Raw genomic sequence first — 72,089 nt, 5'->3', positions numbered from 1 at the left:
CTACTGTGTAGCTACTTTTCTCATTTCATTACATAAAAATACAGTCTCGCTTATCCATTGATTTGGTGAAACTCTCTTCTGTGCTATTTTGGGTTGTTTGTACTGTTTTGTGGTGATTGTTGCAGGGTGCTCATCAAATTGGTATAGAACTTGACATGTGATGGTAAATCGAAGATGGAAAACAGAGTAGAAGGATTGGAAAAGCAGATGGGGAACGTAGAGAAGAAATGGGGAATGTGAAGGAAGAGCTAGGGAGCACAAAGGTTACCTGCTTGAGCTTGCGCAATGATGAGGTTGAAGGAAGAAAGGGATGCGAGTCTGAGACGCCATAAGGGAAAAACATCACACTCTGAGCACTCCAACAGCGGCGACAGCGGGTGGTGATAGGACTAAGGAAATAGAGAATTCGAAGGATGAGAGGAAGGGTAAGAAGTTGGAGCTATCGACATTCAACGGGGAAGATCCTTATGGTTGGACATTCAGAGTTGACCGATATTTCTCGATGAACCATTATGAAGATAAAGAAAAGGTGGAAGCGGTCGTCGTGTGTATGGAGGGTCATGCCCTGAACTGGTATCAGTGGGTGGAGTCTAGGGCACCAATCAGTTCTTGGAAAGGTTTTAAGGTCGCCGTGGTTGAGAGATTCAGGCTGTTGTTCAAGGGATCAGCGTATGAAGCTCTGGTAGCGCTGAAGCAGACTGGTACAGTAACAGAATACAGGGAGAGCTTTGAAGCTCATGCGGCTCCCTTACGCGAGGTAGGAGAAGACCTCCTAATGGGGGTCTTTACGAATGGGCTAAGGGAGGAAATAAGAGCTGAATTATGTTTAACTCAGCCCATTTCTCTTTTTGCACTGATGGATCAAGCCCATCGCGTGGAGGAAAAAAACTGGGTTCTAGAAAAGAATAGATCTAGGTTTGCTAAGGCCCAAAATAATAGAGTGGACTCTTATACCCGAGTCACCCCAAGCCCAGAACCCGTGTGCCCAAACACATGGGTAAATCCACTGCAAAATCCAGAGTTAGGTCCGAATTTTTCCCCAAATTGATTTCACGACAGAAAAGATCGCTCAGTGGAATCCATGACGCCAAACTTTTGCGGGGAAAATTTTCGACGAATGACCGACGCCGAATTATAACACAAGCGAGACAGAGGCCTTTGTTTCCAATGCAATGAGAAATTTGGGCCAAACCATAGATGCAAGAGCAAGTCGCTCCAGATCTTGTTAGTGACCGACGACGACGAACTGGAAAAAGAAGAAGTCAGTCTTGAACCCATCTCGGAAGCTTCCGACAAAGGTAAACCTTTGGCTTTATCTATGAATTCAATTGTAGGGGTGACCACAGATAAAACTCTAAAACTCAAGGGGTTGATTGGAGTGGAGAGGTGATTGTTTTGGTTGATAGTGGGGCTTCCCATAATTTTATTTCGCATGATTTTGTGCGAAAATTGGGTCTGGCAGTTGAGAGAGGGAAATCGTTTGGGGTTATGGTAGGGAATGGCTTTATGGTCAGAGGATAAGGTATTTGCAGGGGCGTGAATCTGAGGATCCAAGGAATTGAATTGAGGCATGACTTTTTTCCATTTGATTTAGGAGGGGTAGATGTGGTGTTAGGAATTTCTTGGTTGAGTACACTAGGCGATGTGTGTGCCAATTGGAAAAATCTGACAATGGCATTTGTCAGTGAAAGGAAGAGGGTAATTTTGCTACAGGATCCTTCTTTAGTCAAGACGGTCGTGTCAGTTAAGGCAATGCTAAAATCTTTGCAGAGGGAGGAAGCTGGTTATGTGATTGAATTTTGTTCCATAAGAATTAAGGGAAAGGAAACAGAGGAACCCGTTGATCCTGTAGCTGCTGCAGTTGTAGATGGATTTAGACACCTGTTTGAACAGCCTACCAAGCTACCACCTAAGAGACCCACTGACCACGCAATAGTCTTACAGGATAATGCCAAACCCCCTAACATACGTCCATACAAATACTCCTATTCCCAAAAAAATGAAATAGAAAGGTTGGTGGGTGAGATGCTGGTGGCAGGAATTATACAACCCAGTATCAATCTGCTTGCTAGCCCTGTGTTGTTGGTTAAGAAGAAGATGGTAGTTGGCGTTTTTGTGTCGATTACAGGGTACTCAATAACCTCACTGTACCAGACAAGTTCCCTATTCCCTCAATTGATGAATTGTTGGATGAGCTGTTGGGGGCAGCAAGTTTTACTAAGCTGGATCTGAAATCTGGTTATCACTAGATTAGGATTAAGGAGGAGGATGTACCCAAAACAGCATTTAGGACTCATGAAAGGCATTATGAATTCTTGGTCATGCCCTTTCGATTAACCAATGCCCCTTCCACCTTTCAAGCCTTAATGAATACCATTTTTAAACTAGTTCTAAGGAAGTTCATGTTAGTAAACGGTCCCATATACGCAGCGGAAACAAAACAAATATAATATAGAGATCGTTTACATGAGCCAAGATCAAGGATATAATTTTACGATTCATATTAAAATAAAATCTGCAGAAAAATAAATCTGAGTTTAAAGAAAACAAACGCACGTTTGAGGCTCTTCCAAATTTGTCAACGAATGTTTTGCTACCGATCCAAGTGTAGGATTGAACCCACATAGTCCACTCGAAGACAATCTCAAAAGAACCAAATAGGGATTTGCTAGATCCTCTTTGGCTTCAAGATTAAGAAGAAAGCAAATCAATTGAATTGATTTTGAGCCTGAAGTGTTTCTGCCGTGGGAGTGTATTGAGAAGGGTTGTGTGTGTTTTTTTTTTTTCAAAGAAAAATTCTATATCTTTTAATTCACACACTTTTTCTTTTTATAGTTAATCAATTTGCCCTAATCTCATATGGAATAGGCTTGGGCTCCAACCCAAACGCCCCATGTTTCCAAACACTCCCAATTTGATATTTTTATTTTATTTTCCATCATTATCTCAATTAAAATCAATTAATATATATTTAAATATATATATATTAACATTTAACAATAATGATAATGATAATATATTTAAATATGTGCGAACACACATTTAAACGTAATTTCACTTATTTAATTTTTCTAACAATTTAAATAAAGGCTACAACCTCAGCAAATTTAATTGCATTGTGAAATTACCAAAATACCCTTTTGCCTTAAAAGACGAAAACGCCCTTCTTTCTTCTTGGATCTTAAATTGTCTTCTATATGTGTGACTCATAGGCTCCTCATCATATCGGTAGTGTATAGTATCGCGATTGACACCAATTAATCGTCTCATTAATACACAGACCAAGATTGGCCCTTAGCAAGGCATCATGGTCACCCGATAGATTCGGATTCAGCAAAGTAGCTATCTGTCAACGATATGGTTACCGTGCAATTCGATCCTTTCATCATACGTTATCTCGACGAGACGAAGGCATAGAAATAGTGTCAACCTTCGGTTACTCTCGATATTATGTATTCAGTTTCTAGACCAATGACTCATATTATATACTAGATAGAGCAACAACTCAATCTCATTGTAGCCATAGTTTTAACGTCATTGCCATATACTGAATTGCGTCGTGAGATAACTTCTTCCGTACCCGGGAGTGATAAATCCTCTGTCAATCCACCATAGTCTTGATACACTCCTCGATGCAGCCAATCACCACCGTATTAACAGCTCTGAAAAGAACTGCGTTAGGTTAGTGTCAAACTGCACCAATCGGTGCACAAGACGCTCTGGTGATCTCAAGTCTAAGTATCACATGCACCACCATTTGTTAGAGGATTTGTTCCATAGACACTGGGGTTACCATCCATATGGAATTCTCTGGGGGGTCAGTCTAGTGAACTTACTGCGGTGTATCCGCCTACAGCAAGCACCCATGTGTTGCACCAGGTTGTCACCAAACAACCTTGACAAGTGAGATCAGTCACTACCTTTCGATAGAGTCGTTCAACACTATGATAACCTTACTGTATTATCTGTGCCTTTACTTCAGAATAATACTGAAGCTACGGACGTTTCTAGAATGGCCACCATATGTGCTCATAGGGTTCTCACTATCAAGATTTGAAACACTTGATACCCTCGTCACGGTTCTACCATTCTAAGAACATATATCAATACATATTATAATAATAATGATTTACGCGATATAGTATAAAATTCCTTTTATTGATTAATGAACATTATTACAAAGAGTCAATTCTACAATAATTGATTGGCTCTAGGGCACCTACTCCAACAGTTCATACTCGTTTTTTTTTACGATATCCTCATTTATAGCCTTGATTTGGAGACTTACCTTCACCATATGAGACAAGCCTTTCAAATCCTCACCAAGCATGAATTAGTAGTAAATTACAAGAAGTGTCTGTTTGCCCGTCGGAAATTGGAGTATTTAGGTCACTTAATTTCATCTAATAGGGTGGAGGTTGACCCGCAGAAGATTGAATCAATGCTGTCTTGGCCAATTCCATGCACGATCAAAGGATTAAAGGGGTTCTTGGGCTAACTAGCTACTATCGACTCTTTGTGAAGAATTATGGTTTAATTGCGCAGCCTTGACGTAGCTACTTTGAAAGAATCCTTTTGCATGGAATGACCAAGCACAGGGAGCTTTTGAGGCCCTTAAAACAGCAATGACCTCGGTCCCTGTTCTGGCAGTCCCTGATTTTAACCTTCCATTTGAAGTTCACACGGATGCTTCGGGACAAGGTATAGGGGTTGTCTTGGTCCAGAATCAGTGCCCTATTGCATTCCTTAGCCAAGCCTTCTCTAGCCAGTCCCGACAAAAATCGGTGTGTGAAAGGGAACTAATGGCAATTGTGTTTGTTGTCCACAAATAGAGCCACTAACTTAGTGGGCGAAAATTCATCATTAAAACTGACCAATGAAGTCTGCAGTTTTTGACAGATCATCGAGTTAAGACACCTGAGCAGCAAAAGTGGATTTCCAAGCTCCTAGGGTTCTCTTTCGAAATCCATTACCAACCTAGAAGCTCCAACCAGGTGGTTGATGCCTTGTCTAGACGAGGAGAAGGGACTGAATTAGATGCCATTTCGGTGGTACAATTTTCAGAATTTGATGATTTGGCAACTGAAGACAGCAAGATCCCAAGCTCCAAACCATCATCCAAGAACTTCTTTTTGACCCCTCCAGTCGACCCCATTATAGCCTTCGCTGTGGCTGCCTCCTCTACAAAAACAAGTTAGTATTATCAAAAAATTCGAAGTTCATTCCTAAGTTGTTAGACGAATTTCACTGTAGCCCAGGAGGGGCCTATTCAGGTTTTTTCAGAACCTATAAAAGACTGATGAATATAGTGTTTTGGAACGGCATTAAAAAAGATGTGCAAGATTATGTCCAGCGGTGCTCCATTTGTCAATTAAATAAGCACTCTGCTCTAAAACCAGCAGCCTTCCTCCAACCCTTACCCATTCCTTCCCAGGTTTTTGAAGATATTGGTATGGATTTCTTTGGAGGGTTACCCAAAGCAAAAAGGCAGGATACCATTATGGTAGAGGTGGATAGACTCACCAAATATGGCAATTTCATTCACCTATGCCACCCTTACAGCGCTAAGGATGTCGCTGCTGTGTTTATCTCCGACATTGTGAAGCTCTATGGTTTTCCAAAGTCGATTGTCTTGGATAGAGATAGGGTCTTTGTTAATCACTTTTGGCGGGAACTATTCAAGGCAGCTGGCACCTCTTTGAAGTTCAGTTCGGCATACCACCCTCAAACCGATGGCCAGACGAAGGTGGTCAACCGGTGTTTGGAAGCTTACTTACGGTGTTTTTGCGGCTCGCAACCCAAACAATGGCCTCGGTGGCTGTCCTGGGCAGAATATTGGTATAACACCACCTATCACAGCTCAACCAAAATGACTCCCTTCAAGGCTCTATACGGCAGGGAGGATACCCACTCTACTCAGGTTTACAGATTACCCTTCATCGGTGGAAGAAGTAAACTAGCAAATGGCTGAGTGAAATTCCATCTTGATGATCTGAAGCATAACTTGTTTGTTGCTCAAGGGAAAATGAAGGAAACAGCTGACCTACGCTGTCGAGATGTCAGTTTTCAACCTGGGGACCAGGTGTATTTGAAGCTCCAACCATATCGTTTCAAGTCATTAGCCAAAAAGCTAAATGAAAAGCTGAGTCCTCGATTTTATGGCCCTTTTCCCATATTGGAGAAGATTGGGCAGGTAGCTTACAGACTGGAGCTGCCCTCTACGGCTAAAATTCATCCAGTCTTTCACGTCTCTCAGCTCAAACGCAGCCTGCACAACTCTGTCCCCATCCAGCCACTTCCACCCTTCCTCACCGAGGACATGGAACTTCTTGTTCAACCGGAATCTGTGTTGGCAGTCCGCACCTTATTGGATGGCTTTCGGGAAGTTCTTATAAAATGGAAGGACTTGGCTTCATTTGAGGCTTCTTGGGAGGCTTACGATGTCATCAAGCTGCGGTTTCCTCATTTCCACCTTGAGGACAAGGTGGCTCTTCATTGGGGGGATGTCTATCAATACAAAGGGCATAAGGGGCATTTGGGGCAGTAGGACGTTGGGAGTGTGAGGTGTATGTATGTTGTGAGAGTTGGTTATTACTGTTCATGTGTTTGTGGGGAATCAAGTTGTTTAGTGGAGGGAATATCTTAGTTAAGGAAGTAGTATATAAAGTGTGGTCAGTTTTAGGGNACCTTCACCATATGAGACAAGCCTTTCAAATCCTCACCAAGCATGAATTAGTAGTAAATTACAAGAAGTGTCTGTTTGCCCGTCGGAAATTGGAGTATTTAGGTCACTTAATTTCATCTAATGGGGTGGAGGCTGACCCGCAGAAGATTGAATCAATGTTGTCTTAGCCAATTCCACGCACGATCAAAGGATTAAGGGGGTTCTTGGGGCTAACTGGCTACTATCGACGCTTTGTAAAGAATTATGGTTTAATTGCGCAGCCTTGACGCAACTGCTTTGAAAGAATTCTTTTGCATGGAATGACCAAGCACAGCGAGCTTTTGAGGCCCTTAAAACAGCAATGACCTCGGTCCCTGTTCTGGCAGTCCCTGATTTTAACCTTCTATTTGAAGTTCACACGGATGCTTCGGGACAAGGTATAGGGGCTGTCCTGGTCTAGAATCAGTGCCCTATTGCATTCCTTAGCCAAGCCTTCTCCAGCCAGTCCCGACAAAAATCGGTGTATGAAAGGGAACTAATGGCAATTGTGTTTGTTGTCCACAAATAGAGCCACTACCTTAGTGGGCGAAAATTCATCATTAAAACTGACCAACGAAGTCTGCAGTTTTTGACAGATCATCGAGTTAAGACACCTGAGCAGCAAAAGTGGATTTCCAAGCTCCTAGGGTTCTTTTTCGAAATCCATTACCAACCTAGAAGCTCCAACCAGGTGGCTGATGCCTTGTCTAGACGAGAAGAGGGGACTGAATTAGATGCCATTTCGGTGGTACAATTTTCAGAATTTGATGATTTGGCAACTGAAGCACAGCAAGATCCCAAGCTCCAAACCATCATCCAAGAACTTCTTTTTGACCCCTCCAGTCGACCCCATTATAGCCTTCGCTGTAGCTGCCTCCTCTGCAAAAACAGGTTAGTATTACTGAAAAATTCGAAGTTCATTCCTAAGTTGTTAGACGAATTTCACTGCAGCCCAGGAGGGGGCTATTCAGGTTTTTTCAGAACCTATAAAAGACTGATGAATATAGTGTTTTGGAACAGCATTAAAAAGGATGTGCAAGATTATGCCCAGCGGTGCTCCATTTGTCAATTAAATAAGCACTCTGCTCTAAAACCAGCAACCCTTCTCCAACCCTTACCCATTCCTTCCCAGGTTTTTGAAGATATTGGTATGGATTTCTTTGGAGGGTTACCCAAAGCAAAAGGGCAAGATACCATTATGGTAGAGGTGGATAGACTCACCAAATATGGCCATTTCATTCACCTATGCCACCCTTACAGCGCTAAGGATGTCGCTGCTGTGTTTATCTCCGACATTGTGAAGCTCTATGGTTTTCTAAAGTCGATTGTCTCGGACAGAGATAGGGTCTTTGTCAATCACTTTTGACAGGAACTATTCACGGCAGCTGGCACCTCTTTGAAGTTCAGTTCGGCATACCACCCTCAAACTGATGGCCAGACGGAGGTGGTCAACCGGTGTTTGGAAGCTTACTTACGGTGTTTTTGCGGCTCGCAACCCAAACAGTGGCCTCGGTGGCTGTCCCGGGCAGAATATTGGTGTAATACCACCTATTGCAGCTCTACCAAAATGACTCCCTTCAAGGCTCTGTACGGCAGGGAGGATACCCACTCTACTCAGGTTTACAGATTACCCTTCATCGGTGGAAGAAGTAAACCAGCAAATGGCTGAGTGAAATTCCATCTTGGATGATCTGAAGCATAACTTGTTTGTTGCTCAAGAGAAAATGACGGAAACAACTAACCTACGCTGTCGAGATGTCAGTTTTCAACCTAGGGACCAGGTGTATTTGAAGCTCCAACCATATCGTTTCAAGTCATTGGCCAAAAAGCTAAATGAAAAGCTGAGTCCTCGATTTTATGGCCCTTTTCCCATATTGGAGAAGATTGGGTAGGTAGCTTACAGGCTGGAGCTGCCCTCTAGGGCTAAAATTCATCCAGTCTTTCATGTCTCTCAGCTCAAACGCAGCCTGCACAACTCTGTCCCCATCCAGCCACTTGCACCCTTCCTCACCAAGGACATGGAACTTCTTGTTCAACCGGAATCTGTGTTGGCAGTCCGCACCTTATTGGATGGCTTTCGGGAAGTTCTTATAAAATGGAAGGACTTGGCTTCATTTGAGGCTTCTTGGGAGGCTTACGATGTCATCAAGCTACAGTTTCCTCATTTCCACCTAAGGACAATGTAGCTCTTCATTGGGGGGGGGGGGGGGGTATTGATAGACGTCCCATTAAAAATGTCAATCGATACAAGGGCATAAGGGGCAGTAGGACGTTGGGTGTAGGTGCATGTATGTTTGAGAGGTTGGTTATTCTGTTCACGTGTTTGTGGGAAAGCAAGTTTGTTTAGTGGAGGGAATATCTTAGTTAAGGAAGTATATATATAAGTGAGGTCAATTTTAGGGAAGGTCGGATATTTTCTATGGGATCATTCAGGGAGGCCCCAGCTCCCGAACTACTGGGAACTATTTGTTTTGAGCTTATACTGTGTAGCTACTTTTCTCAATTTCATTCATAAAAAACAATCTCGTTTATTCATTGATTTGGTGAAACTCTCTTCTCTGCTATTTTGGGTTGTCTATACTGTTTTGTGGCGATTGTTGCAGGGTGTCTCATCACCCAAAACGAGGAAATGATATTTGTCAGGGCATAAGTCTCACTACGCCCCAGTTGCAGAACTTAGAGACAGTTATAAAATAAATTGACCAAAGCAAAGGTAGAGATGGAAAAATAAAATTAAAACGACAAAGGAATCAATGAATTGCACCAAAAAAAAAAAAAAAATGAAAGATGTCAGTCTAGAATCACAGGCATACCCACGCAAGTGCCGCCTCCAAGACTGTCCCAACACTCCAGAAAGCTGAAAAAATAACCATCCAAACGCCTCTGTTTGGAGCAGGAATAAACTCTAGAAACCAAGATGAGAGCACAGGACCGCCTCCCAAACCAGACCAACCAACAACGAAAGATATCAAGAAATAATAATTTGGGGCAAAAGCACTCAGAAAACCAGCTACAAAAGTTACTACTGCTGTAACGAGGAATCCTTCCTGAAGAAATAGAAATAAGGAAAAAAAAGAAGAAGAAAGAGGCAGGTGATCAGATTCAAATAAGGTACATATAGAACCGCACTATAGATAATGCTGCAAGAATAAGCCATATCAAATTTAAAATCACATAAAAATAGTAAAAGCATCCATAGTTACTAGAGTAAGGTGACATGATGTCCATTTCTTTCAATACTAAAACTTTCCAATTCAACTATGTATTAGAAAAAGGTGAAACTTGAAAGAAGTTCAAAGGCCATTTATTTAATTATTAGCATTGGCAGAAAACTTTTCACCAAGGGATGTTGCCTCAATCCACATCTCAAGATCTACATTACAAAACTAATTCATTGAGCGAACCAGTAAGAGGCAGGGATTAGTCCCATCTAAGGAACCCTTTAATTCTATTTCATAAACATTGTGTTGACTATTCCTAAAGGTGTAACTTTAAGTCTATTTTGTTTCCACTTTCCCTGTGGTAGGTTTTACATCTCAAAGGTCGTATTTTCCAGGCCAAGAAGGTAAGAAGCAGAAAACCATTTCTTATTCAGGAGCAAAAAGAAAGATGAAATAACTAGTCATTATATAACCCCTATAGATCATCTTCACGCATGGTAAAACAAAGCAGCTTGTCATTAGTTTCATTTCACCTAGACAAATAATATGTATTCCCTTGAAATGAGAGTGACAGAGATCAATATTGAAAAATTCCAACAACACACTGAGGGCGGTTTAGAAAAGCAGACACAAATGATGATTCAAAAAAGCAAAGACTGCAACAATTAATGAGAAAATGATGAAGGGCACACCTTCTTCCATATTGCTTACAAATGCCCCATGAGTAGGTCCCAACTAGCATTCCCACAAAAACAGCAGTTGTTATGAGACTCTCTTGCTTAGGGGAAAGACCCCATAAAGATTGAACTGCTGGTCCTACAAAAAGATAGGAGCATCATTTCCATCGCTTCCGAAATCCCACCATGCCAGCATAAGCAAGCACACAAGCTTGAAATTTCCCAATCCCTTTTCACAAGACCTCATCCACAGTATATGTGGAGTTTTCTTCTTGATTTTCAATTCCAATCTAAAAGTCAAAGAGACAGAATATTAAATTTTATAAATCCATATTGCTTTTACAAATTGTTTTGAAGTATTGCAGTAACATTGTGGATTATTTTGAAGGTTTCTACATGATTTCCCGAAGAACTTCTGATATACTTCACCACATATTATCAGTTGTTTTGCATCTGCATTTACAATGAGATACAAGACACCGGTCTAAGACTTGAGTCCCGATACATAGTTCAAACAATCTAAACTTCATTTAAGCAGAGTTGGCAATAACCTATCCTAATGATTTGATAAATCTCTTTTGAGCCTCAAAGAACTTTGCTTGAACAAAATGTTTATTTCAAGTAAAGAATGGTGAAACGTTCAATGTATTTATCCTGATGTTGTTAAATATGTAGAGAGTTCCATTCCTCGTGTGAAATATCTTCTTCACTAACATGAAATTCAAATGCTATTTGGATTGATTTACTTCTTCACTCGCACATGCTTTCTCATTACAAATCATGTAGCCAGATCACGAGGAATTAGGAGAAACTGAGTTCTCATTTTTTGCTGAGAGAGTCTGACAATAAATAAACAAAAGAAGGGCTTGTAGTGGACTCACAACCACCTGCTCCATGTTATCTGGATCTGCAGGTTGCACTTCTGCATCCATGATTAGTATGCTCAGTGAGTACAGTGTTTCAAACACAGGCAGCATAAATAATTGAACTAACAATAAATTTTGGGATAGTAAATCTTGAAGCAATGAATATGTGCACACAAATCCACACGTGCACACCTATGCACCCATAATAAATAGAAGGACATGTACATATTTTAGCGTAAGAGGTTGTGACTTATTGACTAACCGGCCTAGGTTTATTTACAACTTAGAATGCCAAGATGATGAGAATCCAAGCCCATCATGTTCTTTAAACATGCAAGAGAGTTCATTGAAGATTCAAGGACCCCAAGATAGACAACATTCGGCCCAAGCACTCAAGGAAGCTCACAAACTTGTCCAAGAAGTGTTAAGGGTCCAAGACGTGGCACAAGCCCTTTTTCGTAGCCCAAGCCGTAGAGATCAAGTGGGAAGAAGCTTCATTGGTCCAAGCCCAAGTTGTGGATGTTATTTGGTTCAATTGTTGAAGGAAAATCAAGAAAATTGTGATTAGGAACATAGATCCTTAATTTAGGGAAAGATTGTCCATAGCATTAAATGGGTATGGCTTACACTTTTGATATTGTATGGTGCGGAATTATCTCTTAATATTTTGTCGGGCCGAACGACTTACGCATACCCAAGGTTTGCCGAAACGACAAGTTGGTACCCAAAAGGTTTTGAAACGACAAATAGGTACCTTCCATCATGTTCTGTTAATGATTTTCGTTTGATAACAGTGAAAAGACTAAAATGCCCTTGAAAGTTTGATATTTTAGTTTTTTATAAATTTAAAAATTTCTAAAAAACCCCCTAAGTTTGCTAATTTGACTAAATACCCCAATATATAAAATTTTTATAAAATAACAAAAACACCCCCGCCACCCGCAATGCCAGATTCCGGCCACCACTGCCAAAATCTAGCCGAAAAATTGCGTTACGACACAAACCCGTCAGATCTGTGTCATAACTCTTCGATCTGGCCTTTTCCGGCCTTGACGGCCAGATCTGGTCGTCGATCTGGCCGAAAAATGCTAGATCGACGCGTTATGACATAGATCCGATGGGTCTGTGTCGTAACGCAATTTTTCGGCCAGATCAGCCACGGATCTTGCTGGAAAATGCCAGATCTACGCGTTACGACACAGATCCGACGGCTCTGTGTCGTAACGCAATTTTTCGGCCAGATTCCAGCGGTGGTGGCCGGAATCTGGCACTGCAGGTGGCGGGGGTGTTTTTGTTATTTTATAAAATTTTTATATATTGGGGTATTTAGTCAAATTAGCAAACCTAGGGGGTTTTTTAGAAATTTATAAATTTATAAAAAACTAAAATATCAAACTTTCAAGGGCATTTTAGTCTTTTTACTATTATCAAACGAAAATCACTAACAGAGCATGACGGAAGGTACCTATTTGTCGTTTCAAAACCTTTTGGGTACCAACTTATCGTTTCGTCAAACCTTGGGTATGTGTAAGTCGTTCTGCCTATTTTGTCGTAATATTCATGTAATATTTGTTAGGGTAATTCCCATTTTTTGTAAAGCCTATTTAAAGGCCACTCTATCGTAATATGAAATTGGACATTGAATATTGCATGAATAGTGTTTGCCTTGGAGAATTGTTTTCTCTTGAATTCCTTTACCCAAGTTCGGCTAAACTTTGTGGTAGATTGATCCTTCAAGCTGGTAGAGTTCCTTTAGGCTTGATTGATGTTTGGTCATCTATCTTGTAAGTTAATCTCACTTGGTTACCATTCATCTCACTTTTCGGATTGGTTTATTTTTGTTGTGTTCCAAGTTTGTGTTGGGCATTTCAAAGTAGAATGAGTTTGTGTTGATTGAGACTAGATAAAAGGTGTTGTTCTAAAGTATTATAATGGTTGTGTGTGCTTGTAGAGTGTTAGCCGAATTGTGTTAAGGTGTTCCAAGTAAAGTCAAGCTTAGGTTGAGTTAAAATTGGTTGAAATAAGGAGACATATGAATTAGGTTGCATGAATTCATATCACAAGATCAGAAAGATAAGGGACACGGCTAAGAAAACACAGACAACACACTCATCAGCAACCAAATTCTACGAGTAAACATAATATAAAAGGTTCATTGAGCTTCTAGTGGTTGTCTGAGATGCCAAAAGAAGCAGAAGCAAGATTTTCTATAATTTATTCAGCCAAAAAACAAAAAGAAAAAAAAAATCATAAATCCTCAACTACAAGTTTTCATTCTTTTCAAATTAAAATATGTTCTTCTCAACATTCAATGGTCCTTGGCGCAACAATTGACATTCATTTTACTAAATAATATCTGAATTAAATTTTTTTCATCATGCACATAACAGGTGCTGCCTGTTTTCCTTCTTCCACATCGACGACCTCATTTCAAGACAAGCTATTTCATCTAATGCACGCATACTATATCTTGTATTGACGAAATTCAAGAAACACATTCATAAACGAAACGATATTCGGGTTTTAATTTCCCGATGAAAAACCATTAAATTAAAACACACAAAAATCCAAAATTTGCAATATCCAGATCCCAGATCTCAACAGACGACCAAAGCCCCGCTGCCTCTTCACTAATTATGTCAACAAAACAACCTCATAGGAATTCAAAAACAAGAGATCTTATCATACCAGCAATACCCGATGTATATATCAAGTTTTTCACGAAAGTAAGAAAAGAACCCAATACACAACCAAAGACATTAACGGAATCAATTTTGATGACCCATTTGGTAAAAAAAGAAGAAACCCACCAACAAAAGAGAATAAAACTCAACAATTGAAGATGAAGATGGAAATACACATAAGCACATGTAAAGAGATGATGGGAAAGTACCAGTGGTACGATCCGAAGCTTGTGATTGGGTTGCCGCCATATGAATCTAATTAAAAAAAAAGACTCTCTTAAAATTCTGGCACCAGAATCTAAACTAAAGACACACACGGTATCTTTCCATATCTAATATACTATTTGTAATAATTTAATTCATGATGACTCCTATACTTTCCTCTTTCTTATTACTTGAATAGTAAAAATGGTAAATCCCAAAAACACCAGTGGTTGCATCTGACCACTGACCCTGACTTATACTTCATGTTGTTTTGGTAATAAATAGCATCATGAGTTGTAAACTTGGAGTTTACTGATATGGGATTTTTGTTACTTTTGTAGGTTTGTTGATTGGAAGCTACTGCTTCCACATGTTTAATGTTTTGTTTCCTAATGAGACAAAAAATTCGTCCCACATTGAAAGCAGAGGGTAGGTTCAATTCAACCACAATTGAACTAGTCATGTGTGTGTAATGTTCTCTTGCATTAATATCCACACTTGTGTTTTGTGGCCCTTTTATTGGAGTTTTTATCTATGTTTGGTTGGTTTCAACAAAATGTCCATCGAGGGCCAAAGGCCGAAAAGTTACTTCAAGTCCAACTCAACTACATAACAATTCAGCCTCATCAGCCCATCATAGTCACTCACAACACACAAGGAGATAACGAAAGAAATCAAACCCTATTTACCTCTCTTTTGAGAAGGTCTTATTAGCCCGGTCAACAATATCATTAATTTTCTCTTAAAAATATAAAACAGTTCATAATTACTCATTACAAACTGATCAATTACAAACTACCACGTCACGTTTATGAGAGAAAGTTAATGAGAAAGGTTTATGAGTATACTATTACTCTTTTTTGTAAAGCTCCTGTTTTAATATACTCAAAAAAGTCCGATCTAGTTGATTATTTTATTGAAAACATCTAATCAATTTGAGTGATGAAAAAAACACAAAAGCAAACAAAAAATTGATCCAATGTCAACATAATAAACAATATAAAGATATAATTTTTGGTTGTTTTAGTGGGAGTCAGCCCAGTCCTGGATTCCTCAGCACATTACTTCTGGATGCTTGTATTGTTGTCGTTATGCATCGGCTTATTTATCTGTTTAGCCTTTTAGTACAGTTCACTTAGTTGAGTAAAGAAATAATATATGTTGTCTAGTCTAGAGGCCATAATTGTCAGCAGTTAAATTGCTATTTGCAAGTATCCATCTGATCCAACAATCACCTTTGCTGTATGCCTGTATCTCCATTGATCGGATTATGTTTTCCATATTACTGCTCTTTCATTGAACATTCTTTAGCTATTTCTTTCTTCACTTCATTCTCAAATTCATTATCTATTTCTTGATTGTAGCCTTCTGGAAGAAATTACGTCTGTGCATAATATTAGCAGATGCCAACCCGTATTCCTTTTATGGAAAACAGTTGCCAGCCTTATTATTGTTGAAATTTAAGATGCAGGGAAGAAAGAAGAAACGGCAAACTACAAACAATCCATCTCACTGTAACTCAATGCTGTAGATATCTAAAGGAGTGTTTGGTACCAACTAGTTTAGCATGCTCTTGTCTATCCTTACTTTCTGAAAACTCCAGTGTTGTTGGTAACCGTCAACGTGGTTATTATATCAAATGAAATCCGTCATTCCACGAAATGAAGTTAGCGACATTCAAGGAAAAGACTAAAGTTGTCATTGTATTTCTGTTGAAGCATTGATAATTTGGTGGAAATTTAGTTAAAGTTAGTTTGGTTTTGAATGAGGTTTTGGCGCCAAGCAACTGCTGCATTCCTCTTTGTCTGCCGAAATTGAAGCTGCTGTAGTTGTTTTGAGTGACATGTTTAGCTGAATTCAGCTTAGATTAAGGTTGTATTAAGTTGCCAACTTTGTTTTAAATTTTAAAAGTCTGAATGGTTGTTGCAGTTGGTAAATCAGTAAGCATTTTGTTGTATATATATTGCAAGTGCAGTGTAATGAAACAATCCCAGTTCAACTTTCCATTCTCTCCTTATCTTTCTTAGAGTTCACCGGCTCTAAAAACCAACAAGTGGTATCAGAGCCTCACACCAAGAACAACCTGAAATCTCTCTTGTATTCAGTCATCAAACTCAACTCAAGAACAACTCCCATCTCAGCCCAAAAACAGCCTGCATCTGCCTCTTATTTTCCCTGCGTCAGACACAAAAATTGAAACAATGGCTGCTCAATCAGCCTTGATGTCACCTCCAATATTCAATGGGGAACACTACCACATTTGGGCTGTAAAGATGAAAGTCTTCCTCCGGGGTCAGGGGTTGTGGCAGTATGTGGAAGAAAACAGGCAGCCACCTCCATTGCGACAAATCCTACCCTAAATCAGATGAGACTGCATGAGGAAGAAACAGTCAAAGCACCGAGAGCCCTTTCCCACATTCATGCTGTTGTGACAGACCTTGTATTCACAAAGATCATGGCATATGAGACTGCAAAGGAGGCATGGGATAAGCTGAGAGAAGAGTACATGGGCAGCACCACAACAAGGAACATGTAGGTGCTAAATTTAAGAGGAGAGTTTGAGATGCAGAGGATGCAAGAATCAGAGAAGGTTAAGGACTATGTTGACAGATTGATGAGTGTTGTCAACAAAATAAGGTTGCTGGGAGTGGAGTTGACAGATAGGAGAGTGGTGGAGAAAGTCCTGGTCAGCCTACCCGAAAGATTTGAATCCAAAATCTCATCTCTAGAGGACTCAAGAGACATGGGGCGGGTTACACTCACAGAGCTGGTTCATGCACTCCAAGCACAAGAGCAAAGAAGGCTCTTGTGGCAAGAAGATGTAGGTGAGGGTGTAATGATGGCAACTCACAAAACCAAACCAGCTCCAGGGAACAATAGAAGGTATGCCAGTGAGAAGAAGGGGAAAGAAAGGAGCAATGGCCAATAGAGAAAACCAGGTGGGATGAAGGAATATTCACCTTGCTCCCACTATAAAAGGAAGGGGCATTCTGAAAAAAGGTGCTGGTTTAGGTTAGGAATACAGTGCAGGGCTTGTAAACAATTTGGTCATATAGAGAGGGTATGCAAGAACAAGGGAGAATAGCCCTAATAGCAAGCACAAGTGACAAATGACCAGCAACCTGAACAAAGGGAAGAACAGTTGTTTATGGCCTCCTGCAGTGCACCACCAACATGTTATGATGGCTGGCTGGTTGATAGTAGGTGTACAAATCATATGACACCACACCTGCAGGATTTTGTTAGATTGAACTCAACACATCGGTCCAAGATTAAAGTTGCAAATGGTGACTATGTTGAAGCAAAGGCGAAGGGAGATGTTGCAATTCAAACCTCCACAGGCACAAAACTCATCTCAAATGTACTTTATGCACCCGAAATCACTCAAAGCCTTTTAAGTGTAGGACAAATGTTAGAAAACCATTATGTCTTGCATTTTGAAAATTAAATCTGTCAAATTCTAGACGGTAAGGGGTGTGAGTTAATGAGAGTCAAAATGGTGGGAAAAAAGCTTTCCTATTAAGCTGAAAAAAACTGAACATAGAGCCTGCAGTGTAAGGGTAGATGAATTTGTGAAATGGCATAAGAGACTTGGCCATGTCATTACCAAGGTCTTAAGGAAATTCAGACCAAAAAACTGGTCCAGATGCTACCAGAATTAGAGGAGAGTAATACCATGTGTCAGACCTGTCAACTTGGCAAGTTGAGTAGGCAATCCTTCCCTTCAAACAAAGCCTGGAGAGCTGCTAAAAAATTGCAGCTCATCCATACGGATGCATGTGGTCCTATGGAAACTTTGTCACTGAATGGAAGTAGCTACTTTGTGTTATTTATTGATGACTACTCTAGGATGTGTTAGGTGTATTTTTTGAAGCAAAAAGGAGAAGTTGATGGTGTATTCAAACAGTTTAAGCTGCTGGTGGAAAATCAAGCTGAAAAAACCATAAAAATCTTGAGAAGTGATAATGGTACAGAATACACTTCTCAAGAGTTTGAACAAGTGTGCAGGGATGCTAGAATTAAGCATCAATACAGTAGCCCCTACACTCCACAACAAAATGGAGTTAGTGAGAGGAACAATAGATCAGTTGTAGAGATGGCTAGATGTATGGTAGTTGAGAAGAGGTTGCCAAAGAAATTTTGGGCAAAAGCTATCAATACAGTAGTGTTTCTGCTCAATAGGCTTCCCACAAAAGCCTGAGACAACAAAACACCCTATGAAGCATGGTATGGAGTTAAACCAGCAGTAGATAGGCTAAAAATATTCGGAAGTATATGCTACATTCAGGTTCCAACGGCAAAAAGGTCCAAGTTGGATGAAAAGGCCTTAATTGGCATTCTTATATGCTATAGTAGTCAATCTAAAGCCTATAGGGTGTATGTTTCAGAAACCGAAAAAAATCAGATTTCTAGGGATGTCAAAGTGGATGAGGATGGGGTATGGAATTTGGAAGAAAACAAACCTGATGTAGAGACAAAACCAGGCTGGACAAAAGCTGTAGATGATCAGTTTTTTGATGATGTTGAGAGTGATACAGAAGAAGAAATTTTGGTTAGAAGTATCAGATCTCTAGCTAAGGTTTATGAGAGGTGTAACATAGCCTCACTTGAGCCAACATGTTACACAGAGGTTTGGAGAGCTGCCATGAAGGAGGAGCTTGCCATGATTGAGAAGAATCAAACTTGGAACCTGGTGGACAGACTTAAGAACAGGAAAGTGATCCAAGTTAAATGGATTTTTAAGAAGAAACTCAATCCAGATGGTTCAGTCCTTAAGCACAAAGCAAGGTTGGTTGTCAAAGGCTTTGCTCAGCAGTATGGAGTTGATTTTCTGGACACCTTTTCACCAGTTGCAAGACATGACACAATCAGGTTATTACTTGTAGTGGCAGCCCAATTTGCATGGAAAATATTTCAATTGGACATCAAATTTGCATTCCTTAATGGATGGTTGAATGAGGAAATACATTTTGAGCAGCCGGAAGGGTACAAAGTCAGAGGAAAGGAAGACAAGGTTTATCTCCTAAGGAAGGCCTTGTATGGCCTGAAGCAGGCACCAAGGGCCTGGTACAGCAGAATAAATGATCATTTGCTAAGTTTGGATTTTGTAAAAAGTCCAAATGAGCACACATTGTATGTTAGGGAGATTGATGAGGATGTTATGATCATCTCCTTGTATGTTGATGATCTACTTGTGATAGGGAGCAAGCCAACTCAGCTGGAGGAATTCAAGAGATCCATGCTTGCTAAGTTTGAGATGACAGATTTAGGTGAAATGGCTTACTTTCTTGGGATGCAGGTTCATCAAAGCTCGGCTGGAATCTTTGTTAATCAAGAGAAGTATGCAATTGAAGTTTTGAGGAAATTCAATATGGAAAACTGCAAATCAATGGATGTGCCTCTGGTTCCAAATCTGAAGCTGTCAAAGGATGAAAATGCAGAGAGTGTTGATGAGGGACAGCACAGAAGTTTGGTTGGTTGTTTGTTGTACCTAACAGCAACCAGGCCGAATATCATGTTTGCAACAAGCCTACTGTCCAGGTTCATGAATCAGCCCAAGGAAATACATTTTAAAGCTGCAAAAAGAGTGCTCGGGTATGTGAAAGGGAGCACCAACTTTGGAGTATGGTTCAGGAGGTCAGAAAACTTTGGCCTAATAGGATTTTCTGATAGTGACTGGTGTGGTTCACTGGAAGAAATGAAAAGCACTTCAGGGTATGCTTTCTTCCTGAATCATGGTGCAATATGTTGGATGTCAAAGAAACAAGAAACGGTTGCACAATCCACAGCAGAAGCAGAATACATTTCAGCTGCAGCTGCTGTGAACCAAGCTGTCTGGTTGAGAAAAATCCTGGAAGATTTGAAGCTGAAGCAGAGGCATCTTACTGTGATAATGTGTGACAATTAGTCGGCTGTGGCCATGGCTAAGAATCCAATCAATCATGGAAGAACTAAACACATAAAGATCAAGTTCCATGCAGTGAGAGAAGCTAAGCAAGAAGGGGAAGTAAAACTGGTCCAATGCAATGGTGATGATCAAGTGGCTGACATCCTAACTAAGGGATTATCCAAAACCAAGTTTGAAGGCTTCAGGATCAGACATGGTGTTTCCAGCAAAATTATCAAGGAAGAGTGTTGAAGCATTGATAATTTGGTGGAAATTTAGTTAAAGTTAGTTTGGTTTTGAATGAGGTTTTGGCGCCAAGCAACTGCTGCATTCCTCTTTGTCTGCCGAAATTGAAGCTGCTGTAGTTGTTTTGAGTGACATGTTTAGCTGAATTCAGCTTAGATTAAGGTTGTATTAAGTTGCCAACTTTGTTTTAAATTTTAAAAGTCTGAATGGTTGTTGCAGTTGGTAAATCAGTAAGCATTTTGTTGTATATATATTGCAAGTGCAGTGTAATGAAACAATCCCAGTTCAACTTTCCATTCTCTCCTTATCTTTCTTAGAGTTCACCGGCTCTAAAAACCAACAATTTCTTGTAAGATTTTGCATGGATTCACTTCTATAATATAATGTCCTTTTGTTTCTTGTATTTGTGTTTTGGTTTGGCTCTTTGTAACATTCGGCAATCCCTCCAGTCCGTCCAACTGTGGACAACAATGGAAATTTTTGTTATCTGTATATGAGAACAAAACAATGATCTTTCAAAGGAAAAAAACAAAAGACTCTGATGATATCTATGATCCTGAAAATGATAAAATTCCTGGGACAGTGCGTTGCTTCTTTCTTCATCCATTTGGCTCCTGAAGGCAGGTTTTGCTCTTGATTGCAGCAAAGAGAGTTTCATATTTGGGTGGAACAATGGCTTTTGGAATCAAAGAAATGGGTACTATAGTGGCAGTGCTTGGTGTCACAGCTTTCATACTTGGAATTATTGCAGAAAACAAAAAGGTTTCAATCTGTTCTAAACTGATTTCATAAAGTCTCTTTCTTTTACTCAAGTAGTGGAACCAATTTCATTAACATAAATCTTAGTTAATTTACTTTAGTTGAGTAGTAGAGCGTTGTTGCTTGATAGTTGATATTGTTCCAGACACTATTGATTTCATTTTTAATGGTATATCTACAGCCTGCATCTGGTGTTCCAACGATTTCTGGAGGAGTTGTTATTTGCAAGTATCCATCAGATCCAACAGTCTATTTAGGATTCTTATCCATCTCATCACTCGGAGCAGCTGTGGCGATTGGTTTATATGCCATATTTCATCCTTACAGAGGCATATCTGTTCCTCTCAATGTTTTCTTCAGAAACACTAAATTCTTTGTGTTTTTCAACATAACTGTGTGAGTATCACTATCTGTAACTTTTAACTTGATTAATTCATCGTTTAATCGTCTCTCAAGTAGTTCAAATACCCTTAGCTTGTCTGTTGTAATGAGATCAGGTGCTTGTCCTTGTTTGCTGAAGGGATGTTGTTGTGGACAACAATCACTGAACTCAAGCACTTGACTAGCAATGTACATCACAACCTGCAAACGACTTGCCCCACAGCAAAGACTGGTCTCTTTGGGGGCGGCGCCTTCTTGGCTCTAGATGCTTCCCTCTTCTGGTTGATATGCCTGACGCTAGCTGACAATGCGAGAGACGACTACTTTGACGAAGAAGAGAACAATAGAGGTGAATACGGTCAGGTTCTCACCACAGATTATGCTGCAAGGGGACAAGGCAATGTTGCTTGACAATGTTTCCAGGGATAAACACACACAAGTGAACGATTTTCATAGACTGGTTTGTATCGTATTTATATGTATGTAGTTTTAGACAATCAAGATGCTTGAAACATGGTGGATGAATCTCTGTACAGAGAGAACTCTGCAGGAGTGACTATGATCTCTCCATTGCTTCTCCTGTCATCTCAGTTTGCTTATTTAAGTAACAAAAAGGGATAGTAGCCAATCTCTGCTGTGTTTGTCCCTTCGGTCTGTGACTGTGGTTGTGCCAAAGATTGTAAAATGTTTATGCTCACCAAAATGGGCAACAGAATTCGGTATGAATATTTCTTGAACCTAGTCCTTGAGATTGATTATTACTTTCGACAATCCCGCAACTGCGCAAGCATACCATTCATTTTCTATCAATCCTTGTACAGCGATACTTCACATCCCATGATTACATCACTCAAAAAAATTGCTTTCGCTTACTATCTTTGTCATTTTGTTCCAAAATTTTCAGAGATATCCATACCCTAGGAGCTCATGGATAGGCACAGTGATCTGATCTGATGGTGTCTGTTTGCCTCCTTTAGAGCCGTAATTAGTAATTAAAAGTGCATATATAAACACAATTGTGAAGGTTCTGAAATGCATATTCGAGCTCCAAAGAGAAGAATTGTGTTAAACCCTCAGACTGCTGGAACAGCAAAGGAAGTAGAATTGCGCAACAGCAGAAGAACATAGCGTGACATTGAAAGCTTACGACCAAGTTTATCTACTATGGCAGCTGAGTAATAGGAGCCCAGGAAACTCTTGAAGCAAATCAAATCAAAGTTTAAACGTTACAAGCAGCTTTCTAGGAGTGACAAGATAAAATTTCAATTAGTATAGAAAAGATTTAATGAAAAATTTAAAAAAAACAAACCTGCAAAATGGTGATGAAAACATCTTGTAGTCAATATCCCGGGTTTTCAGATTGCCGTTTATCTGCACACTATTGTGTCCATTGTTCAACTCAGTGGTCAGCAATACAAGCCCATAATATGAAAATGCATTGCCAAAGAATACTACCATAAGAGCAAGGTGATCTGATTAATTTTGGCGAAAGAAGCACTAACAGTGCAGAGATGCCACCAAGTTAGACTCGTACACTCAGGAGTTGCATGTTCATTTTCTGTTTCCTTAGCCTTAGGAGTTGAATCTTCCTCTTCTTCCATTCCTCAGCAGTTGTATTGCCTTCATCAAGACTTGTTATGACGAACACCTAGTCTCTAGCTCACGTTCCCGATCGGAAACAAGATCACCAGAAGGAAGTGGTGTGCCATTAATTTTTGCTATTTTCTCCAAAATAAGACGAGCTTCAGCTGTTCTACCTTCAAGCATAAATACCTCGGTGATTCAGGAGTCATCCTGTAGAACAAAAGGAGAAGCAGAGAAGGGAGAGAGGAAAGCGCAAGTAGCCACCTCCAACCCCGTCTTGGCATAACAAGCGCAAGCAGACATCATAAGGATGAGCGTTTCCTCCAAATAATCTTTTTTATAATGAATTAGCATACTAAACTAGGACAAATATCATGTCATTTGAAATTCTCTTTTTTTTTTTCTCTTGGCAAGTAAATGCAATAGCACTGTCTTTTCTACTTTAGGGTGCAGTAGCCAAGTACCAAACACAATGAAGCCACGGTGGATGGCAAGATTGGACAAATATAGGATGACCACATATTAGTAACTGTCAAACACAGTGCTAACTACAACATGTTTTAAAATCATATCCGCTGATAGACCTCCCATTAAAAATGTATAACGATACAAAGGGCATAAGGGACATTTGGGGCAGTACAACGTTGGGGTGTGAGGTGCATGTATGTGTGAGAGTGGTTATTACTGGTCACATTTGTTGGGGAATCAAGTTGTTTAGTGGAGAGAATATCTTTAAGGGAGTATATAAAGTGAGGTAGTTTAGAGAAGGTCAGGATTTTCTATAGGGTCATTAAGGGAGGCTCCCAGCTCATCAAACTGCTGGGAACTATCAGTTTGGAGCTTATACTGTGTAGCTATTTTCTCAATTTCATTCTATAAAAATACAGTCTCGTTTATCTATTGATTTGGTGAAACTCTCTTCTCTGCTATTTTGGTTTTCCTTTTCTGTGTCGCTGCTGTGTTTATCTCCGACATTGTGAAGCTCCATGGTTTTCCAAAGTCGATTGTCTCAGATAGAGATAGGGTCTTTGTCAACCACTTTTGGCAGGAACTTTTCAAGGCAGCTGGCGCCTCTTTGAAGTTCAGTTCGGCATACCACCTCAAAATAATGGCTAGACGGAGGAGGTCAACCGATGTTGGAAGCTTACTTACGGTGTTCCTGTGACTCGTAGCCCAAACAGTGGCCTCGATGGCTGTCCTGGGCAAAATATTGGTACAATGTACCACCTCACAGCTCTACCAAAATGACCCCTTCAAGGATCTATACGGCAGGGACCACCCACTCTACTTTGGTTTACAGATTAACCTTATTGGTGGGGAAGAAGTAACCAGCAAATGGTTGAGCGAAATTCCATCTTGGATGAGCTAAAGCATAAACTTGTCTGTGGGCAAATGAAGGAAAAAGTGACCTATGCCGTCGGGATGTCAGTTTTCAACCTGGGAACCAAGTGTATTTGAAGCTCCAAACATATCGTTTGAAGTCATTGGCCAAAAAGCTAAATGAAAAGCTGAGTCCTCGATTTTATGGCCCTTTTCCATACTGGAGAAGATAGGCAGGTTGCTTACAGGCTGAAAGCTGCCCTTTACGGCTAAAATTTCATAGTCTTTCAGTCTCTCAGCTCAAACGCAGCCTACACACCTCTGTCCCCATCCAGCCACTTGCACCCTTCCTCATCAAGGACATGAAACTTCTGATCACACCGAAATCTGTGTGGCAGTCGCACCTTATTGGATGGCTCTTAGGAAGTTCTTATAAAATGGAAGGACTGGCTTCATTTGAGGTCTTGGGAGGCTTACGATGTCATCAAGCTACAGTTTCCTCATTTCCACCTTAAGGGACAATGTAGCTCTTCATTGGGGGGGGGGGGGGGGTATTGATAGACGTCCATTAAAAATGTCAATCGATACAAAGGGCATAAGGGGCAGTAGGACGTTGGGGAGTGTGAGGTGCATGTATGTTGTGAGAGGTTGGTATTACTGTTCACGTGTTTGTGGGAAAGCAAGTGTTTAGTGGAGGGAATATCTTAGGTAAGGAAGTAGTATATAAAGTGAGGTCAATTTTAGGGAAGGTCGGGATATTTCTATGGGATCATTCAGGGAGGCCCCAGCTCCTCGAAATACTGGGAACTATTTGTTTGAGCTATACTGTGTAGCTACTTTTCTCAATTTCATTCTATAAAAAAAACAATCTCGTTTATTCATTGATTGGTGAAACTCTCTTCTCTGCTATTTTGGGTTGTCTATACTGTTTTGTGGCGATTGTTGCAGGGTGTCTCATCCCACAAACGAGGAAATGATATTGTACAGGGCATAAGTCTCACTACACGCCCCAGTTGCAGAACTTAGAGACAGTTATAAAATAAAATGACCAAAGCAAAGGTAGAGATGGAAAAATAAAATTAAAACGACAAAGGAATCAATGAATTGCCACCAAAAAAAAAAAAAAAAATGAAAGATGTAGGAAATCACAGGCATACCCACGCAAGTGCCGCCTCCAAGACTGTCCCAACACTCCGAAAGCTGAAAAAATAACATCCAAACGCTCTGTGTTGGAGCGAGGAATAAAACTCTAGAAACCAAGAGGAGCACAGGACCGCCTCCCAAACCAAGACCAACCAAACAACGAAAGATGATCAAGAAATAATAATTTGGGGCAAAAGCACTCAGAAAACCAGCTACAAAGTTAAACTACTGCTCTACGAGGAATCCTTTCCTGAAGAAATAGAAATAAGGAAAAAAAGAAGAAGAAGAAAGAAGCAGAGTGATCAGATTCAAATAAGGTACATATAGAACCGCACTATAGATAATGCGTGCAAGAATAAGCCATATCAAATTTAAAATCACATAAAAAAGTAGTAAAACGATCCAAGTTACTAGAGTAAGGTGACATGATGTCCATTCTTTTCAATACTAAAACTTCCAATTCAACTATGTATTAGAAAAAGGTGAAACTTGAAAGAAGTTCAAAGGACCTTATTTTAATATATTAGCATTGGCAGAAAACTTTTCACCAAGGGATGTTGCCTCAATCCACATCTGCAAGATCTACATTACAAAACTAATTCATTGAGCGAAACAGTAAGAGCAGGGATTAGTCCCATCTAAGGAACTCCTTAATTCTATTTCAATAAACATTGTGTTGACTATTCCTAAAGGTGTAACTTTAAAGTCTATTTTGTTTCTCACTTTCCCTGTGGTAGGTTTTACATCTCAAAGGTCGTATTTTCCAGGCCAAGAAGGTAAGAAGCAGAAAACCATTTCTTATTCAGGAGCAAAAAGGAAAGATGAAATAAACTAGTCATTATATACCCCTATAGATCATCTTCACGCATGGTAAAACAAAGCAGCTTGTCATAGTTTTCACCTAGACAAATAAATATGTATTCCCTGAAATGAGAGTGACAGAGAATCAATATTGAAAAATCCACAAAACACTGAGGGCGGATTTAGAAAAGCAGACACAAATGATGATTCAAAAAAGCAAAGACTGCAAACAATTAATGAGAGAAAATGATGAAGGGCACACCTTCTTCCATAATTGTCTGACATAATGCCCATGAGTAGGTCCCAACTAGCATTCCACAAAAACAGCAGTGTTATGAGACTCTCTTGCTTTGGGGAAAGACCCCATAAAGATGAACTGTGGTCCTACAAAAGATAGGGCATCATTTCCATCGCTTCCGAAATCCATCCCATGCCAGCATAAGCAAGCACACAAGCTTGAAATTTCCCAATCCCATTTTCACAAGAGCCTCATCCACAGTATATGTGGAGTTTTCTTCTTGATTTTCAATTCCAATCTAAAAGTCAAAGAGACAGAATAAATAATTTTATAAATCCATATTGCTTTTAACAAATTGTTTGAAGTATTGCAGTAACATTGTGGATATTTTGGAGAGTTTCTACATGATTTCCCGAAGAACTCTGATTAATATCACCCACATATATCAGTTGTTTTCATCTGCATTTACAATGAAGATACAAGACACCGGTCTAAGACTTGAGTCCCGATACATAGTTCAAACAATCTAAACTTCATTAAGCTAGAGTTGGCAATAACCTATCCTAAGATTTGATAAATCTCTTTTGAGCCTCAAAGAACTTTAGGGCTGAACAAAATGTTACTTTCAAGTAAAGAATGGTGAAACGTTCAATGATATTATCCTGTGTTGTTAAATATGTAGAGAGTTCCATTCCTAGTGTGAAATATCTCTTCACTAACATGAAATTCAAATGCTATTGGATTGATTTACTTCTTCACTCGCACATGCTTTTCATACAAATCATGTAGCCAGATCACGAGGAATTAGGGGAGAACTGAGTTCTCATTTTTTGCTGAGAGAGTCTGACAATAAATAAACAAAAGAAGGGCTTGTAGTGGACTCACAACACCGCTCCAGTTATCTGGATCTGCAGGTTGCACTTCGCATCCATGATTAGATGCTCAGTGAGTACAGTGTTTCAAAAACAGGCCGCATAAATAATTGAACTAACAATAAATTTGGGATAGTAAATCTTGAAGCAATGAATATGTGGCACACAAATCCACACGTGCACACCATGCACCCATAATAAATAGAAGGACATGTACATATTTTAGCGTAGAGGTTGTGACTTATTGACTAACCGGCCTAGGTTATTTACAACTTAGAATGCCAAGATGATGAGAATCCAAGCCCATCATGTTCTTAAACAGCAAGAGAGTTCATTGAAGATTCAAGGACCCAAGATAGACAAATTCGGCCAAGCACTCAAGGAAGCTCACAAACTTGTCCAGAAGTGTTAAGGGTCCAAGAGGCACAAGCCCTTTTTCGTGCCCAAGCCGTAGAGATCAAGTGGGAAGAAGCTTCATTGGTCCAAGCCAAGTTGTGGATGTTATTTGGTTCAATTGTTGAAGGAAAATCAAGAAAATTGTGATTAGGAACATAGATCCTTAATTTAAGGAAGATGTCCATAGCATAAAGGGTATGGCTTACACTTTTGATATTGTATGGTGCGGAATATCTCTTAATATTTTGTCGGGCGAACGAATACGCATACCCAAGGTTTGCCGAAACGACAAGTTGGTACCCAAAGGTTTTGAAACGACAAATAGGTACCTTCCATCATGTTCGTTAATGATTTTCGTTTGATAACAGTGAAAAGACTAAAATGCCCTTGAAAGTTTGATATTTTAGTTTTTATAAATTTAAAAATTTCTAAAAAACCCCTAAGTTTGCTATTTGACTAAATACCCCAATAATAAAATTTTATAAAATAACAAAAACACCCCGCCACCGCAATGCCAGATTCCGGCACCACTGCCAAAATCTAGCGAAAAATGCGTTACGACACACAACCCGTCAGATCTGTGTCATAACTCTTCGATCTGGCCTTTTCCGGCCTTGACGGCCAGATCTGGTCGTCGATCTGGCGAAAAATGCTAGATCGACGCGTTATGACATAGATCCGAGGGTCTGTGTCGTAACGCAATTTTTCGGCCAGATCAGCCACGGATCTTGCTGGAAAATGCCAGACTACGCGTTACGACACAGATCCGACGGCTCTGTGTCGTAAAGCAATTTTTCGGCCAGATCCAGCGGTGGTGGCCGGAATCTGGCACTGCAGGTGGCGGGGGTGTTTTGTTATTTTATAAAATTTTAATATGGGGTATTTAGTCAAATTAGCAAACCTAGGGGGTTTTTAGAAATTATAAAATTTATAAAAAACAAAATATCAAACTTTCAAGGGCATTTTGTTTTTTAACTATATCAAACGAAAATCACAACAGAGCATGACGGAAGGTACCTATTTGTCGTTTCAAAACTTTTGGGTACCAAATTATCGTTTGTCAAACCTTGGGTAGTGTAAGTCGTTCTGCCTATTTGTCGTAATATTCATGTAATATTTGTTAGGGTAATTCCATTTTTGTAAAGCCTATTTAAAGGCCACCTCTCGTATATGAAATTGGACATTGAATATTGCATGAATAGTGTTTGCCTTGGAGAATTGTTTTCTCTGAATTCCTTTACCCAAGTTCGGCTAAACTTTTGGGTAGATTGATCCTTCAAGCTGGTAGAGTTCCTTAGGCTTGATTGATGTTTGGTCATCTATCTTGTAAGTTAATCTCACTTGGTTACCATTATCTCACTTTTCGGATTGGTTTTATTTTGTTGTGTTCCAAGTTTGTGTTGGGCATTTCAAAGTAGAATGAGTTTGTGTTGATTGAGACTAGATAAAGGTGTTGTTCTAAAGTATATAATGGTTGTGTGTGCTGTAGAGTGTTAGCCGAATTGTGTTAAGGTGTTCAAGTAAAGTCAAGCTTAGGTTGAGTTAAAATGGTTGAAATAAGGGACTATGAATTAGGTTGCAGAATTCATATCACAAGATCAGAAAGATAAGGGACACGGCTAAGAAAACACAGACAACACACATCGACACCAAATTTACGAGTAAACATAATAAAAAGGTTCATTGAGCTTCTAGTGGTTGTCTGAGATGCCAAAAGAAGCAGAAGCAAGATTTTCTATAATTTATTCAGCAAAAAACAAAAAGAAAAAAAAAATCATAAATCCTCAACTACAAGTTTTCATTCTTTTCAAATTAAAATATGTCTTTCAACATTCAATGGTCCTTGGCGCAACAATTGACATTCATTTACTAAATAATATCTGAATTAAATTTTTCATCATGCACATAACAGGTGCTGCCTGTTTTCCTTCTCACATCGACGACCTCATTTCAAGACAAGCTATTTCATCTAATGCACGCCTACTATATCTGTATTGACGAAATTCAAGAAACACATTCATAAACGAAACGATATTCGGGTTTTAATTTCCGATGAAAAACCATTAAATTAAAACACACAAAAATCCAAAATTTGCAATATCCAGATCCCAGATCTCAACAGACGACCAAAGCCCCGCTGCTCTTCACTAATTATGTCAACAAAACAACCTCATAGGAATTCAAAAACAAGAGATCTTCATACCAGCAATACCCGATGTATATATCAAGTTTTCACGAAAGTAAGAAAAGAACCCAATACACAACCAAAGCAATTAACGGAATCAATTTTGATGACCCATTTGGTAAAAAAAAAGAAGAAACCCACCAACAAAAGAGAATAAAACTCAACAATTGAAGATGAAGATGGAAATACACATAAGCACATGTAAAGAGATGATGGGGAAGTACCAGTGGTACGATCCGAAGTTGTGATTGGGTTGCCGCCATATGAATCTAATTAAAAAAAAAGACTCTCTTAAATTCTGGCCCCAGAATCTAAACTAAAACAGACACACGGTATCTTTCCATATAATATACTATTTTAATAATTAATTCATGATGACTCCTATACTTTCCTTTTCTTATTACTTGAATAGGAAAAATGGTAAATCCCAAAAACACCAGTGGTTGCATCTGACCATGACCCTGACTTATACTTATGTTGTTTGGTAATAAATAGCATCATGAGTTGTAAATTGGAGTTTACTGATATGGGATTTTTGTTACTTTTGTAGGTTTGTTGATTGGAAGCTACTGCTTCCACATGTTTAATGTTTGTTTCCAATGAGACACAAAAATTCGTCCCACATTGAAGGAGGGTGGTTCAATTCAACCAATTGAACTAGTCATGTGTGTGTATGTTCTCTTGCCTTATTCCACTGTGTTTTGTGGCCCTTTTATTGGTTTTTTATGTTTGGTTGGTTTCAACAAAAGTCCATCGAGGGCCAAGGCCGAAAGTTACTCTCAGTCCAACTCCACAATAACAACAGCCTCTCAGCCCCCTCGTCACTCACCCTTTTCCCACTCGAAACTTCACAACTTATTAGCACAGACAACAATAACTATAACACATATACACTACAAAATCTTCAATTACAAACTACCACGTCAGTTTTGAGAGAAAGTTAATGAGAAAGGTTATGAGTTATACTACTCTTTTGTAAAGCTCCTGTTTTATTCTCAAAAAAGTCCGATCTATGTGATTATTTTATGAAAACATCTATCAATTTGAGTGTGAAACACACAAAGCAAACAAAAATTGATCCAATGTCACAACAAATAAACATATAAAGATATAATTTTTGGTTGTTTAGGGGAGTCAGCCCAGTCCTGGATTCAGCACATTACTTCTGGATGCTTGTATTGTGTCGTTATGCATCGGCTATTTATCTGTTTAGCCTTTAGTACAGTCACTTAGTTGAGTAAAGAAATAATATATGTTGTCTAGTCTAGAGGCCATAATTGTCAGCAGTTAAATTGCTATTTGCAAGTATCCATCTGATCCAACAATCACCTTTGCTGTATGCCTGTATCTCCATTGATCGGATTATGTTTTCCATATTACTGCTCTTTCATTGAACATTCTTTAGCTATTCTTTCTTCACTTCATTCTCAATTATTATCTATTTCTGATTGTGCCTTTGGAAGAAATTACGTCTGTGCATAATATTAGCAGATGCAACCCGTATTCCTTTTATGGAAAACAGTTGCCAGCCTTATTATTGTTGAAATTTAAGATGCAGGAAGAAAGAAGAAACGGCAACTACAAACAATCCATCTCACTGTAACTCAATGCTGTAGATATCTAAAGGAGTGTTGGTACCAACTAGTTTAGCATGCTCTTGTCTATCCTTCTTTCTGAAACTCCAGTGTTGTTGGTAACCGTCAACGTGGTTATTATATCAAATGAAATCCGTCATTCCACGAAATTAAGTTGCGACATTCATGGAAAAGACTAAAGTTGTCATTGTATTTCTGTTGAAGCATTGATAATTTGGTGGATTTAGTTAAGTTAGTTTGGTTTGAATGAGGTTTTGGCGCGCAAAGCTGCATTTCTTTGTCTGCCGAAATGAAGCTGCTGTAGTGTTGTTTTGGTGACATGTTGCTGAATTCAGCTTAGATTAAGGTTGTAAAGTTGCCAACTTTGTTTTAAATTTAAAAGTCTGAATGGTTGTTGCAGTGGTAAATCAGTAAGCATTTTGTTGTATATATTGCAAGTGCAGTGAATGAAACAATCCAGTTCAACTTTCATTCTCTCCTTATCTTTCTAGAGTTCACCGGCTCTAAAACCCACAAGTGGTATCAGGGCCTCAACCAAGAACAAAAATGAAATCTCTCTTGTATTCAGTCATCAACTCCAACTCAAGAACCACTCCATCTCAGCCCAAAAACAGCCTGCATCTGCCTCTTATTTTCCCTGCGTCAGACACAAAAATTGAAACAATGGCTGCTCAATCAGCCTTGATGTCACCTCCAATATTCAATGGGGAAACCACACTGGAAAGTGCGATGTAAACCCGGGGCAGGGGTGTGTGGGCATGTGGAAGAAAACAGGCAGCCACCTCCATTGCGACAAATCCTACCCTAAATCAGATGAGAATGCATGAGGAAGAAAACAGTCAAAGCACCGAGAGCCTTTCCCACTTCATGCTGTTGTGACAGACCTTGTATTCACAAGATCATGGCATATGAGACTGCAAAGGAGGCATGGGATAAGCTGAGAGAAGATACATGGGCAGCACACAACAAGGAACATGTAGGTGCTAAATTTAAGAGGAGGTTTGAGATGCAGGGATGCAAGAATCAGAGAAGGTTAGAGGCTATGTTGACAGATTGATGAGTGTTGTCAACAAATAAGGTTGCGGGAGTGGAGTTGACAGATGGAGAGTGGTGGAGAAAGTCCTGGTAGCCTACCCGAAGATTTGAATCCAAAATCTCATCTCTAGAGGACTCAAGAGACATGGGGGGGTACACTCACAGAGCTGGTTCATGCACTCCAAGACAAGAGCAAAGAAGGTCTTGTGGCAAGAAGAGTAGGTGAGGGTGTAATGATGGCAACTCACAAAACCAAACCAGCTCCAGGGAACAATAGAAGGTATGCCAGTGAGAAGAAGGGGAAAGAAAGGAGCAATGGCCAATAGGAAAAACCAGGTGGGATGAAGGAATATTCACCTTGCTCACTATAAAAGGAGGGCATTCCGAAAAAAGGTGCTGGTTTAGGTTAGGAATACAGTGCAGGGCTTGGAAACAATTTGGTCATATAAGGAGGTATGCAAGAACAAGGGAGAATAGCCCTAATAGCCAGCACAAGTGACAAATGACCCGCAACTGAACAAAGGGAGAACAGTTGTTTATGGCCTTGCAGTGACCACCAACATGTTATGATGGCTGGCTGGTTGATAGTAGGTGTACAAACATATGCACACACCTGCGAATTTTGTAGATTGAACTAACACATCGGTCCAAGATTAAAGTTGCAAAGGTGACTATGTTGAAGCAAAGGCGAAGGGAGATGTTGCAATCAAACCTCCACAGGCCACAAACCATCTCACAATGTACTTTATGCACCCGAAATCACTCAAAGCCTTTTAAGTGGTAGGCAAATGTTAGAAAAACATTATGTCTTGCATTTTGAAAATTAAATCTGTCAATTCTAGACGGTAAGGGGTGTGAGTAATAGAGAGTCAAAATGTGGGGAAAAGCTTTCCTATTAAGCTGAAAAAAAACTGAACATAGAGCCTGCAGTGTAAGGGTAGATGAATTTGTGAATGGCATAGAGACTTGGCCATGTCATTACCAAGGTCTTAAGGAAATTCAGACCAAAAAACGCAGATGCTACCAGAATTAGAGGGAGTAATACCATGTGTCAGACCTGTCAACTGGAAGTTGGTAGGCAATCTTCCCTTCAAACAAAGCCTGGAGAGCTGCTAAAAAATTGCAGCTATCCATACGGATGCATGTGGTCCTATGGAAACTTTGTCACTGAATGGAAGTAGATCTTGTGTTATTTATTGATGACTACTCTAGGATGTGTTAGGTTATGTATTTTTGAAGCAAAAGGAGAAGTTGATGGTGTATTCAAACAGTTTAAGCTGCTGGTGGAAAATCAAGCTGAAAAAACCATAAAAATCTTGAGAAGTGATAATGGTACAGAATACACTTCTCAAGAGTTTGAACAAGTGTGCAGGGATGCTAGAATTAAGCATCAATACGTAGCCCCTACACTCCACAACAAAATGGAGTAGTGAGAGGAACAATAGATCAGTTGTAGAGATGGATGATGTATGGTAGTTGAGAAGAGGTTGCCAAAGAAATTTGGGCAAAAGCTATCAATACAGTAGTGTTTCTGCTCAATAGGCTTCCACACAAAGCCTGGACAACAAAACCCCTATGAAGCATGGTATGGAGTTAAACCAGCAGTAGATAGGCTAAAAATATTCGGAAGTATATGCTACATTAGGTTCCAACGGCAAAAAGGTCCAAGTTGGATGAAAAGGCCTTAATTGGCATTCTTATATGCTATAGTAGTCAATCTAAAGCCTATAGGGTGTATGTTCAGAAACCGAAAAAAATCAGATTTCTAGGGTGTCAAAGTGGATGAGGATGGGGTATGGAATTTGGAAGAAAACAAAGATGTAGAGACAAAACCAGGCTGGACAAAAGCTGTAGATGATCAGTTTTTGTGATGGTGAGAGTGATACAGAAGAAGAAATTTGGTTAGAAGTATCGATCTCTAGCTAAGGTTTATGAGAGGTGTAACATAGCCTCACTTGAGCCAACATGTACACAGAGGTTTGGAGGTGCCATGAAGGAGGAGCTTGCCATGATTGAGAAGAATCAACTTGGAACCTGGTGGACAGACTTAAGAACAGGAAAGTGATCCAAGTTAAATGGATTTTTAAGAAGAAACTCAATCCAGATGGTTCAGTCCTTAAGCACAAAGCAAGGTTGGTTGTCAAAGGCTTTGTCAGCAGTATGGAGTTGATTTTCTGGAACACCTTTTCACCAGTTGCAAGACATGACCAATCAGGTATACTTGTAGTGGCAGCCCAATTTGCATGGAAAATATTTCAATTGGACACAAATTTGCATTCCTTAATGGATGGTTGAATGAGGAAATACTTTTGAGCAGCCGGAAGGTACAAAGTAGAGGAAAGGAAGACAAGGTTTATCTCCTAAGGAAGGCCTTGTATGGCCTGAAGCAGGCACCAAGGGCCTGTACAGCAGAATAAATGATCATTTGCTAAGTTTGGATTTTGTAAAAAGTCCAAAGAGCACACATTGTATGTTAGGAGAGATGATGAGATGTTATGATCATCTCCTTGTATGTTGATGATCTACTGTGATAGGGAGCAAGCCAACTCAGCTGGAGGAATTCAAGGATCCATGCTTGCTAAGTTTGAGATGACAGATTTGGTGAAATGGCTTACTTTCTTGGGATGCAGGTCATCAAGCTCGGCTGGAATCTTTGTTAATCAAGAGAAGTAGCAATTGAAGTTTTGAGGAAATTCAATATGGAAAACTGCAAATCAATGGATGTGCCTCTGGTTCCAAATCTGAAGCTGTAAAGGATGAAAATGCAGAGAGTGTTGATGAGGGACAGACAGAAGTTTGGTTGGTTGTTTGTTGTACCTAACAGCAACCAGGCCGAATATCATGTTTGCAACAAGCCTACTGTCCAGGTTCATGATCAGCCCAAGGAAATACATTTTAAAGCTGCAAAAGAGTGCTCGGTATGTGAAAGGGAGCACCAACTTTGGAGTATGGTTCAGGAGGTCAGAAAACTTTGGCCTAATAGGATTTTCTGATAGTGACTGGTGTGGTTCACTGGAGGAAGAATGAAAAGCACTTCAGGGTATGCTTTCTTCCTGAATCATGGTGCATATGTTGGATGTCAAAGAACACGAATTAACTGCCTCATTTGATCCTTGATGGGAGGTTAAAAGGCAGTTGATGGGAGTTACTTGGTCCCTAGCCTAGCCATATATAAAGATATATCTTCTCCATCAAAGAAATATCACGAAAATACAAAAGAAAGGAAAAGGTTTGGAGGCATAGGCTAGAAGACAACTCTCAACTCACAAATCATTCACGTTTTAGCTTTCTACAACACTTGAACAATATGGCTGGAGGTAAGTGGTTAAATTCCGCTTTATATTACATACGTAATGTTTTACATTTGATTGTTGCATGGTGTAATTGCTTTCGACAATCCGCAACTGCGCAAGCATACCATTCATTTTCTATCAATCTTTGTACAGCAATACTTCACATCCCATGATTACATCACTCAAAATAATTGCTTTCGCTTGCTATCTTTGTCATTTTGTTCCAAAATTTTCAGGGATATCCATACTCTAGGAGCTCATGGATAGGCACAGTGATCTGATCTGATGGCGTCTGTTTGCCTCCTTTAGAGCCGTAATTAGTAATTACAAATATTTGGCTACCATTTGCAAGTTTTTCTTCTAGATTGCCAAACCAAGATATGGCAGATATTACAGCAGCAAAACGTGCAAGATGGTACAACACAACCAGGATGATATGGTAAAATGCGTGTTAAACCCAGATGCACAAACAGATTGTATTTATTCATTATAAACAAAAAATAAAATTAGCAAATGTGATTATGGTATAACTCCTGATATGTGTAACTAGCAAGGGAAATATTGAATACCAAAAAAATAATAATAATAATAATAATTTCAGCATAGCACTGCAGTTACTTTATCTGCATTCCCGATCCCTACAAATGGTACAATACACTGAACATGTGACCTTAGAGGTTCACAGAGACTAAGAAGTTTGTGCACTGGCATAACAACAATTGATAAGTATACCATGTCTTTCTTCAGGTTTCACTTACTATGATTTTGGTGTGTGCACCTCACTAAAAAGGTGGTTTTCCTCACCTTCATCCATTCTTCTGTGGAAAAAAACTGTTCAAAGAAATGGCGCAAGGCCCGATTGCTATGGTCTATTCAATCTAATGCATGACCAGTTTTGAACTAGCTACACTATCAATCAATTCACGGCCTTTGGTTTCAAGAGGGAAAAGCAATGTAGCGATCGCAGACAGAAAAATAACAATCTCAAACAAAACTATGGCTGCAGTTTGATGGCATCCATGAACTAGAGCTACTGCCACAAGAGGACATACCATCCCACCGATTCTTCCAATCGAGCTTGCAACACCAACACCAGTTGTTCTCACTGAGGTAGGGTATATCTGCAGTTTAAAACAAATGAAAAATAACAGTTTTTTGGCTGTAGTTGGAAATATTTTCAAGAGTTATGCTTTATGAAGAATATATACAACTTCAACAAAACAAAAATTAATTTCTGTACATAAACTGACAGTTTAGAAATGACATAACAGTTATTGAAATACTCTAAGGTTATGTCTGTGGAGTAGGATCATGGGGTGGGATTGGACTATTTTTTTTTAAAATAGTCCAATCCCCTGTTTGGATGCTTCTTTGGGAGATTGGATATCCAATCCCAGTCTCCTTTATTTATCCCAAAATGATTGGGATTAAAAAATTAATCTTATTAAATTTATAATAATATATTTATTTAATTTATATAGTGATAACTAATTATTAATATACAAATTTATGTACTTATTTAATAATTAATTTAAAATGTAATAGTTTAATAATTTAAAAATTATTAATCAATTATATTTAATGTTTTTAATTTAACTTTTTAATATAAATATTCTTATCCGATCTCATACTTCACCAAACATAAGACAGTACTAATTCAATCCAATCCAATCCTGCCCCCCAAACGCGACCTAAGACTCTTGGGCTGATTTACTCCTATGATAGGGTGAAAAGCCTCATAAACACTGTACATAAGTATGACAACACAACCTTAAGAAGAGATGAGATAATGGGTGAATACACCTAATACAATTAATTTGTATCTAATAGAAATCCACTCTAATAATTCAACAATTTGGGCTGAGCCATGGGTCTTTCATGAGCTTGGATAGAACTATCCTTGAAAAACTGGTTTACCAAGGGAGGCCGGAGGGTGCCCAAGCCTTTATAATCCACATGCCCACCCTTTTCCTCAAAACCATCCAAAAAGCAATCATCAATACTTAGAAGCAATTACATTGGGGTTGGCCATCCGTAAATTTTTCAAAGAAGGAAAGTTCCGTCCTAGTTGCAACCAGTTTTTAAGTTATTTTCTGTACATTTAACAGAACCTTTTCAGTAGTAAGATGGAAACATAGAAACTCAATTGTCTATTGAATTTCTATCTCACAAATATTTAGATTGAAAGCATTTTTCCTTTGTGATTTCTTGATAATGAGATAGCGCTGTGCAACGGAAGATAAAAAAATAAATTTCCTATGGAAACAAGACATAAACTCTTCACTTACCTCTGGTGCATATATAAACACAATTGTGAAGCTTCCTGAAATGCATATTCGAGCTCCAAAGAGAAGAACTGTTGTTAAACCCTCAGACTGCTGGAACAGCAAAGGAAGCAGAAATGCGCAACAGCAGAAGAACATAGCTGACATTGAAAGCTTACGACCAAGTTTATCTACTATGGCAGCTGATAATAGGAGCCCAGGAAACTCTTGAAGCAAATCAAATCAAAGTTAAACGTTAACAAGCAGCTTTCTAGGAGTGACAAGATTAAAATTTCATATTAGTATAGAAAAGATTTATGAAAAAATTAAAAAAACCAAACCTGCAAAACTGGTGATGAAAACATCTTTGTAGTCAATATCCTGGGGTTTTTCAGATTGCAGTTTATCTGCACAGTTATTGTGTCCATTGTTCAACTCAGTGGTCAGCAATACAAGCCCATAATATGAAAATGCATTGCCAAAGAACACTACCCATAAGAGCAAGGTTGATCTGATTAATTCTGGAGAAAGAAGCACTAACAGTGCAGAGATGCCACCCATGTTAGACTCTGTCCACTCAGGAGTTGCGTATTCATTTTCTGTTTCCTTAGCCTTAGGAGTTGAATCTTCCTCTTCTTCCATTCCCTCAGCAGTTGTATTGCCTTCATCAAGACTTGTTATGATCGAACACCTAGTCTCTAGCTCACGTTCCCCATCAGAAACAAGATCACCAGAAGGAAGTGGTGTGCCATTAATTTTTGCTATTTTCTCCAAAATAAGACGTGCTTCAGCTGTTCTACCTTTCAAGCATAAATACCTCGGTGATTCAGGAGTCATCCTGTAGAACAAAAGGAGAAGCAGAGAAGGGAGAGAGGAAAGCGCAAGTAGCCACCTCCAACCCCGTCTTGGCATAACAAGCTGCAAGCAGACATCATAAGGATGAGCGTTCCCTCCAAATAATCTTTTTTATAATGAATTAGCATACTAAACTAGGAAAATATCATGTCATTTGAAATTCTCTTTTTTTTTTCTCTCTTTGGCAAGTAAATGCAATAGCACTGTCTTTTCTACTTTAGGGTGCAAGTAGCCAAGTACCAAACACAATGAAGCCACGGTGGATGGCAAGATTTGGACAAATTCATAGGATGACCACATATTAGTAACTGTCAAACACAGTGCTAACTACAACATGTTTTAAAATCAATATCCCGCTGATAGACCTCCCATTAAAAATGTATAACGATACAAAGGGCATAAGGGACATTTGGGGCAGTACAACGTTGGGAGTGTGAGGTGCATGTATGTTGTGAGAGTTGGTTATTACTGTTCACATGTTTGTGGGGAATCAAGTTGTTTAGTGGAGAGAATATCTTTAAGGGAGTAGTATATAAAGTGAGGTCAGTTTTAGAGAAGGTCAGGATATTTTCTATAGGGTCATTAAGGGAGGCTCCCAGCTCATCAAACTGCTGGGAACTATCAGTTTGGAGCTTATACTGTGTAGCTACTTTTCTCAATTTCATTCTATAAAAATACAGTCTCGTTTATCTATTGATTTGGTGAAACTCTCTTCTCTGCTATTTTGGTTTTCCTTCTTCTGTGTCGCTGCTGTGTTTATCTCCGACATTGTGAAGCTCCATGGTTTTCCAAAGTCGATTGTCTCAGATAGAGATAGGGTCTTTGTCAACCACTTTTGGCAGGAACTTTTCAAGGCAGCTGGCGCCTCTTTGAAGTTCAGTTCGGCATACCACCCTCAAACTAATGGCTAGACGGAGGAGGTCAACCGATGTTTGGAAGCTTACTTACGGTGTTCCTGTGACTCGTAGCCCAAACAGTGGCCTCGATGGCTGTCCTGGGCAAAATATTGGTACAATGTACCACCTATCACAGCTCTACCAAAATGACCCCCTTCAAGGATCTATACGGCAGGGATCCACCCACTCTACTTTGGTTTACAGATTACCCTTTATTGGTGGAAGAAGTAAACCAGCAAATGGTTGAGCGAAATTCCATCTTGGATGAGCTAAAGCATAACTTGTCTGTGGGCAAATGAAGGAAACAGCTGACCTATGCCGTCGGGATGTCAGTTTTCAACCTGGGAACCAAGTGTATTTGAAGCTCCAACCATATCGTTTGAAGTCATTGGCCAAAAAGCTAAATGAAAAGCTGAGTCCTCGATTTTATGGCCCTTTTCCCATACTGGAGAAGATTAGGCAGGTTGCTTACAGGCTGAAGCTGCCCTTTACGGCTAAAATTCATCTAGTCTTTCACGTCTCTCAGCTCAAACGCAGCCTACACACCTCTGTCCCCATCCAGCCACTTGCACCCTTCCTCATCAAGGACATGAAACTTCTTGATCAACCGAAATCTGTGTTGGCAGTCCGCACCTTATTGGATGGCTCTTAGGAAGTTCTTATAAAATGGAAGGACTTGGCTTCATTTGAGGCTTCTTGGGAGGCTTACGATGTCATCAAGCTACAGTTTCCTCATTTCCACCTTAAGGACAATGTAGCTCTTCATTGGGGGGGGGGGGGGGGTATTGATAGACGTCCCATTAAAAATGTCAATCGATACAAAGGGCATAAGGGGCAGTAGGACGTTGGGAGTGTGAGGTGCATGTATGTTGTGAGAGGTTGGTTATTACTGTTCACGTGTTTGTGGGAAAGCAAGTTGTTTAGTGGAGGGAATATCTTAGTTAAGGAAGTAGTATATAAAGTGAGGTCAATTTTAGGGAAGGTCGGGATATTTTCTATGGGATCATTCAGGGAGGCCCCCAGCTCCTCGAACTACTGGGAACTATTTGTTTTGAGCTTATACTGTGTAGCTACTTTTCTCAATTTCATTCTATAAAAAAACAATCTCGTTTATTCATTGATTTGGTGAAACTCTCTTCTCTGCTATTTTGGGTTGTCTATACTGTTTTGTGGCGATTGTTGCAGGGTGTCTCATCACCCACAAACGAGGAAATGATATTTGTACAGGGCATAAGTCTCACTACACGCCCCAGTTGCAGAACTTAGAGACAGTTATAAAATAAAATTGACCAAAGCAAAGGTAGAGATGGAAAAATAAAATTAAAACGACAAAGGAATCAATGAATTGCCACCAAAAAAAAAAAAAAAAATGAAAGATGTCTAGGAAATCACAGGCATACCCACGCAAGTGCCGCCTCCAAGACTGTCCCAACACTCCAGAAAGCTGAAAAAATAACCATCCAAACGCCTCTGTTTGGAGCAGGAATAAACTCTAGAAACCAAGATGAGAGCACAGGACCGCCTCCCAAACCAAGACCAACCAAACAACGAAAGATGATCAAGAAATAATAATTTGGGGCAAAAGCACTCAGAAAACCAGCTGCAGAAGTTACTACTGCTGTAACGAGGAATCCTTTCCTGAAGAAATAGAAATAAGGAAAAAAAGAAGAAGAAGAAAGAAGCAGAGTGATCAGATTCAAATAAGGTACATATAGAACCGCACTATAGATAATGCTGCAAGAATAAGCCATATCAAATTTAAAATCACATAAAAAAGTAGTAAAAGCATCCATAGTTACTAGAGTAAGGTGACATGATGTCCATTTCTTTTCAATACTAAAACTTTCCAATTCAACTATGTATTAGAAAAAGGTGAAACTTGAAAGAAGTTCAAAGGACCATTTATTTTAATATATTAGCATTGGCAGAAAACTTTTCACCAGGAGATGTTGCCTCAATCCACGTCTGCAAGATCTACATTACAAAACTAATTCATTGAGCGAACCAGGAAGAGAAGGGATTAGTCCCATCTAAAGAACTCCTTTAATTCTATTTCAATAAACATTGTGTTGACTATTCCTAAAGGTGTAACTTTAAAGTCTATTTTGTTTCTCACTTTCCCTGTGGTAGGTTTTACATCTCAAAGGTCATATTTTCCAGGCCAAGAAGGTAAGAAGCAGAAAACCATTTCTTATTCAGGAGCAAAAAGGAAAGATGAAATAAACTAGTCATTATATAACCCCTATAGATCATCTTCACGCATGGTAAAACAAAGCAGCTTGTCATTAGTTTCATTTCACCTAGACAAATAAATATGTATTCCCTTGAAATGAGAGTGACAGAGAATCAATATTGAAAAATTCCACAAAACACTGAAGGCGGATTTAGAAAAGCAGACACAAATGATGATTCAAAAAAGCGAAGACTGCAAACAATTAATGAGAAAATGATGAAGGGCACACCTTCTTCCATAATTGTCTGACATAATGCCCCATGAGTAGGTCCCAACTAGCATTCCCACAAAAACAGCAGTTGTTATGAGACTCTCTTGCTTAGGGGAAAGACCCCATAAAGATTGAACTGCTGGTCCTACAAAAGATAGGAGCATCATTTCCATCGCTTCCGAAATCAATCCCATGCCAGCATAAGCAAGCACACAAGCTTGAAATTTCCCAAATCCCATTTTCACAAGAGCCTCATCCACAGTATATGTGGAGTTTTCTTCTTGATTTTCAATTCCAATCTAAAAGTCAAAGAGACAGAATAAATTAAATTTTATAAATCCATATTGCTTTTAACAAATTGTTTTGAAGTATTGCAGTAACATTGTGGATTATTTTGGAGAGTTTCTACATGATTTTCCCGAAGAACTTCTGATTAATACTTCACCACATATTATCAGTTGCTTTGCATCTACATTTACAATGAAGATACAAGACTGAAGACACCGGTCTAAGACTTGAGTCCCGATACATAGTTCAAACAATCTAAACTTCATTTAAGCTAGAGTTGGCAATAAACTATCCTAATGATTTGATAAATCTCTTTTGAGCCTCAAAGAACTTTAGGAGCTTGAACAAAATGTTTAATTTCAAGTAAAGAATGGTGAAACGTTCAATGATATTTATCCTGATGTTGTTAAATATGTAGAGAGTTCCATTCCTAGTGCGAAATATCTTCTTCACTAACATGAAATTCAAATGCTATTTGGATTGATTTACTTCTTCACTCGCACATGCTTTCTCTTTACAAATCATGTAACCAGATCACGATGTAAGCACAGTAACATATACATATACTATTACATATAAATACATGTTAAGAAATACAAATGTCCCTGAAATTAGCAAATATATGAATATTGCGACTGCAATATTCAAAGTGTGAATGTTGGGAGTGTAATATTCAAAAGATAAGTAAATAATATGAGGGTTTAATCAAGAAACCAGGATTGAAAATGAAAATAGCGCAAAGAATCAAGATTGATCTCACCAAACACAGAGGGGCACAAACGAATACAAGCATTAACGTAAAAGAAACAAGAAAGAGAAAGTGCGTATGAATGAAAATGAAGGACGAACCTTTGGTAGAAAAGTTAAAAGAAAAAGAGAAAATGGAGATCTCGTTCTTCTTGTGTACTTCGTCCGTCCTCGTTCTCAACTCTTAACATTGTATTTAGACACGACAAAAAGTCAACCTAAATGGTTGACGTTGATTGGTTCTAAACTGCTAGTTGGCGTTGTTAGAATATTGTTAGATGATTATATATATGTTTGTATTGAACTTTGAGTAAACGACTTTTTCTCAACCAAGGTTTGTCTTAATGACACTTTTCCATCCAAAAAGTTTCAAATTATCATTTTTTCATCCAAAAATTAATATTTTATTACTACCCAAAACCAATTCCGATAATAAAAATTATCTCCATCATCACCATTTGAACCTACGGTCTCTTCTTTATAAAACCTCTCTCACTCCGGTACCTAATGTCTAATTGATTATCGGTTATCACAAAGTTAGGGTTTTTGATTCTTAGCTAATTTCCGACTAATTCTGACAACGAATATTCAATTAATCACCACCATTCGATCCACCAGCCTCCATTCTACAAAATCTCTCTTACCTGGGCTCTTGGTAATTGCCAAACATCGGCTGAGAAGATGAAGTGTATTTTAAGTATTAACAGAATATAAATTGGGTGGAAAAGTGGCATTTTAAAACTTTTTAAGTGAAAAAGTGTCATTAAGGCAAACCTTGGGTGGAAAAAGGTCATTTACTCTTGAAATTTATATAAAATAATTTAAACAAACACTTTTGTTTCCTATCCAATTCTTCCAAATCAAAATGCATATTTGTTTTCCTATTCTCAAAATATTATCATAAATTATTCAACTATTTTTAATTTTCAAATCCTATCTTATAATAATCATCCAACTCTACCTAACAATAATATTTAAAAAATACTATTCCAAATAACTAAACAACAAAGAAGGGCTTGTAGTGGACTCACACCACCTGCTCCATTATCTGGATCTGCAGGTGCACTTCTGCATCCATGATTAGTATGCTCAGTGAGTACAGTGTTTTCAAACACAGGCAGCATAAAAATTGAACTAACAATAAATTTTGGGATAGTAATCTTGAAGAAATGATATGTGCACACAATACAGTGCACACCTATGCACCCATAATAAATAGAAGGACATGTACAATATTTAGCGTAAGAGGTTGTGACTGTATTGACTAAGGCCTAGGTGTTTATTCCAACTTAGAATGCAAGATGATGAAATCCAAGCCCATCATGTTCTTAAACATGCAAGAGAGTTCATTGAAATTCAAGGCCCCAGATAGACAACATTCGGCCCACGCAACTCAAGGAAGCCACAAACTTGTCCAAGAAGTGTTAAGGGTCCAAGACGTGGCACAAGCCCTTTTTCGTAGCCCAAGCCGTAGAGATCAATGGGAAGAAGTTCATTGGTCCAAGCCAAGTGTGGATGTTATTTGGTTCAATTGTTGAAGGAAAATCAAGGAAAATGTGATTAGGAACATAGATCCTAATTTAGGAAAGATTGCCATAGCATTAATGGGTATGGCTTACACTTTGATATTGTATGGTGGGAATTATCTTCTAATATTTGTGGCCGAACGACTTACGCATACCCAAGGTTTGCGAAACGACATAGTTGGTACCAAAGGTTTGAACGACAAATAGGTACCTTCCATCATGTTCTGTTAATGTTTCGTTTGATAAAACAGTGAAAGACTAAAAATGCCCTTGAAAGTTTGATATTTTAGTTTTTATAAATTTTAAAATTTCTAAAAAAACCCCTAAGTTTGCTAACTTTGACTAAATACCCAATATATAAAATTTTATAAAATAACAAAACACACCCCCGCCACCCGCAATGAGATTGCCCCGTCCACCACTGCCAAATCTAGCGAAAAATTGCGTTACGACACAACCCGTCAGATCTGGGTCATAACTCTTCGATTGGCCTTTTCCGGCCTGACCGGCCAGATATGGTCGTCGATTGGCCGAAAAATGCTAGATCGTACGGTATGACATAGATCGATGGGTCTGTGTCGTAACGCAATTTTTCGGCCAGATCAGCACGGATCTTGCTGGAAAATGCCGATCTACGCGTTACGACACAGATCCGACGGCTTGTGTCGTAACGCAATTTTTCGGCCAGAGTCCAGCGGTGGTGGCCGGAATCTGGCACTGCAGGTGGCGGGGGTGTTTTTGTTATTTTATAAAATTTTATATATTGGGGTATTTAGTCAAATTACGAAACCTAGGGGTTTTTTAGAAATTTATAATTTATAAAAAACTAAAATATCAAACTTTCAAGGCATTTTAGTTTTTACTATTATCAAACGAAAATCACTAACGAGCATGACGGAAGGTACCTATTGTCGTTTCAAAACCGTTTGGGTACCAAACTTATCGTTTCGTCAAACCTTGGGTATGTGTAAGTCGTTCTGCTATTTTGTCGAATATTCATGTAATATTTGTTAGGGTAATTCCCATTTTTGTAAAGCCATTTTAAGGCCACTCTATCGTAATGAAATTGGACATTGAATATTGCATGAATAGTGTTGCCTTGAGAATTGTTTTCTCTTGAATTCCTTTACCAAGTTCGGCTAAACTTTGTGGTAGATTGATCCTCAAGCTGGTAGAGTTCCTTTAGGTTGTTGATGTTGGTCATCTATCTTGTAAGTTAATCTCACTTGGTTACCATTCATCTCACTTTTCGGATTGGTTATTTTTGTTGTGTTCCAAGTTTGTGTTGGGCATTTCAAAGTAGAATGATTTGTGTTGATTGAGACTAGATAAAAGGTGTTGTTCTAAAGTATTATAATGGTGTGTGTGCTGTAGAGTGTTAGCCGAATGTGTTAAGGTGTTCCAAGTAAAGTCAAGCTTAGTTGAGTTAAATGGTGAAATAAGGAGACTATGAATTAGGTTGCATGAATTCATATCACAAGATCAGAAAGATAAGGGACACGGCTAGAAAACACAGACAACACACTACAGCAACCAAATTCTACGAGTAACATAATATAAAGGTTCATTGAGCTTCTAGTGGTTGTCTGAGATGCCAAAAGAAGCAGAAGCAAGATTTTCTATAATTATTCAGCCAAAAACAAAAAGAAAAAAAAATCATAAATCCCACTACAAGTTTTCATCTTTTCAAATTAAAATATGTTCTTCTAACATTCAATGGTCCTTGGCGCAACATTGACATTCATTTTACTAAATAAATCTGAATTAAATTTTTCTATCATGCACATAACAGGTGCTGCCTGTTTTCTTTCCACATCGACGACCTCATTTCAAGACAAGCTATTTCATCTAATGCACGCATACTATATCTTGTATTGACGAAATTCAGAAACAACTTCATAAACGAAACGATATTCGGGTTTAATTTCCCGATGAAAACCATTAAATATAAAACACACCAAAAATCCAAAATTTGCAATATCCAGATCCCAGATCTCAACAGACGACCAAAGCCCCGCTGCCTCTTCACTAATTATCAACAAAAACAACCTCATAGGAATTCAAAAAAAGAGATCTTATCATACCAGCAATACCGATGTATATATCAAGTTTTTCACGAAAGTAAGAAAAGAACCCAATACACAACCAAAGACATTAACGGAATCAATTTGATGACCCATTTGTTTAAAAGAAAAGAAGAAACCCACCACAAAAGAGAATAAACTCAACAATGAAGATGAAGATGGAAATACATAAGCACATGTAAAAGAGATGATGGAAAGTACCAGTGGTACGATCCGAAGCTTGTGATTGGGTTGCCGCCATATGAATCTAATTAAAAAAAAAGAACTCTCTTAAAATTCTGGCACCAGAATCTAAACTAAAGACACACACGGATCTTTCCATATCTAATACTATTTGTAATAATTTAATCATGATGACTCCTATACTTTCCTCTTTCTTATTACTTGAATAGTAAAAATGGTAAATCCCAAAAACACCAGTGGTTGCATCTGACCACTGACCCTGACTTATACTTCATGTTGTTTGGTAATAAATAGCATCATGAGTTGTAAACTTGGAGTTTACTGATATGGGATTTTTGTACTTGTAGGTTTGTTGATTGAAGCTACTGCTTCCACATGTTTAATGTTTTGTTTCCAATGAGACAAAAAATTGTCCCACATTGAAAGCAGAGGTAGGTTCAATTCAAACACAATTGAACTAGTCATGTGTGTGTAATGTCTCTTGCATTAATATCACACTTGGTTTTGGGCCCTTTTATTGGAGTTTTTATCTATGTTTGGTTGGTTTCAACAAAATGTCCATCGAGGGCCAAAGGCCGAAAAGTATCTTCAAGCCAACTCAACTACATAACAATTAGCCTCATCAGCCCATCAATAGTCATCACAACACACAAGGAGATAACGAAAGAAATCAAACCCTATTTACCTTCTTTTGAGAAGGTCTTATTAGCCGGTCACAATATCATTAATTTTTCTAAAAATATAAACTGTCATAATTACTCATTACAAAACTGATCAATTACAAACTACCACGTCACGTTTATGAGAGAAAGTTAATGAGAAAGGTTGAGTATATATTACTCTTTTTTGTAAAGCTCCTGTTAATATACTCAAAAAAGTCCGATCTAGTTGATTATTTTATTGAAAAACATCTAATCATTTGAGAGTGATGAAAAAAACACAAAAGCAAACAAAAAGTTGCCATGTCAAAATAATAAACAATATAAAGATATAATTTTTGGTTGTTTTAGTGGGAGTCAGCCCAGTCCTGGATTCCTCAGCACATTACTTCGGATGCTTGTATTGTTGTCGTTATGCATCGGCTTATTTATCTGTTTAGCCTTTTAGTACAGTTCACTTAGTTGAGTAAAGAAATAATATATGTTGTCTAGTCTAGAGGCCATAATTGTCCGCAGTTAAATTGCTATTTGCAAGTATCCATCTGATCAACAATCACCTTTGCGTGATGCGTATCTCCATTGATCGGATTATGTTTTCCATATACTGCTCTTTCATTGAACATTCTTTAGCTATTTCTTTCTTCACTTCATTCTCAATTCATTATCTATTTCTTGATTGTAGCCTTCTGGAAGAAATTACGTCTGTGCTAATATTAGCAGATGCCAACCGTATTCCTTTATGGAAAACAGTTGCCAGCCTTATTATTGTGAAATTAAGATGCAGGGAAGAAAGAAGAAACGGCAAACTACAAAAAAATCCATCTCACTGAACTCAATGCTGTAGATATCTAAAGGAGTGTTTGGTACCAACTAGTTTAGCATGCTCTTGTCATCCTTACTTTCTGAAAACTCCAGTGTTGTTGGTAACCGCTACGTGGTTATTATATCAAATGAAATCCGTCATTCCACGAAATGAAGTTAGCGACATTCATGGAAAAGACTAAAGTTGTCATTGTATTTCTGTTGAAGCATTGATAATTTGGTGGAAATTTAGTTAAAGTTAGTTTGGTTTTGAATGAGGTTTTGGCGCCAAGACAACTGCTGCATTCCTCTTTGTCTGCCGAAATTGAAGCTGCGTAGTTTGTTGTTTTGAGTGACATGTTTAGCTGAATTCAGCTTAGATTAAGGTTGTATTAAGTTGCCAACTTTGTTTTAAATTTTAAAAGTCTGAATGGGGTTGCAGTTGGTAAATCAGTAAGCATTTTGTTGTAATATATGCAGTGCAGTGTAATGAAACAATCCCAGTTCACTTCCATTCTCTCCTTATCTTTCTTAGAGTTCACCGGCTATAAAACCAAACAGTGGTATCAGAGCCTCACACCAAGAACAACCTGAAATCTCTCTTGTATTCAGTCATCAAACTCAACTCAAGAACAACTCCCATCTCAGCCCCAAAACAGCCTGCATCTGCCTCTATTTTCCCTGCGTCAGACACAAAAATTGAAACAATGGCGCTCAATCAGCCTTGATGTCACCTCCATATTCAATGGGGAACACTACCACATTTGGGCTGTAAAGATGAAAGTCTTTCCGGGGTCAGGGGTTGTGGCAGTATGTGGAAGAAAACAGGCAGCCACCCATTGCGACAAATCCTACCCTAAATCAGATGAGAATGCATGAGGAAGAACAGTCAAGCACCGAGAGCCCTTTCCCACATTCATGCTGTTGTGACAGACCTTGTATCACAAAGATCATGGCATATGAGACTGCAAAGGAGGCAGGGATAAGCTGAGAGAAGAGTACATGGGCAGCACCACAACAAGGAACATGTAGGTGCTAAATTTAAGAGGAGAGTTTGAGATGCAGAGAGGATGCAAGAACAGAGAAGGTAAGGACTAGTTGACAGATTGATGAGTGTTGTCAACAAAATAAGGTTGCTGGGAGTGGAGTTGACAATAGGAGAGTGGGGAGAAATCCTGGTCAGCCTACCGAAAGATTGTACCAAATCTCATCTCTAGAGGACTCCAGAGACCTGGGGCGGGTTACACTCACAGAGCTGGTTCATGCACTCCAAGCACAAGAGCAAAGAAGGCTCTTGTGGCAAGAAGAAGAGTAGGTGAGGGGGATGATGGCAACTCCAAAAACAAACCAGCTCCAGGGAACAATAGAAGGTTGCCAGTGAGAAGAAGGGGAAAGAAAGGAGCAATGGCCAATAGAGAAAACCAGGTTGGATGAAGGAATATTCACCTTGCTCCCACATATAAAGGAAGGGGCATTCTGAAAAAAGGTGCTGGTTTAGGTTAGGAATACAGTGCAGGGCTTGTAAACAATTTGGTCATTAGAGAGGGTATGCAAGAACAAGGGAGAATAGCCCTAATAGCAAGCACAAGTGACAAATGACCAGCAACCTGAACAAAGGGAAGAACAGTTGTTTATGGCCCCTGCAGTGCACCACCAACATGTATGATGGCTGGCTGGTTGATAGTAGGTGTACAAATCATATGACACCACACCTGCAGGATTTTGTTAGATTGAACTCAACAATCGGTCCAAGATTAAAGTTGCAAATGGGGACTATGTTGAAGCAAAGGCGAAGGGAGATGTGCAATTCAAACCTCCACAGGCACAAAACTCATCTCAAATGTACTTTATGCACCCGAAATCACTCAAAGCCTTTTAAGTGTAGGACAAATGTTAGAAAACCATTATGTCTTGCATTTTGAAAATAAATCTGCAAATTCTAGACGGTAAGGGTGTGAGTTAATGAGAGTCAAAATGGTGGGAAAAAAGCTTTCCTATTAGCTGAAAAAAACTGAACCTAGAGCCTGCAGTGTAAGGGTAGATGAATTTGTGAAATGGCATAAGAGACTTGGCCATGTCATTACCAAGGTCTTAGGAAATTCAGACCAAAAAACTGGCCAGATGTACCAGAATTAGAGGAGAGTAATACCATGTGTCAGACCTGTCAACTGGCAAGTTGAGTAGGCAATCCTTCCCTTCAAACAAAGCCGGAGAGCTGCTAAAAAATTGCAGCTCATCCATACGGATGCATGTGGTCCTAGGAAACTTTGTCATGAATGGAAGTAGCTACTTTGTGTTATTATTGTGCTACTCTAGGATGGTGTAGGTGTATTTTTGAAGCAAAAAGGAGAAGTTGATGGTGTATTCAAACAGTTTAAGCTGGTGGAAAATCAAGCTGAAAAACCATAAAAATCTTGAGAAGTGATAATGGTACAGAATACACTTCTCAAGAGTTTGAACAAGTGTGCAGGGATGCTAGAATTAGCATCAATACAGTAGCCCCTACACTCCACACACAAAATGGAGTTAGTGAGGAACAATAGATCAGTTGTAGAGATGGCTAGATGTATGGTAGTTGAGAAGAGGTTGCCAAAGAAATTTTGGGCAAAAGCTATCAATACAGTAGTGTTTCTGCCAATAGGTCTCCACAAAAGCCGAGACAACAAAACACCCTATGAAGCATGGTATGGAGTTAAACCAGCAGTAGATAGGCTAAAAATATTCGGAAGTATATGCTACATTCAGGTTCCAACGGCAAAAAGGTCCAAGTTGGATGAAAAGGCCTTAATGGCATTCTTATATGCTATAGTAGTCATCTAAAGCCTATAGGGTGTATGTTTCAGAACCGAAAAAATCAGATTTTCTAGGGAGTCAAAGTGGAGGGATGGGGTATGGAATTTGGAAGAAAAACAACCTGATGTAGAGACAAAACCAGGTGGACAAAAGCTGTAGATGATCAGTTTTTTGATGATGTTGAGAGTGATACAGAAGAAGAAATTTTGGTTAGAAGTATCAGATCTCTAGCTAAGGTTTATGAGAGGTGTAACATAGCCTCACTTGAGCCAACATTACACAGAGGTTTGGAGAGCTGCCATGAAGGAGGAGCTTGCCATGATTGAGAAGAATCAAACTTGGAACCTGGTGGACAGACTTAGAACAGGAAAGTGACCAAGTTAAATGGATTTTTAAGAAGAAACCAATCCAGATGGTTAGTCCTTAAGCACAAAGCAAGGTTGGTTGTGTCAAAGGCTTTGCTCAGCAGTATGGAGTTGATTTTTGGACACCTTTTCACCAGTTGCAAGACAAGACACAATCAGGTTATTACTTGTAGGAGCCCCAATTGCATGGAAAATATTTCAATTGGACATCAAATTTGCATTCCTTAATGGATGGTTGAAGAGGAAATACATTTTGAGCACGCCGGAAGGGTACAAAGTCAGAGGAAAGGAAGACAAGGTTTATCTCCTAAGGAAGGCTGTATGGCCTGAAGCAGGCACCAAGGGCCTGGGTACAGCAGAATAAATGATATTTGCTAAGTTGGATTTTGTAAAAAGTCCAAATGAGCAAACATTGTATGTTGGAGATTGTGAGGATGTTATGATCATCTCCTTGTATGTTGATGATCTACTTGTGATAGGGAGCAAGCCAACTCAGCTGGAGGAATTCAAGAGATCCATGCTTGCTAAGTTTGAGATGACAGATTTAGGTGAAATGGCTACTTTCTTGGGATGCAGGTTCATCAAAGCTCGGCTGGAATCTTTGTTAATCAAGAGAAGTATGCAATTGAAGTTTTGAGGAAATTCAATATGGAAAACTGCAAATACATGGAGTGCCTCTGGTTCCAAATCGAAGCTGTCAAAGGATGAAAGCAGAGAGTGTTGATGAGGGCACAGCACAGAAGTTGGTGGTTGTTTGTTGTACCTAACAGACAACAGGCCAATATCATGTTGCAACAACAGCTACTGTCCAGTTCATGAATCAGCCCAAGGAAATACATTTTAAAGCTGCAAAAAGAGTGCTCGGGTAGTGAAAGGGAGCACCAACTTTGGAGTATGGTAGGAGGTCAGAAAACTTTGGTAATAGGATTTTCTGATAGGACTGGTGTGGTTCACTGGAAGAAATGAAAGCACTTCAGGGTATGCTTTCTTCCTGAATCATGGTGCAATATGTTGGATGTCAAAGAAACAAGAAACGGTTGCACAATCCACAGCAGAAGCAGAATACATTTCAGGGCAGCTGCTGTGAACCAGCTGTCGGTTGAGAAAAATCCTGGAAGATTTGAAGCTGAAGCAGAGGCATCTTACTGTGATAGTGTGGACAATTAGTCGGCGTGGCCATGGCTAAGAATCCAATCAAAATGGAAGAACTAAACACATAAAGATCAAGTTCCATGCAGTGAGAGAAGCTAAGCAAGAAGGGGAAGTAAAACTGGTCCAATGCATAATGGTGATGTCAAGTGGCTGACATCCTAACTAAGGGATTATCCAAAACCAAGTTTGAAGGCTTCAGGATCAGACATGGTGTTTCCAGCAAAATTATCAAGAAGAGTGTTGAAGCATTGATAATTTGGTGGAAATTAGTTAAAGTTAGTTTGGTTTTGAATGAGGTTTTGGCGCCAAGCAACTGCTGCATTCCTCTTTGTCTGCCGAAATTGAAGCTGCTGTAGTGTTTTGAGTGACATGTTTAGCTGAATTCAGCTTAGATAAGGTTGTATTAAGTTGCCAACTTGTTTTAAATTTTAAAGTCTGAATGGTTGTGCAGTTGGTAATCAGTAAGCATTTTGTTGATATATATTGCAAGTGCAGGGTAATGAAACAATCCCAGTTCAACTTTCCATTCTCTCCTTATCTTCTTAGAGTTCACCGGCTCTAAAAACCAACAATTTCTTGTAAGATTTTGCATGGATTCACTTCTATAATATAATGTCCTTTGTTTCTTGTATTTGTGTTTTGGTTTGGCTCTTTGTAACATTCGGCAATCCCTCCAGTCCGTCCAACTGTGGACAACAATGGAAATTTTTGTTTATCGTATATGAGAACAAAACAATGATCTTTCAAAGGAAAAAAACAAAAAGACTTGATGATATCTATGATCCTGAAAATGATAAAATTCCTGGGACTAGTGCGTTGCTTCTTTCTTCATCCATTTGGCTCCTGAAGGCAGGTTTTGCTCTTGATTGCAGCAAGAGAGTTTCATATTTGGGTGGAACAATGGCTTTTGGAATCAAAGAAATGGGTATATAGTGGCAGTGCTTGGTGTCACAGCTTCATACTTGGAATTATTGCAGAAAACAAAAAGGTTTCAATCTGTTCTAAACTGTCACAAGTCTCTTTCTTTTACTCAAGTAGTGGAACCAATTTCATTAACATAAATCAGTTAATTTACTTTAGTTGAGTAGTAGAGCGTGTGCTGATAGTTGATATTGTCAGACACTATTGATTTCATTTTTAATGGTATATCTACAGCCTGCATCTGGTGTTCCAACGATTTCTGGAGGAGTTGTTATTTGCAAGTATCCATCAGATCCAACAGTCTATTTAGGATTTATCCATTCATCACTCCGAGCAGCAGCTGTGGCGATTGGTTATATGCCATATTTTCCTTACAGAGGCATATCTGTTCCTCTCAATGTTTCTTCAGAAACACTAAATTCTGTGTTTTTCAACATAACTGGTGAGTATCACTAGCTGTAACTTTTAACTTGATTAATTCATCGTTTAATCGTCTCTCAAGTAGTTCAAAACCCTTAGCTTGTCTGTTGTAATGAGATCAGGTGCTTGTCCTTGTTTGCTGAAGGGATGTTGTTGGACAACAAATCACTGAACTCAAGCACTTGACTAGCAATGTACATCACAACCTGCAAACGACTTGCCCCACAGCAAAGATGGTCTTTTGGGGGCGGCGCTTCTTGGCTCTAGATGCTTCCTCTTCTGGTTGATATGCGACGCTAGCTGACAATGCGAGAGACGACTCTTGACGAAGAAGAGAACAATAGAGGTGAATACGGTCAGGTTCCACCACAGATTATGCTGCAAGGGGACAAGGCAATGTTGCTTGACAATGTTTCCAGGGATAAACACACACAAGTGAACGATTTTCATAGACTGGGTGATCGTATTTATGTAGTTTTAGACATCAAGATGCTTGAAACATGGTGGATGAATCTCTGTACAGAGAGAACTCTGCAGGAGTGACTATGATCTCTCCATTGCTTCTCCTGTCATTCAGTTGCTTATTTAAGTAACAAAAAGGGATAGTAGCCAATCTCTGCTGTGTTTGTCCTTCGGTCTGTGACTGTGGTTGTGCCAAAGATTGTAAAATGTTTATGCTCACCAAAATGGGCAACAGAATTCGGTATGAATATTTCTTGAACCTAGTCCTTGAGATTGATTATTACTTTCGACAATCCCGCAACTGCGCAAGCATACCATTCATTTTTATCAATCCTTGTACAGCGATACTTACATCCCATGATTACACACTCAAAAAAATTGTTTCGCTACTATCTTTGTCATTTTGTTCCAAAATTTTCAGAGATATCCATACCCTAGGAGCTCATGGATAGGCACAGTGATCTGATGATGGTGTCTGTTTGCTCCTTAGAGCCGTAATAATAAAAAGATTTGGCTACCATTGCAAGTTTTCTCTAGATTGCCAACAAGATATGGAGAGATTACAGCAGCAAACGCAGATGCTACAACACAACCAGATATATGGTAAAATGCGTGTTATAACAGATGCACAAACAGATTATATTATTCATTATAACAAAAAATAAAATAACAAATGGATTAGGTATAACTCCTGATATGTGTAACTAGCAAGGGAAATATTGAATACCAAAAAAATTAATAATAATTCAGCATAGCACTACAGTTACTTTATCTGCATTCCCATCCCTACAAATGGTACAATACACTGAAAATGTGACCTTAGAGGTTACAGAGACAAGAAGTTTGTGCACTGGGCATAACAACAATTGATACGTATACCATGTCTTCTTCAGGCTTCGATTACTATGTTTTGGTGTGTGCACCCACTAAAAAGGTGGTTTTCCTCACCTTCATCCATTCTTCGACTTTGTTTAATCTACTCTTCAGTTTGGCAAGGATTCGTCAAGCATCACCAATGAAGAGTGGAGCTGTATGTTACTTATTTTCTATGCTCTTCTGTGGAAAAAATCTGTTCAAAGAAATGGAGGAGAGCCCGATTGCTATGGTCTATTCAATCTAATGCATGACCAGTTTTGAACTAGCTACATATCAATCAATTCACGGCCTGTGGTTTCAAGAGGGGAAAGCAATGTAGCGATTGCAGACAGAAAAATAACAATCTCAAACAAAACTATGGCTGCAGTTTGATGGCATCCGTGAACTAGAGCTACTGCCACAAGAGGACATGCCATCCCACCAATTCTTCCGATCGCGCTTGCAACACCAACACCAGTTGTTCTCACTGAGGTAGGGTATATCTGCAGTTTAAAACAAAGAAAAATAACAGTTTTTGGCTGTAATTGAAAAATTTTCAAGAGTTATGCTTTATGAAGAATTTATACAACTTCAAAAAACAAAAATTAATTTCTGTACATAAACTGACAGTTTAGAAATGACATAACAGTTATTGAAATACTCTAAGGTTATGTCTGTGGAGGTAGGATCATGGGGTGGGATTGGACTATTTTTTTTTTTTAATAGTCCAATCCCATGTTGGATGCTTCTTTAGGAGATTGGTATCCAATCCCAGTCCCTTTATTATCCCAAATGATTGGGATTAAAAAATTATTCTTATTAAATTTTTAATAATATATTATAAATTTATATAGTGATAACTAATTATTAATATACAAATTTATGTACTTATTTAATAATTAATTTAAAATGTAATAGTTTAATAATTTAAAATTATTAATCAATTATATTTAATGTTTTAATTAACTTTTTAAAATAAAAATCTTATCCGGTCTCATACTTCACCAAACATAAGACAGTACTAATTCAATCCAATCCAAATCCTGCCTCCCAAACGCACCAAGACATCTTGGGTGATTTACTCCTATGATAGGGGAAAAGCCTGTAAACACTGTACATAAGTATGACAACACAACTTAAGAAGGATGAGAAATGGGTGAATATACCTAATACAATTAATTTGTATCTCAGAAATCAAAACATCCAAAAAGCAATCATCAATACTTAGAAGCAATACATTGGGGCTGGCCATCCGTAAATTTTCAGAAGGAAAGTTCTGTCCTGTTGCAACCAGTTTTAAGTTATTTTCTGTACATTCAACAGAACCTTTTGAGTGTAAGATGGAAATATTGAAACTAAATTGTTATTGAACTTCTATCTCACAAACGTTTAGATTGAAAACATTTTTCCTTTGTGATTTCTTGATAATGAGATAGCGCTGTGCAACGGAAGATAAAAAAATAAATTTCCTATGGAAACAAGACATAAACTCTTCACTTACTCTGGTGCATATATATACACAATTGTGAAGCTTCCTGAAATGCATATTCGAGCTCCAAAGAGAAGACCTTTGTTAAACCCTCAGACTGCTGGAACAGCAAAGGAAGCAGAAATGCGCAACAGCAGAAGAACATAGCTCGACATTGAAAGCTTACGACCAAGTTTATCTACTATGCAGCTGATAATAGGAGCCCAGGAAACTCTTGAAGCAAATCAAATCAAAGTTAAACGTTAAAAGCAGCTTTCCAGGAGTGACAAGATAAAATTTCTAGAAAAAAGATTAGTGAAAAAATTAAACAAACCAAACCTGCAAAACTGGTGATGAAAACATCTTTGTAGTCAATATCCTGGGGTTTTTCCGATTGCAGTTTATCTGCACAGTTTGTGTCCAATGTCAACTCGTGGTCAGCAATACAAGCCCATAATATAAATGCATTGCCAAAGAACACCACCCATAAGAGCAAGGTTGATCTGATTAATTTGGAGAAAGAAGCACTAACAGTGCAGAGATGCCACCCATGTTAGACTCTGACTCTGTCCATCAGGAGTTGCGTGTCATTTTCTGTTTCCTTAGCCTTAGGAGTTGAATCTTCTCTTCTTCCATTCCTTGGGAGTTGTATTGTCTTCATCAAGACTTGCTATGATCAAACACCTAGTCTCTAGCTCACGTTCCCATCAGAAACAAGATCACCAGAAGGAAGTGGTGGTGCCATTAATTTTTGCTATTTCTCCAAAATAAGACGTGCTTCAGCTGTTCTACCTTTCAAGCATAAATACCTCGGTGATTCAGGAGTCACCCTGTAGAATAAAAGGAGAAACAAAGAAGGGAGAGAGGAAAGCACAAGCAGCCACTCCAACCCTGTCTTGGCATAACAAGCTGCAAGCAGACATCATAAGGATGAGTGTTCCCTCCAAATATCCTTTTTATAGTGAATTAGCATACTAAACTAGGACAAATATCACGTCATTTGAAATTTCCTTTTTTTTTCTTGGCAAGTAAATGCAAAAAACTAGATCAAAATGCAATAGCAATGTCTTTTCTACTTTAGGGTGCAAGTAGCCAAGTACCAAACACAATGAAGCCACGGTGGATGGCAAGATTTGGACAAATTAACACATATTAGTACTTTTAAACACAGTGCTAACGGCAACGTGTTTAAAACCAATATCCCGCAAATGAGGAAATGATATTGAACAGGGTATAAGTCTCACTACATACCCCAATTGCAGAATTGGAGACAGTATATAAAACAATGACCAAAGACAAAGGTAGAGATGGAAAAATAAAATTAAAACTACAAAGGAATCAATGAATTGCCACCAAAAAAAAATGAAAGATGTCTAGGAAATCACAGGATACCCACGCAAGTGCCGCCTCCAAGACTGTCCCAACATCCAGAAAGCTGAAAATAAAACCATCCAAACACTCTGTTTGGGCAGGAATAAACTCTAGAAACCAAGATGAGAGCACAGGACCGCTCCCAAACCAAGACCAACCAACAACGAAAGATGACAAGAAATAATAATTTGGGGCAAAGCACTCAGAAAACCAGCTGCAGAAGTTACTACGCTGTAACGAGGAATCCTTCCTGAAGGAAAGAATTAAGAGAAAAAAAGAAGAGAGAAGCAGAGTGATCAGATTCAAATAAGGGACATATAGAACCGCACTATAATGCTGCAAGAATAAGCCATATCAAATTTAAAATCACATAAAAAAGTATTAAAGCATCCAAGTTACTAGAGTAAGGTGACATGATGTCCATTTCTTTTCAATACTAAAACTTCCCGATTAACTATGTATTAGAAAAAGGTGAAACTTGAATGAAGTTCTAAGACCATTTATTTTAATATATTAGCATTGGCAGAAAACTTTTCACCAAGGAGATGTTGCCTCCATCCACGTCTGCAAGATCTACATTAAAGAAGCAGAGTGATCAGATTCAAATAAGGTACATATAGAACCGCACTATAGATAATGCTGCAAGAATAAGCCATATCAAATTTAAAATCACATAAAAAAGTAGTAAAAGCATCCATAGTTACTAGAGTAAGGTGACATGATGTCCATTTCTTTTCAATACTAAAACTTTCCAATTCAACTATGTATTAGAAAAAGGTGAAACTTGAAAGAAGTTCAAAGGACCATTTATTTTAATATATTAGCATTGGCAGAAAACTTTTCACCAAGGGATGTTGCCTCAATCCACATCTGCAAGATCTACATTACAAAACTAATTCATTGAGCGAACCAGTAAGAGCAGGGATTAGTCCCATCTAAGGAACTCCTTTAATTCTATTTCAATAAACATTGTGTTGACTATTCCTAAAGGTGTAACTTTAAAGTCTATTTTGTTTCTCACTTTCCCTGTGGTAGGTTTTACATCTCAAAGGTCATATTTTCCAGGCCAAGAAGGTAAGAAGCAGAAAACCATTTCTTATTCAGGAGCAAAAAGGAAAGATGAAATAAACTAGTCATTATATAACCACTATAGATCATCTTCACGCATGGTAAAACAAAGCAGCTTGTCATTAGTTTCATTTCACCTAGACAAATAAATATGTATTCCCTTGAAATAAGAGTGACAGAGAATCAATATTGAAAAATTCCACAAAACACTGAAGGCAGATTTAGAAAAGCAGACACAAATGATGATTCAAAAAAGCGAAGACTGCAAACAATTAATGAGAAAATGATGAAGGGCACACCTTCTTCCATAATTGTCTGACATAATGCCCCATGAGTAGGTCCCAACTAGCATTCCCACAAAAACAGCAGTTGTTATGAGACTCTCTTGCTTAGAGGAAAGACCCCATAAAGATTGAACTGCTGGTCCTACAAAAGATAGGAGCATCATTTCCATCGCTTCCGAAATCAATCCCATGCCAGCATAAGCAAGCACACAAGCTTGAAATTTCCCAAATCCCATTTTCACAAGAGCTTCATCCACAGTATATGTAGAGTTTTCTTCTTGATTTTCAATTCCCATCTAAAAATCAAAGAGACAGAATAACTTAAATTTTATAAATCCATATTGCTTGTAACAAATTGTTTTGAAGTATTGCAGTAACATTGTGGATGATTTTGGAGAGTTTCTACATGATTTTCCCGAAGAACTTCTGATTAATACTTCACCACATATTATCAGTTGCTTTGCATCTACATTTACAATGAAGATACAAGACTGAAGACACCGGTCTAACACTTGAGTCCCGATACATAGTTCAAACAATCTAAACTTCATTTAAGCTAGAGTTGGCAATAAACTATCCTAATGATTTGATAAATCTCTTTTGAGCCTCAAAGAACTTTAGGAGCTTGAACAAAATGTTTAATTTCAAGTAAAGAATGGTGAAACGTTCAATGATATTTATCCTGATGTTGTTAAATATGTAGAGAGTTCCATTCCTAGTGTGAAATATCTTCTTCACTAACATGAAATTCAAATGCTATTTGGATTGATTTACTTCTTCACTCGCACATGCTTTCTCATTACAAATCATGTAACCAGATCACGATGTAAGCACAGTAACATATACATATACTATTACATATAAATACATGTTAAGAAATACAAATGTCCCTGAAATTAGCAAATATATGAATATTGCGACTGCAATATTCAAAGTGTGAATGTTGGGAGTGTAATATTCAAAAGATAAGTAAATAATATGTGGGTTTAATCAAGAAACCAGGATTGAAAATGAAAATAGCGCAAAGAATCAAGATTGATCTCACCAAACACAGAGGGGCACAAACGAATACAAGCATTAACGTAAAAGAAACAAGAAAGAGAAAGTGCGTATGAATGAAAATGAAGGACGAACCTTTGGTAGAAAAGTTAAAAGAAAAAGAGAAAATGGAGATCTCGTTCTTCTTGTGTACTTCGTCCGTCCTCGTTCTCAACTCTTAACATTGTATTTAGACACGACAAAAAGTCAACCTAAATGGTTGACGTTGATTGGTTCTAAACTGCTAGTTGGCGTTGTTAGAATATTGTTAGATGATTATATATATGTTTGTATTGAACTTTGAGTAAACGACTTTTTCTCAACCAAGGTTTGTCTTAATGACACTTTTCCATCCAAAAAGTTTCAAATTATCATTTTTTCATCCAAAAATTAATATTTTATTACTACCCAAAACCAATTCCGATAATAAAAATTATCTCCATCATCACCATTTGAACCTACGGTCTCTTCTTTATAAAACCTCTCTCACTCCGGTACCTAATGTCTAATTGATTATCGGTTATCACAAAGTTAGGGTTTTTGATTCTTAGCTAATTTCCGACTAATTCTGACAACGAATATTCAATTAATCACCACCATTCGATCCACCAGCCTCCATTCTACAAAATCTCTCTTACCTGGGCTCTTGGTAATTGCCAAACATCGGCTGAGAAGATGAAGTGTATTTTAAGTATTAACAGAATATAAATTGGGTGGAAAAGTGGCATTTTAAAACTTTTTAAGTGAAAAAGTGTCATTAAGGCAAACCTTGGGTGGAAAAAGGTCATTTACTCTTGAAATTTATATAAAATAATTTAAACAAACACTTTTGTTTCCTATCCAATTCTTCCAAATCAAAATGCATATTTGTTTTCCTATTCTCAAAATATTATCATAAATTATTCAACTATTTTTAATTTTCAAATCCTATCTTATAATAATCATCCAACTCTACCTAACAATAATATTTAAAAAATACTATTCCAAATAACTAAACAAAGGCACCCAAAGATATCTATCCTAACCCATTTATACATAGCATATTATGTATCAAAATGATGTCATGTAAGAAATATTAAGCTTAGGCTTCTACATTCTGGCAATAACTTTAGGAGTTTTTAAATAGTAATATATGTTATTTCAATTGGTTGGAACTTGGAATGTATACTTGAGTGAAAAACTCTTCTTGTTGGTCTGGTACAAGAATATCGTTTATATGATAGCATTCAAACTGCCTCAGCATTTGGCAATGCAAGTGAATTTACACGCAGCTGAAAAGAACTTCATTACATTTCCTAAACATGGTTTGTCATCAAGATAACAGAAAAATATATACAGACTTCAGACCTAATAAACACCACCTTCCAAAAAGCATTTACATTGAAGGATTATACACCTCATATTAGATGCCACTATCCGATCAACTAGTATCAAGTACTATTGCTATTTGCTATGTCTAAGCTGGGCTCTTCCTTTGCTTGGCACAGTGAAGCTCCTTCCACATTAGTCACCCCTTCAGATTTAGTGTAGTTCAACTCCATCCATCCACAGTCACCATTTTCCGATACGGTTTCTGATGATTCATCTACAATCCAATCATCCATTGGATCAATCTCATCAGCCACTATGTCACCTTTCCGGACTAACTTGGAGTTCTTCAATTGCAAGTTATAGTGAACAAATGTCAGATCACTCAATCGTTGTTGTTCAATACAATTCCTTCCCTTTTTCATCAGCTTCTCAGACAAACTTCTCTTCAAACTATATTTTGAAGCACCATCACATGTCTGACTCAAAATTCTAGTGGCAAATTTCCGCAACTCAGGATATTGCTCTCCAAAATGAGACCACCACTCGGCTGCAATGGGACATGCAGGGGAACATAAGTAAGGATACAGGAATTTAACCAGTTCAAAATATTGAAAGATGAATACAATCATCAAGAATATCCAAATAAAAATTTTTACCTGGAGAATATTTGTTTATTTGGTCAATGGCACTCCCCAGACTAAAAGCACCCTTAGCATGTCTATACTCATCCAGCTGAAGAGATATCAAATCTTGAGTCCGCTGATCTTGCACCATCCTAACAATACAGCATAGCAGACCGAACGAAACCTCGGGATCAATAAAGAAATCACTTGAATAAAAGAAACTTGGGTTTAAGTAATAACCAGCCGCATGTAGAGGGCTATGGAGATGTTTGTCCCAAATCTCATCAATAATTTTCCAAACAGGCATATATTCAGATTTCTTGTTATTAAATTCCTCTTTGATCGTCTCCTTTGCTTGATCCATGGTTTCATACATATACCCTACTTGTGGTTTATCAGCCCCAATGATCAAACACAGAACACGCACAAGTGGTATAGTTGCCTTAAGAACCATCCTGGCTCCACTCCAGAAAGAATGATCCTTCACTAAATTAGCAACCCTTGTTCCCTCTGTAGTAGTAGCCCAGTTTGAGGTGTTCCACTCAGATGAGACAAACATGGCCATCACATTTTTCTTTTTCAAGACAATATTCTCTAGAGTCATATAAGGCATTGCTGATCTCACAATGGAGGGCTTAATAAGGTTGCAGTCACCAGTAAAATCTCTGAAGATTTTTAATACTGATGCATGGCCATGAATGAACCTTGTAATGGTTTTTGTCTTATCTAATATCCTCTGAACAGAATCCATCATACCAATCTTCTCAAGCATCAGCTCAATGCAATGGGATGCACTCACAGTCCAAAACACTGACCTTCGCCTTTCCATAAACTGCTTGCCTATGTCCCCCATCCAGCCTGATGTAGAACATGCAATTATTTGAAATACATTATTAACTCCAACCTCTTCAATAACTCCATCTAGAAGCAACTGCAGAGCATCAACATCACCAATAATGGCCGAAACATCAGCTGATCTGAGATAAATTGGTCCCTGAGGACAGTCCACAATGAAACTGACCAAGTTTCGACCATTTTCATCAATCCATCCATCCAACAAGATGCTACATCCAGTGCTTGCCCATGATTGTCTTATCCTCTTCACATACTCTTCCATTTCCTTCACTTCTTCATGAAGAATCCACCCCTTCAGATCCTGACAACTGGGGATCTCACATTTTGGCTGACCATGACAAAAAGGAGCATTTATCATGTCCCGAAAGCTTGAAGAATTGACAACACTGAAATCAATTCCCATCTCATAGAAAAATCTACCAATACATTTTTGAGTTTCCCATGATATTGAATCCTTTTTCTTCTCAGCATTGATGCCTGTTTGTAAAGCTATCCTTTTGCTGAGAATTGAAACACTTTGTGTCTCACTTTCTTCTAATTCAGATTCCGTCTCTGTATAGCTTCGACTCTCAGAGCCAGTGGCTTCACGTTTGAAACGCTTGACACCATTGCATCCGGAGGATCTATCCTGTTTCCGTGTAGAGTCCAAGTTTTTAGTTTCTCTGATTTGCTCATTCAGACTTGCTTTTTTTATGTCTAGCAATTCTTTTCTAAATGTTTCCTTGACATTTTCAGGAGCCTTTTCACAAGGTATCACGTCTCCACGAATACCTCCCAAATGGTACTTGAGACGACATGAGCCACTCACTTCCTTACCACAATAATTGCATTGTACTCGACGCTTTTTCCTATCCACTAATGTTCCATGGTCATAAATATTGAAGTAGAAGACATCATCAGTAGCCATTTTTATGGACTTGAAATGAACAAGAGATCCTACGATAAAGTCAAGAACCTAAACATGCCCAATGAGTAAGTCAAGTTCTTTCACCAAGCTTTGGCAGCAAAATGCAAATCCTCTGCACAAAGTATCAGAAACAGAAAAAATAAAAAAATAAATTACAAAATCAAGTTTTTAAACCATACTTATACATCTTCAAGCATACGGATTACAGAAAAGAAAGTGATATTATCATTTCGTCTCCACATGAACTTAAATACATAAAGACAAGAAAACAAGCAACAGTGTGTAAATAAATGCAGCAACTCGAGCTAAGTCCATTATTCAAGTAGCCTAGCAATCATCATAAAATGTATTAATTAAATCAAAAGAGAACAGAGAAGCAAAGGATTTGCATTGCAGGGAGAACCCAAGTCAAACATCAAAAAGGAAAGTTTTTTTTTTCTTTTTTAAAGAACAGGTAAATGTCATACAGAAAGCCAACCAGGACTTTTGCAAGAACAAAGATGAATACTTAAATGGGTACGTTTAGGCTAATGGTCTCAATCAAAAGGAAGAAAATGAAATTAACAAAACAAGGAGATTGTGGAGAGATGAAATGGAATACCTTTTTGGTGCTGGAGACTCCGAAACAGAACATCAAAAAGTGAAGAACTTTGGCTGTCTTTACATCAAAACCCTTCCATCACTATCGTCTAACTCGTGAGTGAGTGAATGAGCGAGTTACAGACCGACAGACTCAGAGCCAGTCATCCTGTATATACGTGCAACTCTCTTACCGAACCAGCTTACTTTTCTAGCACGCTCCTTTTTGTCTTCTCTTAATAATAAAATATTATTATTTTAATCCTTAATTATATTTTAATTACTTTTACCCATACAAATATGCGTTACATAAACTTGTTACAAACAAACTCCCCAGAAAAAAAAAAAAAAAATAGAGAGTTTCCTTTTTATCTTTTACTTTCAGAATAAATTTCATTCTACAGACTCCACTTAGTGAATTTTCTTTTTAACTTTATATGTCTGTGTTATCCAGAAGAGCTTTCTTGTTTTCATCCTTTGCTTCAGCACTGAACCAGAAGCAAATTCTCATTCATTCAGATCTCTAAAATGTCAAGAGATAGTAAAAAATCAACATAATCTAAATTCAATCACTAATCTACACGAAACTCACTATATCTACAAGTACAATGTAATGCTGAAGATGATACAAATAATAAACTATGAAAAATCTTAAAGGGCCCTGAAGCTGTCATTGCATAGGATTTTCAACCATTGCATCATCTGAAGCTGATTCTGGCTTGTCGTCGTCAAGACGAATCTTTTTCGCATCTGGCTTCGATTCACTATTGTCAGTAGCTTTATGTTTTGATGGTAGAGCTGATGACAAGTCCGTTTTGGACTCGTCTGGTTGGTTAGGCAAGCCACTAACTGATGGAGAAGAAAGCTGCACCTCAGAATCTTTGCTCGGATCGGTCATTGATGACAAGCTTTGAGAAGGAATCAGGGCAATGCCAGCTTTCTGCTGTTCCTCCAAGATCTTCTGCAAGTACCTTGCATGCTCCTCTATGCGCAACTGAAGGGCCCTTTGTACCTGCGCAAAGGTTTTGCAAATAGCAGAACAATTACAACCAATATGAAACTGTAAGTTCCAGCCAATAACTTTCAAGAATTCAGGAGAAATATATTTAAATTAAGCATTAAACATACCTCAAGCTGTTCATGCAGCTGTTTCTGAACTTCTATTTGCATGCGCAAGGCCTCAGTGATTTGTACGCTCCTATGACAAGAAAGAGTAAAAGTTATAATTAAATAACATTGTGTCATGTAACAAAACAAGGAAACATTTTCTGGTACAGATTGTGAATTTAAAATGATATTGACCCTTTCTTCCGTCCATCACATTCATTGCTGCTTGAAGTTGCTCTATTTTCTTCAGAATTACAAGTCTTCTTTTCTGCAGATCAAAAGGACAAGCCAAATGTAAGCTACTTGCAAATGGCAATTAACATAAACTTCAAGAGTGTCATCATCAGTCTAATTGGAACTAAGACTAACATCATAAAAGTTAAGCCAGGAGAAATGAATTATCAAATAATCATGCAAACACTGAAACATACTTCCCTTTATCAACAGTGGCATCACAGCACGAGGCAGAAAATTAAACTAACACGCAACAACAGGACAAGCTGAAGATTTGTGTTCAAAGGACATTTCTGACATACTTATGAAAGCTAACCCTCATTTAACGGTTATAATCAAGATCAAACCAAAATAGATTGAAGCAATTATATAAGTAGTAATCAACCTCATCCAACTATATAAATCAGTTTTATGAAATTATTCTACATAAACAGCCGTCTAGAGACAGTTGGATGCACATATTTTGTATAATATTGGTGAATAGTCTCAAGGAGTTGACATATTTTCCAAAAAATCACCATACTACAAATACATACAAAGACGCACGGACAGTGGCCAAGAGACAGATAGAGCAAATCTTAGCAACCAAAAACTAAGTCATGTCACCATCATAAAACATATCTATCAATATTTAGCCCCTTTAAATAAGCATCTTTGACCACTTGATGCAGAATCTCTAATGCATCGACTTGTTTATTTTCACCATTTAAATTTTTTTTCTCAAACGAAGGTTTTGTCCCCTCAATTTGCAATCAGCCAGTTGTTTATTTACTTATCTCACTGCTAGGAGAACTCATATCCCTACAAAATCTGCCAAACCTCTCAACTCATTCTCCTAGGATTGATCCCAATAGCTCTTGCAAACATCATTATGACATTATGATCTATTTTGCATGCATCTGAAACTTGTACAACTTTAAAAAACCAGCTAAGAGCTGGGAAGAAAAGTTTGGCTAGCCAATGAGCATCCCATAAAATGCATGTGACTGTTATGAGGATGTGAACATGAAGGAATGAACCATCAAGAATAAAGAATTTGATGATTCAGCAATTATCAATAAGAATATGGACATGTCTGATAAAACATTAGCGTCAACTACATAAATAAAGTAAAAAAATTTAAAAGGGAAGCACATTGGCAAGATGATCTGGAAACCAACTACAAACTCTTAACTTTAACCAGATAAGTTCTCAAAATAGAACAACTTGGATGTAAACATTCACTAGCGTAATGGTTCAAAAAATAAGCTTATGATAATGGAATATGCTTATAAGCCTATTTCATGATGCATCCATTACCTTCCTTTTTCTCTGGCACATACTTAGCAAGTCGGTATTTCTGCAAAAGATGTATAAATGAAGACGTAAGCTTAGATAGAGTAACAGCTAATTTAACAAGTACACTTAAATTCACTAATAACTTCATTGATTACCTGTAAGTGGCTTTTCACATGATAGATGGTCAAACCTTCTACATTCATGAGCTTCAATACACCTTTGGGAGTAGCCTCTGCATTTTAAGTAAATCAATGAGCCTCTTTCAATTATTAAACATTGTCAAAGCATAATTTATGTACTGCAATGGGCTCTTCCTGTCAACAGATAAAGTTATTAGCCCAATTTGTTTAATAGAATGGACAACATACTTTCAGCTCCATCAAATTTGTTGACAGCCGCCACAAAAGACTCATGAAGCTCGGGAGTCCATCTCATTCTTGGCTTGTGTGCAGTGGCTGGCCCAGGAGAGGGGTGATTTGTAAGAGCATCAACAGGTGGTGCTGAAGAGACATAGCTCTGATTACATGCCACTCCAATGGAAGGTTTTGATGAAGATTGAGGTGTTTCATATATTTCCTGGATGAACATCAGCACGAAAGAAACACACTAGTCAGTAGAGGTCATGCAGCAATGCCCATGTAACAATGTAACACAAAGGCAAACCAGCAGTGCCCATGAGAGGGGTCGCAATGTACATACATCAAGCCTGGGAGTTTCTCCATGTTCAGTTATAGCTATGTCAAGTTCATCAGACAAAAACTGCAGCTCCAAATGATCATTAACTGCCAAACTGTCATCTCTACAAGTGACTCCATGAAAGCTACCATCTGAAATGTCTCCAGGAAAATTGAAGAAGTCTTTCATAAGAGATTCTGAATGCTCCTCTTCATATGGGTTCCCTATATCCTCACTGAAAAGCAATGGAGATTTTGTTGAGTCAACTGCAGAAACAGACTGGTTGTATGAGGAAGGATGTGGAAGAAATGGTAAATTCCCAAGTTGACGATGGGTTTCAGAGCTTGATGAAGATGATAGGTATAAATTGGTACAAAAAACGGAAGACCGTGAAAATGAGCCCTTTGAATGTTGAAGATGAGAACAAGGAGTCCCAGGGCTACTCGGTCCAGGTGAAAAACAATACTTGGGGGACTGGGATGTAGGTGCTCGACTATGATTAGTAGAACTGAGAGATTCTTTTCGTATAAAAGGTGATGGATGTGGAGAGGGACACTGACCAGTAGATAGACTTTGCCCTTCTGATTCAACACTCAAAAAATTATGAACTGGGGGTAGAGCAGTGCAACAGGGCTGTTTGACTCCTTTGTTAGACTCAGTTTGAGTTGCAGAAATGAAACTATGATGGTTCATGGTGTTTGATGACAGCTAAACTTGACGAATGCAAAAATTCAGAATCTTGCAGAACTTCAAAATGAGAAAAAAAGGGTGAAATTGAGATATGGGATCAGAGTTTAAGGCTTCAGTGAGTTGAGTGAACAGAAGTTTAATTATTCAAGTTCAAAACCAAGAGACATTCTTAAGAGTTCAAAACAAAACGATGTGTGAAACACTATCTCAATCTTCATGCCAGAAACCTTTTCTTTCTTTGTTTCAGGGATCAGCAACAAGCTTTCACATCTCAATAACAAAGCTCTGTTTCAACACTCCTTTCTTCAGAATACGTGAGTCTTTCCACGACATTCACCCATTTCAGAACAGAGACACTCAATCAGTCATCTGTTAAACTCAATACAGGAGAAAACCCACAGAGTAGAAGGGCAAAAGAAACTACATCATGGTATACAGAAAATCATCTTCTCAGGTACATACCTGTAATAATACCATCTAGTACGTGATCAGCATTGTAGCATCAGGAAAAACAAATCAAATAAACATAATATCAACTTAACCCTTAATAGACAATACAAGAGAGAAATCAAGTTTTCCGGAGAAGCAAAACCCGTTTAGCAGCTCGACTAGTTATCTTAAAGGTGATCTATTTGATAATGGAACAAAAAATAGACTGCAAGCAAACTGACAAAAGCATTTGATTATAAATTGCCTAAGCTACCAAAACTGCTGTTAGTTCCCTCATTGGCTTAAACCTAACAGCGCCCTTCTCAGCAGCCAGATATAAGCACTCCCAAACATCTAAAAGCCTCAGTTGGCCACTTTAGAACTATTACACACCTTAAACTACAATTAAAATATAAACAAAGGAGCTGTTCTTGAAAGAATAAATCGCTCCACATTAGCTGATTTCAACCAAAAAAAAAAAAAAAAAATACTTGGCATATTCATAAGGAAATGAGACATGACAACAAAAAATTAGTTGCGCTTCTACGTCACGGGGTCAGAATCTTCAGCATCATCACTCATCAGGCATCAAAACACAAAATCAACCTTTTTTTTTTTTTTTTTCAGTTTCAAATTCATTCTTCAAATCAAAAACGCCAAATACAATATAAACGGCAGTTGAGTAAACACAAATGCAGAATCATATCTCATCTCCCCTGGAACACACAAAACAATTCTCTCCATTTATAGAATTCCAGCATCTCATAGACCTCTTCACATGGACATATACAATACACACAACAATGGATCCCATACAAGCTCCCCAAGTCTTAGCACATCACACAACATGCAACAAATTCACATTACTTGAAAATATAAAGTAACAAGTTTGAGTCAGCATATCCAACTTAACACAAAGTTTGCGGATTCCTGAACCATTTAAAATCTATCTCAATCACACATAACCGGAGTTCTTTTTAAAAAAAAATAAATAAATAAGTCTAACAAAGCAGTAAAATTAAGCAGCACATGGAAACAAAACTCAGAGGAAGAAGAAGAAGAAGAAGAACCTGAGAGGAGATTGAGAGTAAATGGCGCAGTGTTAGAGAAAGATAAGATGAGATATTAGGAACAATGAAATTGCTATAGCTTTGAAAAAACCGTAAAGGTTTCAGAATCTGAAGGCCAAAATTACAAGTTTTTGGCTATGGCCATTTCGGCAAATAAAGCACAGCTAGCTTTGGAGATTTTGGCTGCTGCTTTTGTATTAGAGAACAAAGAATGAAAGAAAGATGACGTTAGATTGATTGATGATTGTTACATGTTTTTTATCACACGCGTCTTCCAACTGGGGTGTAGTTCACGTACCAATTAAATTTAGATCCCGCCAATCATTCTAATTTTAGATTTTTAGTTTCTAAATTTGGCTTTAATTTCCTCCTACAGACGTGTTTTACTGCTTCACAAACTCCTTTGTTATTATCTATTTAATCCCATCGATCAAAATTTGATTTTCATCCTTATTGTTTTGGTCCATTATTAAAGACCCTTATTTTTGTCTATTGACTTGCTAGAATCATAAGAAAACGATGAACAAGAGCAAAACAACTACGTCCACATAGGGCTGGTTAACGAACCGAGCCGGCTCGATTCGTCTAATTACGAGCCGGCTCGACTCGGCTCGTGAGACAAAACGAGTTGAGTTCGAGCCATACAAGGCTTGCGAGCCGCGCTTGGCTCGAAAAAATGGGGGGTTTTTTGAGAATTTCTAAACCATTGGGATTTAATTGAAAATAATGCAAACAAAGTTTTAAAAAATAACAAAATGGCCCCTTTATTAAAATCCCCAAATCGCGAAAAATCCGTCAGCAGTGAACCTTGGCCGTAAAATTTGAATTAAACTCCTCCCAAAGTGTTGATTTTCGGCGAGATCTTGTTCATATTCGTCAGCTTCGCAGGATCTTCGCCGGATATTGTTCATCTTTGTCGAACCTTCGGCAGCCGTTGGATCTTCGTCATCATTGTCATCTTCGTCGGATTTTCGTCAAATCTAAAGTGGATATCGTCGATTCGTCATCATCTTCGTCAGATTTGAAGTGGACGTCGTCGATTCGTCATCATCATCGTCAGATCTGAAGTGGATATCGTCGGTTCATCATCATCTTCGTCGGACTTTAATCGGTCAGTAGGGGACTTTAATCGGTTGATTGGGATTTAATTGTTTGTTTGGGGTTTGGGGTTTCTTCAATTTTATTTGGAGATGGTTGCTGCCTAGACAAAGTTAAATTATGATTTGCATTTATTTGAATTTCAGACATTGGAGAACAAAGAAACGCAAGCCAACAAAATTTGAAGAGCCCTCTGCCTTTGAAGAATGAAGAAAATAATATTAAAAAAGTTATTTTTATTTTTTATTGATAAAAGAAT

General features: G+C 38.4%; 4 protein-coding genes and 2 pseudogenes across 4 annotated transcripts; 1 reads left to right on the top strand and 5 right to left on the bottom strand.

Moving 5' to 3' along the window:
- The first annotated feature begins 20,742 nt into the window (after positions 1-20,742).
- On the top strand, positions 20,743-22,282 carry LOC116111427. Its single transcript, XM_031397610.1, has 3 exons — positions 20,743-21,190; positions 21,369-21,583; positions 21,685-22,282. The coding sequence occupies exons 1-3, from the start codon at positions 21,101-21,103 to the stop codon at positions 21,977-21,979; spliced, it is 600 nt and encodes a 199-aa protein (XP_031253470.1). The 5' UTR covers positions 20,743-21,100; the 3' UTR covers positions 21,980-22,282.
- A 359-nt stretch (positions 22,283-22,641) lies between these two features.
- On the bottom strand, positions 22,642-28,107 carry LOC116111429 (annotated as a pseudogene).
- Positions 28,108-36,567: 8,460 nt separating this feature from the next.
- On the bottom strand, positions 36,568-47,430 carry LOC116111426 (organic cation/carnitine transporter 7-like). The gene is made up of 6 exons (XM_031397609.1): positions 47,336-47,430; positions 42,508-42,788; positions 41,446-41,683; positions 38,636-39,212; positions 38,319-38,521; positions 36,568-37,151 (listed from the first exon to the last, which is right to left on the bottom strand). The coding sequence occupies exons 2-6, from the start codon at positions 42,726-42,728 to the stop codon at positions 36,909-36,911; spliced, it is 1,482 nt and encodes a 493-aa protein (XP_031253469.1). The 5' UTR covers positions 42,729-42,788; positions 47,336-47,430; the 3' UTR covers positions 36,568-36,908.
- Positions 47,431-56,032: 8,602 nt separating this feature from the next.
- On the bottom strand, positions 56,033-60,697 carry LOC116111428 (annotated as a pseudogene).
- Positions 60,698-62,143: 1,446 nt separating this feature from the next.
- On the bottom strand, positions 62,144-64,789 carry LOC116111435. Its single transcript, XM_031397615.1, has 2 exons — positions 62,942-64,789; positions 62,144-62,832 (listed from the first exon to the last, which is right to left on the bottom strand). The coding sequence occupies exons 1-2, from the start codon at positions 64,668-64,670 to the stop codon at positions 62,405-62,407; spliced, it is 2,157 nt and encodes a 718-aa protein (XP_031253475.1). The 5' UTR covers positions 64,671-64,789; the 3' UTR covers positions 62,144-62,404.
- Positions 64,790-65,713: 924 nt separating this feature from the next.
- Positions 65,714-69,717, bottom strand: LOC116111432 (myb family transcription factor PHL6). The gene is made up of 7 exons (XM_031397612.1): positions 68,568-69,717; positions 68,237-68,444; positions 68,024-68,100; positions 67,890-67,929; positions 66,552-66,624; positions 66,378-66,447; positions 65,714-66,261 (listed from the first exon to the last, which is right to left on the bottom strand). The coding sequence occupies exons 1-7, from the start codon at positions 69,234-69,236 to the stop codon at positions 65,920-65,922; spliced, it is 1,479 nt and encodes a 492-aa protein (XP_031253472.1). The 5' UTR covers positions 69,237-69,717; the 3' UTR covers positions 65,714-65,919.
- Between the last annotated feature and the right edge of the window lie 2,372 nt (positions 69,718-72,089).

Source organism: Pistacia vera, unplaced genomic scaffold (assembly GCF_008641045.1).
Source record: "Pistacia vera cultivar Batoury unplaced genomic scaffold, PisVer_v2 Contig637, whole genome shotgun sequence".
Taxonomy (NCBI): domain Eukaryota; kingdom Viridiplantae; phylum Streptophyta; class Magnoliopsida; order Sapindales; family Anacardiaceae; genus Pistacia; species Pistacia vera.
The sequence above is the reverse complement of the archived record's forward strand: the minus strand, read 5'-3'. Positions and strand labels throughout refer to the sequence as shown.

Excerpts from the sequence above, each read along its gene's own strand:
- LOC116111427 (XM_031397610.1), top strand. The coding sequence starts at position 21,101 with ATGGCTTTTGGAATCAAAGAAATGGGTACTATAGTGGCAGTGCTTGGT. Across the intron at positions 21,191-21,368 it reads TTATTGCAGAAAACAAAAAG|CCTGCATCTGGTGTTCCAAC; the intron begins GTTTCAATCTGT and ends GTATATCTACAG. Across the intron at positions 21,584-21,684 it reads GTGTTTTTCAACATAACTGT|GTGCTTGTCCTTGTTTGCTG; the intron begins GTGAGTATCACT and ends TAATGAGATCAG.
- LOC116111435 (XM_031397615.1), bottom strand. The coding sequence starts at position 64,670 with ATGGCTACTGATGATGTCTTCTACTTCAATATTTATGACCATGGAACA. Across the intron at positions 62,833-62,941 it reads AATAAACAAATATTCTCCAG|CCGAGTGGTGGTCTCATTTT; the intron begins GTAAAAATTTTT and ends GTCCCATTGCAG.
- LOC116111426 (XM_031397609.1), bottom strand. The coding sequence starts at position 42,728 with ATGGGATTTGGGAAATTTCAAGCTTGTGTGCTTGCTTATGCTGGCATG. Across the intron at positions 41,684-42,507 it reads TCAGACAATTATGGAAGAAG|GAAAGGATTCCTCGTTACAG; the intron begins GTGTGCCCTTCA and ends CTATTTCTTCAG. Across the intron at positions 39,213-41,445 it reads TGGAGGCGGCACTTGCGTGG|CTTGTTATGCCAAGACGGGG; the intron begins GTATGCCTGTGA and ends GTCTGCTTGCAG.
- LOC116111432 (XM_031397612.1), bottom strand. The coding sequence starts at position 69,236 with ATGAACCATCATAGTTTCATTTCTGCAACTCAAACTGAGTCTAACAAA. Across the intron at positions 67,930-68,023 it reads ATGTGAAAAGCCACTTACAG|AAATACCGACTTGCTAAGTA; the intron begins GTAATCAATGAA and ends CATCTTTTGCAG. Across the intron at positions 66,262-66,377 it reads AGCTGCATGAACAGCTTGAG|GTACAAAGGGCCCTTCAGTT; the intron begins GTATGTTTAATG and ends ACCTTTGCGCAG.